We start from the raw sequence: 72089 nt of genomic DNA on the forward strand, positions 1-72089 counted from the left end.
TTGGTTCAGCAGCTCGGCGGTGGAACCTGGGAAGTTTCCTCCACAACACGCAGCCCTAGAGACACTGAGGCTGCCCCAGGCGTTCATTCTGTAGTTCCTGTGCTGTCCCCCCCAGGAAGAAAGCTCACAGACATGATGATGATAACAGCTCTCCTGGCTTCGCGTTGCTCTCATACCCGGTCTCTGTCTATCCCCACATTTACCCTATGAGGTGTTCAGAGAAGATGATTGCTCTTCTTGGAATAGAGTTTTGAGAAGTGAGAATGGCAGAGGTTAATCGAGCACTACTGGGTCCCACCATCAGCAAACTGAGGACTCAGACTTCGCGGGACTTGCCAGTGTATCTCCCATGGGAGCACAGAGCCCATTGGGGGCCCAGGGGTGACCTTGTGGTGACCCGCTCTGCAGCCGGCCTCAGAAATGTGCCTTTAATGGGGGACCACCCGTGCTCTCCAGAATACTTTGGACTCCATTGGAACAATTCCACAGACATTTACAATGTAGTCATTTTATTCTCCAGATTCCTCATTCTCAATTTCTGCAGCGTTCTGTTCGGCTATAAACTTTAAAATGCTCTAGAAGTAAAATCCATGATCCGATCTAGTCAGTATCATTAGATGACAAGGAATGTATTGTGAGTAGTCTACTTCCAGCTAGCTTGGCGGCACAATGCTCTTCATTTCCCCACACCGTGAGTTCCTCATTGGTGAAAAGAGAAAGTTGGCATCTTTGTAAGGTCTGTCCCAGTTCTTATGAAAGCTCTCGAGTCTCCAGCATGGAGCGAGGAAATGTCACCACTGATTTCATGTTCTTTGGCTTTTCCAAGACTAATAACATTGACATGCTGAGCTATGAACTCATGATTCTATTATTGTAGTCACTCATTGTGCGGTTGGGGGAAAACAGAAATGCATTTTATGCGTCGCATTAATTAGGCTTAAAATAGCTCATTTGTTTACTGTAAGGTGCAGTCACTTTTCTTGACTGCCCTGTCTCCATCTAGAAATGCGGTTTTCTTATATGTCCTGCCTCTTTTTAGAGCCTGCGCCATAAAGCAGGGTGAAATTACACTCTTTGGCACATGCCTCTCCGTTGTTTCTACAGACAGCTGATATTTCATTCGCTTATGGAATCGGGACTGTGATTCTTACTAAAATGAGAGGGGCAACCAAGTCACAAATGCTTTTCTAGCACACGATGCGATGTAGACCCACCGTCGCCCACGTGGCTTGACCTGAACTTCACATTCTGAGAGACCCAGATCCTACTTTAGGGTATATCCTTTTCTTTTTAAATCAAAGTAATCACTCCACACTGTTCAGAAATGAATTCCTGCTGTAGATTTTTATCGAACATATCTGACATTTTAAATAAATTTTAGACTGATGAATTCAGTGTTTCTGTGACAGAGATCATAAACATTTTCCTTTTTCCAAAAGCAATGTGAAGAGCGTATATTTGTACTGTAGTTAATGTTATGTTAAGTCAGTGGAATATAGTTGCTGCAAACATTTGTAGAGCAAAGGAAAAAAAGCCTTTATTTAAATCTTGCCAAGAGCAGAGATAAAATGAGCAAATGCACAGTGGAGTGAAGGAAAACATAAAGATCCATACGGTTTTATTGCTGTGGTGCCCTCGTGTGAGCATCTTATTTAAGCCTCGTGGAATATATGGTACGGTTGCTAATAATTTCATGTCTGAATGTGTACTTTACAAGAGATGTTTGTTGAGTGAATAAGTGTTGGATCAGTCTTTTTTTTTTTTCTCTTGTTACAGAGCTTTCGTTTCCTCAGCATGGAAATTAGATACAGACACCCTAAGCGTAGTACTGTTTGTATGTTTTCATAAGAGTAAGAAATAAAATAAACAAACATAAATTCTCTTTAATGGTGAAATGCTCTTGGCTAACACAGGTACCCTGAAGACAACTTTAGTAGTTATTTCCATTAAATTATAGAATCACAAAGGAGAAGACTGAGTTTCATTGTTCTTTTAATCTCCACCACATAGCACAGTGTCTGAACATACATTAAGGCTTAACACATGCATTGTATGTGTGCGTGTGTCTGTGTGTGTGTGTGTGTGTGTCCCCACCAAGGGCAGGTGAGCAGCCACCATGCCATGGCTTATTTACAAATTAGATAAAAGGGCTTTTTGCAGACCAGAGAAGAATTAGAGCCGGAAGGAAAAGAGGCTGGAGAGGATGGGGGGTTAGATAACAGGGCACTGTTTAGCATAGATATTGGGCTCTAGAATTCATCAGAATGATTTATGATTCATGGTGCCAACCCAGAGACACACAGTCTTCAGATAGCCTCCTTCACCGGCTTTGATGCACTGTGGTCCTGTGTCATCCTGGTCGCTTTAAGTTCATGTTCTGACGATTCCGCCATGACTCTGGATTCGCCCTTCCATCCCTCCTGACATTTCAGGAGTGGGACCTGGCCCCTCTCCAGGGCAGGTCTCAGTTTCCAGCACTGGCAGTAGTTCCTCATTCGTGGTCCTGATGAGGCCCTGCAAAAGTTTTGTGCGATCCATCCAGGCTGGGTGGATGTGGGCATATTATTATTTTCACGTTTCTCTCTTCTTCCTACCTAGTTCCATCCGTCACAAAATAAACTTCCAGAACCCATATCCAACTGCATGTGGTTGAGTCTCAGCTAAAACTGTCTGTGAAAGAAGGTTTTTACGGAGCTCTCATGGGGAGGCTGAAACCCACTGCTTTTTATTTATGTCATTATGTGTGATAAAGACATTAAAATTATAGTGTTTCTCACAAGTTCTGGATAGTATATTTTATAGAAGCCAGCATTTCCGTCTCGCGGTGTGTTTGCAGATTAAGTAACAAGTGGTTTGATCTTTATAAAGAGGATCTATTGTACATCTATGCACTCAGCCAAATTACAGTACAGACGTGCAAATTCCCACCTGCCCTATCGCTCCCAGCTCCTGTCCCTCCTCTTGAAAGGTGCCCAGCCCCCCAGTACGTAACTTCTCACCATCCGTTTGTTCTCAGTTTAAATGTCCCTGCCCCCACATGACCTGCCCAGTGTCCGCAGCCTAAATTATGCCCCAAAGTCTTGTGTCTTACAGTCCCTCAATTCCTTCCCCATCTCGTTCCTGGAACGGCCAAGCCCTGACTATGTGCCAGGCACTATATAGGGACTGAGGAAAGATGGGTCCTCCTCCTGGAGCTTAGGGGCTGTTGGAGAAGAAAAGCACTAAACATACGACATATCAAGCAGTGAGCTGTACCAGAAGTGGAGACAAAGGCAGCTGAGTGAAGTCAAGAGGAGTTTTGCAGGGAAAGCCCTTCTGAATAGCTCTGAGACTTTAATAAAGCCGGGAGGATGACAGTCAGATTCTAGAGGATGGCCCCAGGCAGCAGGAAGGGCCTGGACACAGGCCCTACAGCAGGTGGGAGCTGAGCGAACAGGATGTCCCAGGGACCACGGGGAGGGAGGAAGGTGAGGGACCAGTGATGGGAAATGAGGTAGCGAGATAAGTGGGGACACACCAGGTACATGAGGGAAAGGAAAGAGAAAATTGACAACAGGGACCCAGCGAGTCTGTGGGAATTAATTCCCCCTCAAAGAGTTTCACTCAGCCTCCTGGAGCATCCGCAGAGAACAGGCAGGATGGAAGCAAGGAGACAGGTCCCAGGGTCGTTCACTGGTGCTGGTGCTGGTGACAGGTGGCTTGGACCACTTTGGGGCAGTAGGAAAGGCAACTGCTTGTGCGAGTGTAGGTATGTTTTAGGGTTACGGCTGTCTATGCCAGATTAGGGCTGGTGGTTGGAACTGGGTGTGGGCTTAAGTAGAAAGAAGCAGCAAAAATAACACCAAATTCTTTGACCCAGGCACCTGGGTAAAGGCCTGACACTTACTGGATGGAGAAAGGCTAAGGGATGAAAAGAGAGTAATGAGTGTTTGGTTTGGATCCATGAAGTTTGAGATTACTAGGAAAACTTAAGGGGAGCTGTCACACAGGTCGTTGGTTGTATGGGTTTACAGTTCAGAGACATCAACATGATGGTTATAAATGTGGGCAGCATCGGGAGGGAGAAAATGTAGCACGCTTCTAGCTTACGTAGCAGGTGTCTATTCTCAGTCCACATCCAGAAGTGTTTCAGAAATGCAACTTACCTCAATTCAACTTAAGCTGTATTTTGAGACCTTATACCACTCAGCGTTGGAAAAACCTAACTGCCAATTTAGCTAACCTTTTCTAGTTAATTAAATTAACCAAAGTTGACATTAACATGGGTTCTTAATTTAGGGCCCCCCCACCCCCCACCAAGCTTCCTGACCTCAGGGAAACCGTCTAGTCCTTAGCATCCAGGTTCATGCATTTTGGACTGGGCTCTGATTTAGCTGCCTGGCCTTCTGCCTTATAGTACATTATAGGACGGTGCTCTCTACTGTCCCCCTTTGTCCCCCTGCCCATGCCGCATGTCCCCTCTGTGTCTGTGGATTCGCTCTACTTTGGGGGCCACAGTGGTTGTTTTTTCCTGCCATTCTGGGTACAGAAAATTCGGGTTCACACAGCCATCCCTGTACTACCTCCACAGGCTGAGGTTGGAGGTAAGAGTGCGGGAAGATCTCTTCTACAAACTAACCTTGAGTTCTGCTGTCTTCTTCCTCTTAGCATTGACATTAAAACCATCTTCAGGGGCCCTGGCCAGTGGCCAGTTGCTCTGTTTCAGTTCCCACTCTCCTTTTCCATCAGCCAGGAGATCTTTTCAATCTCCCTTTGGGCAAGAAAAAACTGGGTCAGCAAGTATTCTTCCCAGCTTTTGTCCTGCCCTCCCCACCCCTTGAAATACAGCTTTGGAACTTTATATTTTATTTATTTACTTATTTATTATTAATTATTTATTTTAAAGAGAGAGCACGGGGAGGGGCAGAGGGACAGAGAGAAGCTTAAGCAGGCTCCATGCCCAGTGCAGAGCCGGACGCAGGTGGGGCTCAACCTCACGACCCTGAGATCATGACCTGAGCCGAAATCAAGAGTCACAGGCTTAACTGACTAAGCCACCCAGGTGTCCCAGGTGTTTGAACTTTAAAGGCAAGAATTGACATCACCACTTCTGGTTCCTTTGCAACAGTTTTCCTTTAGACATGGGAGGTCTTCTGTGTATCTTGGTGAATGGAGGAAGGTCGTGGGGTAAAAGGGAATGTGGTTAAAAAAAAAAAAAGTCCAGTTAAGACTGCACAACATCGTGCAAGACTGGTATACCTGATTTTTGTCTTTCCCATACAGTAAGCTTGATGGGGGTCAGGCAATATTTGATTTGCTCAGCATGGTAGACACAGTAGAACCTAGTAGATGCTCAGTTATCTGTGGAATGTATGAATGAGTGCAGTGACGGAAGACCAGGGCTGTGCGCCTACGTGTGCAGGCTCACAGGTACAGAACGCGTGTGTGCTGCTGTCCGCAGGGGAACTGTGACTTAGTGGTCGTGACTGGGGTGTTCTGGCTCTTCGAGCATATTCTGAGGGTGAGCCAAACCTCAGAATTAGAAACCTCAGAAATTATTTCATCATCTGGAAATTTTCTACAGACTTAAAAAAATGCAACTAGAGAAGCATACTAGAGAGGAAACATTTGAACTTTTCCTAGGTTAGTCTTCAGGGTGCTGGGGCCCTTACATGCCCATCTCAACCCAGCTGCTCAGACCTTACCTTTAAGGGAAAAGGACAATCAAGCTTCAGAAGTTCAGAAGACAGTGTTGAAAGCTCCTCACCGAGAAATTTCTTTGAAGTCTCATGTTTTCTATTAAATCTTCAAGTTGATTTTGTATTTGACTCCGTAATGGGTGTGTGTATGTGTTTTAATATAAAAGTTAATGCATTTTGAAGACAGGCTGCCTCATCCTCTTACTCTGGTGGAAAATGCGTCCCATCATTAGGAACTTGGTGTTTGGGTATTAACAATTTGGCACCTTCTCTTAATAATGTTTTAAAAGTTCCATTGTTAAAACCAAATTTCAACAGTGTTAAGGCTGCATTAGTAAAGCCACTAAATAGCCTTATAAAGCAAACTATTGCCATTTTCACTTGCTCAGAAAAATAGTCACCATCTACAATTTTCCCTGGCAGGGTGATTTTTTTTTTCTTAATATATATAATGGGATCATCCTTTTGATTTACACAATTTTATGGGACAAAAAAATCAACTAAGATAACTTTGATATAATAATAGAATCTATAGGGACGCCTGGGTGGCTCAGTTGGTTAAGCGGCTGCCTTCAGCTCAGGTCATGATCCCAGCATCTTGGGATCGAGTCCCACATCGGGCTCCTTGCTCGACAGGCAACCTGCTCCTCTCTCTGCCTCTGCCTGCCACTCTGCCTGTGCTTACTCGCTCACTCTCTCTCCCTCTCTCTCTCTGACAAATAAATAAATAAAATCTTTTAAAAAATAATGGAATCTATATATTCATAATTATATCATGAAAACTGAGTGAATTTGTAGGACATCTAATTTTAAGGTTCCTACTAACACATTTTTCTTGGGTATTTCCTACAACCCTGGAGGGTAAGGAGAACAACCATTATCCTCATGTCCTCATTTTGACGGCCTACAATTTAACCAGGTACTGTCCTGGCTCCAACACATGCTAACAGTGGAACTTTTAAGTAACTTCAGTGTGATTCATATCTCTCATCCATATAATGGGATTCACCATCACTCCCAGGTCATAGGTTTTGAGACATACTGAAATTATAACTGTTCCGCACTTTAGAAGGTATCACAAATGTCAGACAGATTGGAGGTTAAATTATTATGGGCATTATTGATAGCCATGCTTAATTTGTGACCTTGGTGTGGAGAATACTTGGGATTATCAATCCCCCACCTTTCTTCCCACAACTACCAAATCTAGACTTAAGGCCAACTCAGTTTGGCCTACAGAGATTTATACCATGATCCTTATTTCTCAGTAGACTGAGAACTCCTTCTATGTGGGAAAATTAAGAGGGGAAGCAGAGATCAGAGATGTGGTTTTGGAGATGCCCCTCAACTTAACCGACACAGGACTCAGAGACAGTCAGTAAGATGGCACCCATCAGTGCTTAACACAGAGCTTGGGGCCACATGGAATAGCTATTTTTAGATACTACTTAATGGTAGCAACAATAGAGACTTTGTTAGCATTTTCTCATTAAAATATATTATTCTGTATCAACCTGTTAAAGTTGGGATTATTTTCATCTTCATATGATGAAGCTGAGAATCCAAAAGGTAAAGTAACTTGCCCCAAATCACGTACCTGGAAAGAGTGAGGGCTAGAATCTCAGTGCTTTTCTGTGCTTTTATAAATCACTCTAGCTGTAAGTTATTCTTTTCTGGATTGATGATGGTGTCACATGAGAGTCTTAACCAAGCTGGAATCCAGTGTAGAATCTAAATGTTAGATTTATATTTTGTGCGAAGAGAATAAGCAGGAATTATTAGCCCAAGAGATTAGGAAATAGAGATGTAAATATAAACACAGTTAATGATTTCTCTTTCTTATTTTTACAAGTCTTATAACAATGTCTATTTTTCAACATTCATTACATGTAAAATTGCTATGTTTAAATCCGTTCAGAGAGAGAGAGAGAATACAGGCGCACCTGGGTGGGTCAGCTGGTTAAGCATCCGACTCTTGGTTGCAGCTCAGGTCATGATCTCAGGGTCGTGAGATTGAGCTGTTTTGGGCTCTGCACTGGGTGTGGAGTCTGCTGGAGATGTTCTGCCTCTCCCTCTCCAACTGCCACTCCCCACCCCTGTGCACGCTCCCCTCTCTTGCTCTCTCTCTCTCAGATAAAATCTTTTAAAAACACAGAGAATACATAAGAAGTGAGTTTATATACTCTGATTTAGTATCCATTAATATTCTGCCTTACTAGTTTGGATCTTTTCTTTTTAAGAAAGGACATTTTGGAGCAATGATGCGAGTGTTCTCTGTCCCTCTCACTCATCCAAATCTCGGTCTTTCTTCCTCAGAGGTAGCTGCTAGCTGAGGTTTGTACGGGCATTTTAAAATCTCTTGTGAGCTTCTGCAGCATCTGTGTTTTTCCCCCAGCTTTCCACTTAAGATCTCCTGGTGCTGATCTATGGAGATGGATCTAAAGCACTTAGCCTTTTTTATTTTTGTGATTTGTTAAGATGCGGCTCTTGCCACAGAAAACACTTTCTTTCCCCTAATGGGCAAAACAAGTGCCCCGCGGGGCCTTTGAAGTTTTCTGAAAGGGGGTTTCTTCTAAGCGCTCTTTCTTCCTGGGCTCTTGTGAGAACCAGCCCCATTGTCTGGACTGAAGAGACATGTTGGACTTTGAATCTACCCCATGCTTTTCTGTCGGTCACTCTTGGCATTCAAGAATTTAAATCTTGCTTTCCCCAAGAACTTCATCCAGTTCCCCCAAGGCCCAAGTATCATAGGTTATATATTCAGCCTGACATTAGGTCTAATAAATATTCGTTGAATTATAGCAACGGAAATTAAAATAAGGTAATATGATGAACCATTAGAAGATAATTCTCGGGCATCCGGTCCCTGACTGGATGTGACTGAGACAGCAGACAGAGGTCTTTATGGAGACTGGGTTTATTCCATTCTTATTAGCTTGAATCAGGTGCTAGTGTCTATCAAAACAAGGGCACATCCATTTGGGACCATGTAAAGAGAGGGTTGCCTACCGGTGAGTTTCAAGTGTATACTCATTGGGCCAATACTCATACAAGTCCATGCTGGTTATACCACTTTTTTACTTTTACAGACTCTCAAAGCCAGGATTGAAAAATCATATTTATGTGGCTTTCATTTGGGGCCAGGCACCGGGCCAGTCACGTCGCACGCAGAGCCTTACTCATTCATTTCACAGAGCTGTGAGCATCTCGGCAGTGTGATGACTCACATTGGATGAGGAAACTGAGCCTCAAAGGGTTGAACTGGAATAACACAGCTGGCAAAGCATCTGAACAGGCTGTCTGACCACAGGGCTTCCCGGTCAACCATACATCGCCTGCCTTCCTCATGGGTAGAGTTGTCAGTATCACCCTGTAACACTGGGTAAGCCAGAGATGGTGGCTGACTTGTCCCCTGAGTAGTGCCGGCTCCCCCTTGCCATTACACACACTTCCCCTGCCAGCCCACACTGAAGCTCTGGCCCCTCTCGGGCTGGGTCGTACCGAAGTCCCCCTGTAAGAACCACCTGCGGATCACCTATACTTTTATCTGGAAGCCCACTTTACGTTTGTGGGAACAGAGTAGAACTTTCAAATCTCAGTGGCAGGTAGGCAATATTTCATCTTTGTGACTATTAAACATCACTGCTGAAGCCAATTTATAGCTTCAATCATGAGCCTTGGCATATTATTGGTGTAAAGTGTAAATATTTGAATGTTAATTACCGTAAAACAAACAGGCCACTGTGTCCAAAGCAGACGAATGCCGTTTCAGGAAGCCAGCAGACCCTAGCTAGTAGGCAGCTTGTGTTGTCTCTGTAGGACCAATAATAGACGTCTGGAATCATTTCCACCTCCCTCTGCCCCAACAACACCTGCCACCTCATTCCAGAAAGTTCTGAACGCTAAAAGCTGCCCAGAGTGGCTTACATATGTGCATCCTTGCCTTTTAAACTACTTCCCATCTGCCCTACTACTTGAGGAAAAATCTCTGTTGCTGAAATGATTCACCCAGAAAGAGAATGCGATAGTCTTCCTGAGCCATTCCTGGTCACCTGACTTGCACCCTGCAAATTCCCACCCCAGGCACGCTTAGCCCAGTTGTACCACTGTTGGAAATGACTAAGTCCCTTTCATACCCATGTGGGTTTCAGTGTCCAACCCGCATCCCCCTCCTCTTTAAAGTAACCCATGATTACTTTCATCTGTGTCGCTCCTCTATACAGCCACCTGTCCTGGGACAGAGAACCAAGCAGTCAGAATTGTGGTCTTCCTGCCAAGATGACAGATTCCTTGAGATCTTGGACCTTCACACCTGTGGCCTCACGGGAAATGTTAGTGAATGGGCACCCTATTCTGACTGGGCAAAATCCACTTGGTTGGCCTGCCAAGGCTAAGCTGTCTCTGGCGATTGCCGAGCAGGTGAATTCTGGGGAGGTGTGGATTCCAAGGCCTGACTGGGAAGATCAATTTCTCCAGCAGACAAAAACATGTTAGGGAAGATGGGATGTTAGGGGATCACGTGGCCGAGTCAGCGTAGGGAGCTAGCCTGAAATTTGGCATAGTACTTTATGGCCGAAAGAAAAAAAATCTCATTAAAATCTCAAGCACTGGGTGTGGTGCATAAACATTGAATTTTGGAGCACTGAAAGAAAATAAAAATTTCAAGCACGGTGCAGCGTCCCCTGGTTTCATGATCTAGTTAGTACAAAAAGACAGGGGTTCTGGAACAAGGTACATGAAGCAGGCCACTTAGAGCTTCAGTTTCTCCCTATACAGAAGGAGAATAATCATGTTTACTAGGGAGTTTGAGGTAAAGATTACACTGGGAATGCAGAATTAACAATGAGACCGCACAGAGGAGGCACTTGGTGTAGTGCCTGGCCTGGGGCAGGCATCTGAGACCGCTGCTGCTGGTTCATTCCATCTCCCCGACTGCTCCTGACTGCTGTTCCTTGTAGTAAGCTAACCATATGGCCACTGCTTACATTTGCTGTGCCCCCCCACCCCTCCCACACACACCCTCGCTGGCCTGGGAAGGCTCGCAAGCCGTGCATTCCCTCCCTTTGAGCCCAGCCAGAAGCCCTATCCAGGCAGTCTCACTTATTTTGTTTTATGAATTGTAGACATTCATTTCATTTATTTAAAATATCCGTCGGGAACCTTCCATGGAACCACCTCCACTGTTTGCTGGGAACACAAGACTGAAAGTGATATGGTCCCACCCTCAACTTGCCCCCGCTGTTCTCAAGTTATTCAAGCTTCCAAATTTGACATTCAACAAGAAGCCATGCCACCAGTGTTTTAAACTCAGGCCTTGGCCACGCAAGCTCATGTGAGTTGGCCAGCCCTCACAGAACAGTGTCCCTCTTCACACAGGAGATGGCTACCCCTGTTCTCATCACGAGGAGACGTGGCCTGAGCCGGGCCACCTTGCCCTCGGGGCTCCCAGTGCGCTCTTATAGGACAATGAGCCACCGATCCTCCAGGACCCATTAGAAGGCCGGGCAGCCCTCCACCACCCAGCCCTACTGACTGGGCTGACCTCCTTCTTTCTGTTCTTCTGGCCATTTGGGTGTGGTGAAAAAACAATGAATACTGTTACGCTGAAAATAAATAAAAAAATTAAAAAAAAAAAAAAAAAGAATGGGCTGAGAACAAGCCCGAGAGAATTAAGGAGGTGGGGGTGCTTGGAGTCCTCCATGTGGCAGTCTAGACGTAGCTCACTAGCTCACATTCACAGAAAATGAGAAAAGGAAAGAAAAGGGATTATTTGTGAAAGGAGCCGGTGGGGCTGTGAAGAGATAGAGAGGCATTCCAGCTGGGCACGTCCCCTCCCTCTTCTGAAGGATGAAGAGTGTTTTCTTGGGTGTGTGACAAGAGCTAATTTTAGAAAAATGAATCTGGGGAGAAAATGACTCCTGAAGTCTATTAAGACACATGAGTGTCTCACTATGGCTCACAGACTAAATCTTCTTTATTATATCAATGTTCAAGTAAATACTTAGATTTAAGATCCTTTAGACAACTTCTACACCAAAAAAGAGACACAAGCGTTTCTCAGACCAACAGAAAACCCCGGCCAGATGGCAGCTGTAACACACACATCCATCAAAGTGGGTTAAAAAAAAAAATACTCTCCATTCAGGAAAGCCAGGGAGCCAGCCTGTGAACCTCCAGGCATAAGAGGGACGTCGTTCAAGTGGCAAAGGCCAGAATTAACTTCTCTTTCCCCTTGAACAAAATGAGACACTGGCGTATTAACCCTTTGCTGCATTGTTGTCAGGTTCTCCTGTGGCTTACACTTTCCAGTTTCACCTGACGACTTGTCTTAAATGGTACCTTTTGGAAAATGTGATGTCTCTCTGAACGATTTCAAGGAGAATTAACACTCTTTTGTATTATTTTGGACATCCATGCATAAAATGACTCATTTCTTTGAGAATTAGTACCTAAGAGGCACCGAAATTCCTTAGCAAGTAGGACAATCAAAATAATTTCTGGCCATGGGTCATTTTTTCATTGCATCTGGGTTCATCACTTTAGTGTTCCCATACAAGTTTCCTAGAGGCTTGGCTCGAAAGGCTCCAGAAAATGGGACAGAAGTGGGAGTAGACAAACAGTAGTTCAAGGAGGCAGAAAACATCCATCTGCTTAGAATGCAAACCTTAGCACGGCCAGGTACAAGTGTTAGCATCGCCATGGAGAGAAGAGAAGGCCACATCACACACACAGACTGTGCTTATAATCTTGCCAATTGTCGTCCCAGGGGAAAACTGGGAAGAACTCCACTGCCTCAGTCACTTAAACTAGCCCTGACAAAGCACACATGAACATGAGATCAGGGAGCACATTGTCATTGGCACCTGGGGACAGGTGCCTCACCTGATGCATGTCTTATGCCTCCCTGATGCAATTTATATCACACAGCTAATGATGGGATAGAACAATGAGCATTCATGACTTTGCTTAAACTAGATCATTATAATATTTCGGATACACCACATTAGAGGGGGAAAATGTGTTTTTGTTTTTGGTTTTTTTTTTTCCTTTTCTGTTTCTTAGCTGAACATCTCTTCCTATTAGGCTGTCTGGTTCTTTTAAGGACAAGAGTGACCAATGGATCTGACATTGGCGATATCCTCCATCTCTTTCTCTAACCTGAATTTTTGTAAAGATGCTGAATTTTGTAAAGACGGGACCAATGATACGTAAAATGATTTCTGTAGCATTTTGCTGGCAGAGGATTTGCTCTTGCCTTGCATTGAATCATTTTGGAGAATGTTCCCTTAATTGGCAGCAGAAGGTTTGCAGCGACGGAGGTTGCGGGGAAGGCTTTTGGATTATTATAAGTTCAGCCTAATCATAAGTTGAGACAGGGATCCCACTCCTTTCTATTATTACTGTGCATCAAAGGCCACAAAATCTTACCTAATGAAAAATCCTCATTATTGCTTTGGGATCCCTATTGCTTTTACGGTGCTCACAGATCCCACCCTTCTACTCCCCAAAAAAGTGGGCAGTGAGAACCAAATCTGCCCTGGTCTCCTGGCCCCATGGCAGCTCCTCTCCTGCTTTTCCCTTTTAGGCTTTCCTTTTCTCCAGACTGCCTCACTCCCTCCCTTCCGTGTCTGTCATCTCCCCACAGAAAAAAAAGTCTTCGGCTGCTTCCGTTGGGAACTAGGCATTTCTGTATAATGGGGTCTGTATGTCTGATGTTCCCACTCTGTTGCTTTGAAACAGCCAAGGGTCATCTGTCATCTGGCATGGGGGGTGGGGGTTGCGGGGGAAGGTCAGAACCCTCAGTTCTGATCCCAAAGGCCAGAGGTTTCCAGGTCCTCCGCAAAGGATCCAGGCTTCCTCTTCATCATTGCACCCCCAGCAACCTGGTACACACCTCTTCTCTCCTGACTCTGCATTGTAAAAATAGTCCCTCCAGCAAATGCCCCACAAAGAACCTCCACTCCCCATTCTTTAATAATCCACCAAGTAAGTGCCCAGAGCTGTTGCTCAGTATGGAGCAACCAAGTAATAAGGATTTCCAGCCAGAAGCAAAAAGACTGCCTTTTAAATTAGCAACTACAGCCTTGCTGTGGTATAATCATTTCTCTGGTCTTTGTCCTCAGTTCCTTGAAGGAGCTTTGAAAACTCTGGCAATTTCCTGAGTGACATGAGTGTCTTTGTTATGTTCATGAGGTGACTCTTAGTGGGTCTCTGTTTGGCTTCAGGTTGAGGGCTGGTCACCAGAATGGTCACCACAAAGGCCCACACTGGGGAATGAACTCGTCACACCGTTAAATCAGTGACTCAATCAGTCATGCCTAGCAAATGAAACCCCAGGAAAAGCTCTAAATGCCAAGGTTGGGTGGAGCTTTGTGTTTCATGAACACAGGGATGTCCGGAGAGGGGGAAGTTCCCTGACACCGAAGACAGAGGGCAGAGATTCTCTGTTTGGGACCCACCCCCGCAAGACCTCAAACTACCTGTATACCTTCCCCAAAACCCAGTAGTCATTAGTGTAGGACCTTTCTGAGTTCATTCTGCCTGATTATGGAACCTGGGAGCATCCCAGATTGCTAGCCAAATGCTCATAAGAGCAGGAGGCCTGGGGTTCCCCCTTAAGGCTGCCATCTGAAGCAGAGGCAGTCTTTTGGGCCTGAGTCCTGAACTCGTGAGTACCATGCTAACTCCAGAGGTTGGTGTCAGAGTTGTATTCAGTGTGCTCAGTTGGGGCGATGACAGAAAAACGGTCATTGAGGGTGGTTTTCTAATTTCTAATAGAAATGTCAAATCCTGGAACTAGGCTCTAGATCTACAGAGTGGGCAACACAGTTTGAAGTATGTGCTCCGGGATGGGACTAGAAAGATCACTTAGTGGATTCTTCCTCAAAGTGTGGTCCCGAGTCTGTGCATATCTGCACACGGTTCATTACCAGGTACTGATGAGATGTGTATGGAACTAGCTGGTAAGCATTTAGCATCTCTTACAGCAATCAGGCCTTGCCCAGACGCTTGGGAATGGAGATATAAAAGTGTCAGGTTGTGACAGTCTGGAGGGAAAAAAATGACCCTTCCCCTACAGATAGTATAGCTTCAGGTGGTATGATCGAATGGAGTCGGAATTTAACGTTAAAACGTGTGAGTTTTAGAGTCAAGCAGATGGGTCGGTACGTCATCTCTGCTGCTTGCTGTCTCTGAGGCTTTGGGCAAGTTACTCAATCTCTCTGAGCTTTTGTTTCCACATTTATAAAATGGAGAGAGCAGTCTTTCCTAGGAGCAAGTGAGGTAGGTAGTTCAGGAAGAGTGCTAAGCACGGGGTGTGGCACAGAGGTTAACGGCTGACATCATTTCTTCTTTGTAAATTTCATGGCATCAGCGGGTCTGGCTTGGTGAACGCTTATGTTGTCTATGTGTGTTTGATTTTTGACTATAAATGAAACCAACAGCCTTGCCTTTACGTGATTATATGGTAAAGCAAACTTTTTTTTTTTTTTAAAAGCAAACATTTTTAAAAGTAACAACTTATACATGTAAATGAATATTGCTTTTCAAATCATCTCTGAGAGGCTAGACCCTCATTTCAAGGATGCCCCAGTGTTGGAAGATTCGGGGCTCTTCTCATTTCACATTTCTGTTAGCGCCGGTCCCAGTGAGCTGTTCTGATATAACAAATAGCTTCAAAACCTAGCGGCTTAGAACCACAATCTATCACTATCACTCTGGCTCGGTGGCTAGACCAGGCTCGGCCGGGTTCTCACTTGAGGTCTTCCCTGCAGTTACCGTCAGAGGTTGGCCAGGGCTGGACCATCTGAAAGCTCAATGCACCTGGGCATGCAACATGGTGTCTTCACTCTTCATGTCTGGTGTGGGGGCTGGACCGCTGGAACAGCTTGAGGGTGTCTGGGCATCGCTGAGTTCATGTGGCCTTTCCCCATGGCTAGCTTGGGTTTCCTGGCTGCATGGTAGACTCAGGTCCGAGAGGTATCTTTGTTCGTGGCTAGCCTCCTCCTGAAGGGGTGTCTTAAGAAGCAGGAAGCGGAAGCTGCTGGACCTGAGCTGGGTAACTGATCAGAGCAGCTACAAAGCCCCTCCCAGAATGCGGGAACAGGAGCCGTCGACTCCAGCTCTCCATGGGAAGAGCATCAACAAATCTATGTCCGTATTTAATCGGCTACAGAGCCACAAAGCAAATGTGGTTTTCTTACATTGGCAGATCTTTTTAACCACCAAAGACAGTGTGTAGCTTCCACGGTAACTACAGGTATGTAGGTATCACTCACCTTGATAGGACTTATCTGAGTACAAACCCCAGATGTTGCATTTTGGTCACACCTCACGTGCCTTGGATTTTTAGTAGCATCCATCATCCTATGCCAGGGAAGGAGTCGCCTGTCTGAGCTCCTCCCTTTCTACTTTGAGTGTCTGATTTCTATTAATGACCCCCTTGAACACCACATGGCCCCCCTCCACACCTCTCTGTCTCCCTTACCTGCTACACAGAAATCTGAAAGCCCATGCAACCAGCATGGCATACCCCCTTGCTCAGAAAACTTCGCTCCTCCCCATTTCTCACAGAGCCTGTGGCTCCGGCATCCAAACAGGTCTTCGAGGTCTCCCATGCCTGGATGGGCATCACTATTCAGTTAAGTTTTCCCTGCTTCCAACCCCATCACCCAAACACACAGCACCCCCCCCACACACACACACACACGCAGACTCATGTTATTCTTTTTTTTTTCTTTTGTTTATTTGGCAGACAGAAATCACAAGTAGGCAGAGAGGCAGGCGGTGGGGGGGTGGGGTGGGGGGGGAAACAAGCTCCCTGAGCCTGATGTGGGGCTCGATCCCAGGACCCTGGGATTATGATCTGAGCCGAAGGCAGGGGCTTTAACCTACTGAGCCACCCAGGCGCCCCACTCCTGTCATTCTTTTAGCCAGTATTTACTCAGTGTCTCCCTCTGTTGGGCACTGTGCTCATTGTTAGGCTCCGGTAGGCTCCAGTATTATTACACATGCCTTATGTTTTTTCCCTTTGGGGGGCTTTGCTCACATTCCTGAAAGTTTGGTGCATTTCTTAGTACCGTCTTATCCCACACAGCAATGTCACAATATACACGGACTGCAGTACTGTATGAAGGAGAGGCTCCTTTTGCCTTACATTTTATCTTATATTTTTCATCTCCGCCTCCTTTGTCACCCTTTCCCTGTTGGAGGCTCATCGACAAACAACAAGCTCTCTCCTCATCTCCTCCCTTATTTGAAATGTTAACACACCTCCCTCCTAGTCCATCAGAGATTCATGATGGGGATGAAGTAGGAGGACGTTTCTCGGGGGTGCATTTTTGAAGTCCACAGGCACTATGGTATAACATTGGCCCACGGCCACAGTCTCTGAAGCATTGCTTATTCAGGACCATAGGTGGACTTCTGGTATATTCCAGGAAGCCTCCAGGGCCTGGGAGAGACTATGAAGACTCTGATATGGCTGTCAGTCCTTAGAAACTGAGCCTTTGGTGTTCTGATAAAGCAGGGAAGAGAGGGCCGACTCTACTTCTTAATTCAGCTGTTTTGCTTTACTAAATGGAATTCTGTAAAGGCAGTTGCGGGGAGAGGTTGTTGGGATCCACCCCGATTAAGTAGCTGTCAGGGTAGGGAGGTGGTTATACCACCAGAGGTTTTCCAAATATACAGCCACTCCTCCCCTCTCTCCCAAGACTCTCAGTGGAACCCCTTGTCTTGCAGAGGTCCGGTCTGTGAAAGGGGGATGTGACACTGGAATTTAGTCAAAATTCTCAGATGATTCTGGTTTCTAATGCCTCCTTTTAACCCTCCCCTGCAGAAACGCTGCTTAGGCCAGATTGTCCCCAGCGCCCCTGCCGTCGGAGCAGGTGTCTTCGGGTGGCTAACCGTAGACCCGGCTGTTTTTCAGGTTCATTTGGCCTCCCACCGCTTTAAGACACAAGGTGCTGACCCCAGAGACCTGCCATGAAACCACACTTGAAGCAATGGAGACAACGAATGCTTTGCGGGATATTCGCCTGGGGCCTCCTCTTCGTGGTGATTTTCATTTACTTCACCGACAGCAACCCAGCTGAGCCTGCGCCCAGCTCCTTCTCCTTCCTGGAGACCAGGCGGCTCCTGCCCATGCAGGGGAAGCAGAGGGCCATCATGGGCGCGGTGCAGGAGCCCTCCTTGCCCGAGAGCCTGCGTGCACACAAGGGGCTGCTGGATGGACGCCCGCCTGGCCCCTTCCACGCGGGGCCGGGAGACCTGCCGCAATGGGCCCAGGTGCAGGACGGGTTCGAAAACGACGAAGAGTTCTTTTCATCCCAGATCGGGAGAAAATCGCAAAGCGCTTTCTACCCAGAGGACGACGACTACTTTTTTGCCGCGGGTCAACCAGGGTTGCGCCGCCACACTCAGGGCACGCCGGGACCCCCCTCCTCCCACGGGGACCAAAGCCGGCTGGAGGGGGCTGCACCGGCCCGCCAGGCGCCAAGGCGGCGGGCTAGGAAGAGGCAGCGGAAACCCGGCGGGGGCCTGGTGCTGGAGGACGGCGAGGACGGGGACAGGCTGTACTCATCCATGTCCAGGGCCTTCCTCCACCGGCTCTGGAAGGGAAACGTCTCGTCCAAGATGCTCAACCCGCGGCTGCAGAAGGCCATGCAGGACTACCTCAGCGCCAACAAGCACGGCGTGCGCTTCCGCGGGCGGCGGGCGGCCGGGCTGAGCCGCGCGGAGCTGCTGTGCGCCCTGCGGAGCCGGGTGCGGGTGCGCACGCTGGACGGCAAGGAGGCCCCCTTCTCGGCGCTGGGCTGGCAGAAGCTGGTCCCCGCGGTGCCGCTGAGCCAGCTGCACCCGCGCGGCCTCCGGAGCTGCGCCGTGGTCATGTCGGCCGGCGCCATCCTCAACTCCTCCCTGGGCGAGGAGATAGGTGGGTCCTGCCGCGGTGCGCGCTCGGGCTGGCCCTCTGCATCATCCCAACGGTTGGGTGGAGCTTGGGACCCGGCGCCCGGGGTGTCTCTCCGAAGCCAGCGGGAAAGTCTCTGGGCTTTCTCCCTCCCTGGGACAGAATGAGCCTGGTGGAGAGGCCAATAGAGGTCTTTTGGGGGGCGATTTTAGACCAGAGGTGTTCCTCCATTAGTTGGGTGTTAGGGGAGTAGGAGGCCGGTGCCCTCGCCCTTCCAGGTGCTCAGAATTTGTCTCCTACAGACCCTGTGCTCTGCGTGGACAGGCCTTGCCACAGTAGGCCTGATGAACCTATACATGGTAGAATCATGAGGGAGGAAAGAGAGGACCAGAGAGGAAAGCAGAACTCCCACAGGGGCAGCGACAGTTAGGGGTGTCACCTCCAAAGAGAAGTATAAATGATGGTAATTTTAGTTAACCCAAGGACTAAATGGGCGTTGTGGGCTCAAAGGAGAGCCCTTCTGATGAGAACAGGGAGTTCTGACCTCACAAAGCTTGGCGCACATCCAACCGTTGGGTGATGGCCAGTGCACCTAGCAGGGCCCTTCTCCAAGATGGTAACTCATAGGAGCACACCTGGGTCATCCATCTTTACTTCTGAACTCTGCCTTCAGAGCTATGTCAGGAGCCCAGGAGCATATCTGGGTCACAGTTCCTGTATTCGGCCTCTCCAGAGAAACAGACTGATGGGATGGAGAGAGAGAGAGAAAGAGAGATATATCTTATTTTAACAACTTGCCCTGAAATTGTGGAGACTGGCAAGTCCGAGATTTGTAGGTCAAGTGAATAGCCTGGAAACTCAGGTAAGAGCTGAGATTGCAGTCTGGAGCCTGAAGTCTGTAGGGCAGGCCAGCATGTGGGAAACTGAGGCAGCGTCTCTCTGTTGCATACCAAACAGAATTCCTTTTCCCTGGGAAACGTCAGTCTTTGCTATAAAGCCTTAGACATCCTTCTGTGCCCAGGCTCATTCCATTGCCATGCCAATGAGGGAGCATTTTGATCCTTCAGACTCATTCGCTCATTTAAGAAACATGTGTTTAGTCCCTACTGTATGCAGACTTCTCTACCAGGTGCCAAGGAAGAAAACTGTGAGTCAGACACAGCCTTGGCCTCAAGTCCCAGCTTAAAACATCTGTGTCTGCTACATTCTAACTGTAGATGGTGTTAGTTATAGCTCATAACTCACTTAGAAGTGACAGTTAAGGGGCATTGCCCACTTGTTACAAAGGAATAACCATTGTTTCTTGAGTCCATTAGTGTTCTGTGTTCCTGAGGAATGGCTTGAAATGCCATTGTAATCAGGCTTCACAACCCAGACCTCCCTCAGACGTTCTTGGGAATGAAGCTGAATGTGAAATTTTTAAAAAGTAAAAAAAAAAAAAAAAAAAAAAAAAAAGTCGGCAGGAGTACGGGCTTGAGGTCTACGGTCCCAGTGTCCCCATGCTGACATTACAGCCGGCTCATAATAACAGTGTCCACGTGCCACATGCTGCCCAAGTTGGAGCGGAGCAGTCTGCAATTGATTAGGGAAGAACAGTGGTTTAAAGCTCCCTGGGGTGAAGTTCTTCCCCATTTCTGAGGACCATTATTAATAATGTAAGAAGGAATTTAAGTGTTATGCTTTAAAGCAGGCAGCAACTTGCTTCTGGTTCGGTTTTGCTTTATTTTAAACACCTCTGCACAGTCGCTGCATATTTGGATCGCTCGTGGCATGTCACGGAGATTTCTCTTGCTCTTTCTTCTGGCATCAATATCCCTGACCAGAGTCTTGGAAACGCTATTGAGAATTTGGAAGAGAGCGTGAAAGACACCAGGAATTACACATTTCCGGGGAACGGGAAATGTCACGTATATCTTTGTCAGTTTCTAGCATCCAAATTTAATTTATATTGTCTGCACTTACATGAAGCTCCGTGATTAGAATTATAGACTCAAAGAACACACTCAGAAATGAAGAACATAACTCAGAAATTTTAAGAAATTCTCTCTATTGCTTTGCCTTGGTTCCTTTGAATCCAATTGCGTACGACCATTTTATGAATCCTAATCAGGGCACCTGGGTGGCTTAATCGGTTAAGCAGTCAATTCTCCATTTCAACTCAGGTCATGATCTCAGGGTGCTGGGATCGAGCCCCGCTCTGGCTCTGTGCTCAATGGGAAGTTGGCCTCAGGATTCTATTTCTCTCTCCCTCTGCCCCTTCCTCACTCGTGTGCTCTATCTCTCTCTTTAAAATAAAGATTTAAAAAATATCCATAATCAGAGCATAGTTCAATGTTTAAAAACAACAAAAATCTTTCCTTTTTATAAGCTAGTGTGTCTCTTAGTCTCAGCATTTGTGCATGCCAGGTACTGGCATTTCTCCTTCCTACTCCACTGATATATACGTGCTTGTTAACACAGAGTTGTTAATGGCACTCCTGGTAAAAACACATTCATGCCGTGGATCCCTTCAGGCGACTTGGGATATTGGGGCGTGCTCTGCTAGTCAGCTAAAATAATCGTGGCCCTTAGATTTCCACTTGTGAAACTGGCTAAGGGAAGATCAAAGAACTTACAGAAGGTCACGGTGTCATGAAAAACTGACGAAGAAGCTAAGAAAGTACCGAAGGCTAGCTCCACGTCAGCCCTGCCAGGAGGCCCCTCCAGGCTGACCCTCGGCCACCCCGGGGGGTCTCCGAAAGGGAGACCCAGTTGCTCTTCAGGTTTGCTTATCGGCTGCCCTCTAGCTCCCCCTGCTGGTTGCTCCGCGGGCGATGCAGTCCTGTTTCCCTGCTTGGTTAGATTCGAGTCTTACCGTATTCATTGTTTTTGAGAATGATGCAGCAGTTGTAAACACCTCCACTTTGAATATGTTATTGAAAAAGCAAACGGAACTGTTTTGGAAACATGGAACAATCTTTTCTGGAACCCAGAGATGATTTTTTTTTCAGCCATACATATAAACAATAATAATTTGGTAGTGAGTACTAGCAGTCCTGTGCAGACACACAACAGAGGAGAAATGTCCAGCATTAGTAGCCTTGGTATGGGAAATCGGGATCTGTGTGCTTGAAACTCAAATTCTGAGAAGTGTGGGGGGGAGGGGGATGGGAGGGTGCAGAGGTCTGTGTATAAGAAGAGGGGCATATAGTTCTTGGTGGTTAAGAGATTGGGGTTTGACATATCCTGATATCTTAAAAGGAGAGAAAGCAGATCATATAGTCATTGAACAGGCATCGATTATTTATTGATCCCCAACTCACCAAGGCCTGATACTATGTTGGGCAATAGTGATGCAAAGATGAGTAAAGCACAGAGCTAGACCTCAAATCCTTGGCAGTCTAGTGGGGGAGACTGAATGTAATGGGCAATTCCAGTCCCATGACTGGAAGGCTGGGAGGAAATGATAACAGAACCCTAAGCCACCATGAGGGCTGATGGCCAATAGGTAGAGGAGGTTAGCAAGGACAGCCCAGAAGAGGGAAATCCAGGACAAAGGCCAGGGTAACAAGGAAGCGAGACGATATGAGGAGTTCTGGGAATGGCCGTGGGGGTACACAAAGGGCACAGGGGTAGGGGAGATGAGGGGGTGGTGAGAGCTCCAGCAAGCACAAGGGGCCAGGAGTGGGGAGGGACCTAAGCTGATAAGCTGATAAGCAGGCAAGCAAGCAGCTCATGATGTTCTCACGCATCGCACTCCAGAAATTAGACTTCACGTAATAATTGTAATAAAAGGTGCCCCTTCTAGGTGTCTACTGCTGCAAAGTCCTGTTCTAAATGCTCTTGTGTTCCCTGTTGCAAGCCAAAGATACAATGATTCCTGCTTTATGGAGGCACCTAGAGGCACAGGGAGTGGAACCTGGACTCCATTAAGCCCCACTCTCCCTCTCCAGAAACTCCCAACTCTGATCCCTGTGCCCCTGGTGCAGAGAGAGGCCTTGCGATCTTTAAAACAGGGAAGTGATGGGTCAGCTTTTTATAGGAGAGAGAGTGTTCCAGAGCCTGGATCGGAGGGCACAAAGGAAGTCAGTCACTGCAGCAGTCCCGGGAGAGGTGAGACAGGCCAGGGCGGTGGAGTCTTGAGAGGGATGAGTCATCGCTGGCAGGCCCTTCCCTAAAGACTGAAGGCTTTTGCTCCCTTGCTGGTTCAGATTTTGTGTTCTGGAGGAGCGCAGGAAAGGAGGAGGGGATGAGGGGGCCCAGTACCCAAGGCAGGGCAGTGACAGTGCTCCTGCACCTCAGGGCTGGCTGCTCCTTAAAGGGTTTTGATTTTTTTTTTTTTTTTTTAAATCTTCGTCCGGTGAATGCCTGCAGCCTGGCTTGGTTCTCAAGGTCAACACGAAATGGCTCTACCCTGGAAATGCCTTCTCCAGCAATGAGGCTTTACTTTATTCCCCGTGTGCTTGCTGTCTGATCCATTCCTCCTTTTGTAAATATGAATGGACAGCTTAGTTTTTCAGGCGCACTATCAAGGAGATGCATAGCCGGGCAGAGGTTTACAAAACGTGTCTGCCTGATAGACACACTCTGGGCTTGCCCCGCTCACCCCCACCTGCTTCCCCCTCCCATCCTACTCCTGCTGGCAGCTCTGCGGAGGTTGTCTCTCCATCCATAGCGGCCTCCCTCTGTCTCTACCTCCCTGCCTCCTCCCCGAAAAGTGACCTTTTACCTCGTTCCACTCCCACCACTTCCAAAGGAACAAAGCCAGGTTCCGTTTCCATGCCCCGTGCTATTGCTGGAGGCTTAACACACCCCAGGGTAGAATCCTGGCATTTCTTTTCTTTTTTTTCTTTTTTTTTTTTTTTTGAAGATTTTATTATTTATTTGACAGAGACACAGCGAGAGAGAGAGAGAGAGAGAGAGAGCGAGAGAGCGCGCACGCGCATAAGCAGGGGAAGTGAGAGAAGGAGAAGCAGGCTTCCCACAGAGCAGGGAGTCTGATGTGGGGCCGGATCCCAGGACCCAGGGATCACAACCTGAGCTGAAGGCAGACGCTAAGGACTGAGCCACCCAGGCGTCCCAGAAACCTGGCATTTCAAAGCTGCCACACTTTCAGGGGCCCTACAGCTGATTTGGAATATCTGCCTAATTAATCTGCAATACCTGCCCCTGGCTGGGGAGCCTTGGCTTGTTCACTTTTGCTTTAGACAGAGCCCGTGTCCAGGGGCGGCATGGTTTAGTGGGAAGGCTGTGATTCAGACGTGCTGGCCTCACGCTTCTCGTCCTCGTGTTGACCTGGTTATCTTCATTCCTGAAGGTCACCTCACGTCTGGAGTCTCTTGTCCCTCTGCCTCAGAGAAGGTCGCCCCAGATCAGCAGTTCACGTAGTGTGTGTGGTTCTCATTTGGGGTCCCCAAGACACTTTCAGGAGCTCATGGGGTTAAAAACTATTTCTTATAATAACACGCCGGGGTCTTCTGAACTGTTGGACCTTCACTGGTGATGTAGAGGCAGAGGTAGGTAAAACTCCTGGTTAGGGTAGTTTTAGGCAGTCGTATCCAACATTACCAGTCGTGCTGGTTTTCACAGCCACGCTCTGTGGGGAAAGAAGAGAGTGCCCATGTCACTTACGAATGTCCTTGATGAAGTAGGAAAAAATGAAAAAAAATGTCTGTTTTATTAAATATCAGTCTTTGACTCATGTGTTTTTAAGACAAAGTGGGCAATAAAGTGAAAACACACTTCTGCATACCAGTGCACAATAGGGAAGCCCTTGTGTGGTTCAAGTCGTGAGCGACACTAGCTACTTTCGTCATGAAACACAATTTTTACTTGAAACCAATGACTGATAGACATACTTTATTCAGACCTGCCTATTTGGTAGATAATTTCTCAAAAAGGAATTGAGTAAGCCTGTCACTTTTAGGAAAAGAGCTGACAGTATTTTTTGCCAGTGATAAAACTCAAGCTTTCAACGATGAACTTGGAACTGAACCCAAGTTCCTCTACCCGATGCACAGCAAAGCCGATCCCTGAGACATCAGGCATGCAGCAAGGGAATGGTTTATTTAATGCAGCCAAACCAGGACACAAGAGGACAAGCCTCAAATCTGCCTCCCCCAAGGAGGAGAGAATGAGTTATATATAATCACAGGGATTGAAATTGCATACATATGGATGAAAAGGGCAGCGAAACTTATGACAGCTCATGAAGAAAGATAGAAGATGTACATTGAGCAAACGTACATGTAACATACATCCTGTGTTCACTCTGGGGCATAGACTTCACATCAGAACGAGGTAGCGTTCGGCCCCTGACGTCAGGATGTTATCTTCAGACAAGGAGGAGGGGCTGTGGGTTTGCTCCAAGAACCATTTTAAACTGGATGGGGTCTTTGCCTTGTTATCTTGGGTAAGGAATGCGGGACCTCGTTTGTTCCCAGGCTGGAGCTGTATCAATTGACCTTGAGTCCAGGCTTCTGCAGAGACAGCCAGTGGGCTTGTTAGAGGGGTCTGAAAAGACACAATAGCTGATTAGGTGGAAACAGTCTTCTGAAAAACAAGCTTTAAACTTTCTGCTGGTTTCAGCCTCATCAACCCTAAGACACATGGTTTCAAACTTGGAAGCTTCCCATTCTTTAAACTGATGAGATGTGTGGTAATTTAACTTACGTGATTTGGGGGGATACTTTATAATGAAATGGATCAATATTTGGAAGATTTGCATTACTGATCGAACTCATAGCTCCAAATGATCATTGTGCAATGCTACAAAATCATGCCTGGGTGAATAATCCATTTTAAGAGCAAGATGAGGTATTTGGATGGATTTCAGTGGAATAGAGCATGGAACATTCATTTACATTGTTTCACATTCCGTATTACAGAAGTTTTTCTGGTTTGTTTGTGTTTTTGTTTTTTTTTAAGAAACCAGCACTTGTCAAGTTTTGATGAAGTATCAAAGAAGGATATTCCCCATAATCTGGAAAGACTTAAAGTACTCCTTACATTTTCAACAATATATCTGAGTCTTGACATAATTCAACTAAATCAATACGTTGCAGCAGATAGAATGCAGAAGCAGATAAGAAAAACCAGCTGTCTTTTGAAAAGCCAGGCATTAGAGAGATTTGCAAACATTTAAACCAGTGCCAGTCTTCTCACTATTTTTTGAAAATATGGTTATTTTTCATAAAATATTTTATTTTAAAATAAATAATAATACATAAATAATAAAATAAATAAATAAATGTCTTCTAATTTTGCTTCCTAAGGTGGCATACATTGAAAAATATAATCCAAATAAACAAAAGAACTTTGGGTTTTCGATAATTTTCAAGAGTGTGAAAGTGTTCCAAGACCCCCAAAGTAAGAACCACTGATTTGGGAAATCTAATTTTTCCTTAAATGTCATTTGAATTTTTGTGACAAAGTACTACTCAATAAAAATAAATAATAAAACAATTCATTACAAAAGATGTGCAAATAAGTATTATAAAGAAAATAGAAGTGTTCATATTTTTTGACATCGTTTATGCACAGCAATGGATCACCTAGAACATCAAGATTGGCAAACCTCTTTCATTTTCTTTTTATTTTTTAATAAGAGCCAAGTAGTAAATATTTTTGGCTTTGGGAGTCATGGGGTCACTGTCACCACTCACCTCTGCCATTAATAGACAGTAGATAAACAAATGAGTGTGCCTGTGTCATGGTACAGCTTTATTTACTAAAACAGGTGGCTGGTCATAGCTTGCTGACCCCTATGATATTTCCCCTAAAAGGACACTGGAGAACTTTTTAAAAAAATATTTTATTTATTTAACAGAGAGAGAGAGAGAGCACGCGCTCACAGGGAGAGCAGCAGAGAAGGGAGAAGCAGACTCCTTGCTGAGCAGGGAGCCTGATGTGGGACTCGATCCAAGGACCCAGGATCATGACCTGATCTGAAGGCAGACACCTAACCGACTGAGCCATCCATGCGCCCCAACACAGTAACATTTTTTTAATGGCAGAGCCAGGAATCCTTTATGCATTCTTTGTGTTCTATTTAATTCTGGTGCTTGAAACTGGAAGACAAATTCTTTCGAGCTCAGAGCTCAGAAGCTCAAGAAAGGTACCTAACGTAACACTGTTTTACGTGTTTTACGAGTGCCCGAGGAGTCTCTACTAAGGGAACAGTAAGGTCTCTCCCAAGGAGACTGCTCGGGAGGGGTAGCAGGACTCAAGTGAAGAAGATGGGCTGCTTTAGCGACTTGCCTGGGGTATGGTCACAGTAAACGTAGTAAACACAGGGTACCTCCAAAGGTTTTTTCGGCAAATCAGAAATATGTAATCTTACCTGTCTCCCTCTTTCTTTCACACACGCGGCATTGTTGCTGCTCCAACCAAGTTAAATTTGAAATGTGCATGGAATTTTTGAAGCTAAAGATAGCCCATAGAAATTCCCTCATTGCTGATTAACTCCGGTTTCTGGGCAACACAGTAGCTGGCTCAGGAAATTTCCAGATATATGTATGCATATAGACTCCTTTGTGGGAAGGGACCATATCCCCATTCCCATCCCTTAATCAGATGAGCTCACTCTCCTCTGCCTCTAGCTGTTTGTGTCCCTGTCGGCCTGCAGAAGATGGGAGCTTTGTTTTCACCCAGGACCTCTAAGAACTCAAAAAAAAATCTGTCCTGTTGAATGGAGAGAGACATAGATTTATGTTGTACTTGAGGCTCGGTGAACCAAGGTGTGCCCTTATGGAATGCAAAGTACCCTGGCAGCCAGTACCATAGGTGGGGCTTCCCGTCCTCCAGGGCTGCGGCAGGAAGTCACACCATTGCTGGGAATGCAGAATGCGCTCGATTGCTCTCACCTGGGTCTTCTGGGCATCAGCAGCAGTATGTGAAACACAGAAGTCATGGCTGGTTTTGTTTTGTTTTGTTTTGTTTTTAACTTTTCAGTTTTAATTCCAGCATAGTTAACATATGGTGTTATATAGGGCTGTGGTTTGGGATTTTTTTTTTTTAAAGATTTTTATCTGTTTATTCATGAGAGACAGAAAGAGAGAGGCAGAGAGAGGAGAAGCAGGCTTTCCACGGAGCAGGGAGCCCGACATGGGACTCGATCCCAGGACCCCAGGTCCATGACCCACCTCAGAGGCAGACACTTAACCTACTGAGCCATTCAGGCACCTGAGGGCTGGTTTTCTTTTTAAGCACAAACCAGTACCCTAAGGAATGGAAGTTGCATTAAAGGCTGTGGCTCTTGCTCTGTGAGAGACACCCTTGGTCTCAGTGCAGACAGCGGCATTAGCGGAACCATGAGAAGCCTCCATGCTCCCAGCAGTAAGAACCACACAGGCAGCCCCTGTCTGCAGCATCCTTCCCGGCTACCACAGACTCCATCTTTGACATACTCTACAATCGTTCGGAGAATGGCTGCATAGAGCAGGTTACCTTTAAAGAATGTGCACACATAACGAGTATCTAAATATAGCTTCATATATAGATGATATAGGACCACCTGTCATGGATTCATATGTTTCCATATGTCCCCAAACTTGGGACCCCATCCTATAAACACACTATACTGAAAAATATGTGTATAGGTATCTTAAATTAATTGGCTGTTTCTTATTAGCTTCAGGTATTGAAAAATTTGCTTTAATGCTTTTTCTAAATTACGTTGATTTGACAGCAAAAAATACAGTAAGTTTGTCACTTATGTACCCTTAGATTCTCATGATGCAGTTTTGAGATTTAACTCTGCTCCTACACGCGGCTACGAGAAAGATGTTGGAAATAAAACCACCGTGCGCATCATTAATTCCCAGGTAAGATGGATGGGGTGTCTTCATGGATGTACATCTTACTGGGTGAGTGAAGAGAAACTACCCAGTTTTCATGACCGTGGTCTTGCTTATTTCTATGGGTCTTGTAATTAAAAGAATTGAGAAAAAATACAGATAAATAGGAACTAATGTGTGACATGAAAAGGAAGAAATGAGTAAATAAGGTTAAAAGGAAAGATCAAGACTAGAAGAGATTATGCTGAGTGAAATAAGTCAAGCAGAGAGACTCAATTATCATATAGGTTTGCTTATTTGTGGAGCATAAGGAATAACACAGAGGACATGGGGAGATGGAGAAAAGAAGTGAGTTGGGGGAAAACAGAGGGGGAGACAAACCAGGAGAGACTGTGGACTCCGAGAAACGAACTGAGTGTTTTGGAGGGGAGGGGGATGGGGAGTTGGGTGAGTCTGGTGGTGGCTATTATGGAGGGCACGTATTGCATGGAGCACTGGGTGTGGTGCATAAACAATGAATTCTGGAATACTGAAAAGAATTTTTTTTTTAAAAAAAGGAAAGATCAACATACATGTGAAAATATATGTGTATATCCATACACACGTGTATGTATGTAATCATAGACTTAGCATATTGCATTTTAGTAATGGAGGAAAAGACAGTTAAATTTAAAAGAAATCACGGCTATGAGAAAGGCCAGCGATAAAGGCGAGAAAACCAAGGGTTACAAAATCCAAGTGTCAATAGGGTGGCTTGCAAACTTTAGTCTGTCATTTGAAAAATTTAAAAAAGAAAACGGATTGTTTTGTTAAAAACGGGAGTATTTCTTTTCCTGGTGTTCTCCATAAGAATGTTTTCCAAGTTCAAAGCAAAATTATTCTGAAAACCACAGCAGTTCCCAGAGTTTCAAACTATAGAGAAAGAACATGAGATGATGGATGATTTATGACAGGTTGCTTGCAGGAGGAAAGATTAGCTTTCTACGTGGTACCCTGAGCCGGGCAGCCTGCAGCAAAGGAAGAAACAATCGCTATATTTCCTCACTTCGTAGATGCCATTGATCCCATCGATCGTAGGAGCCACCATTCACTGAATCACAGCTTCCCAGCTTTTCAGCATTAGCTACCCCACCGAACGAAAATATATGTGTCCCCTGTAAGATACACCCTGGCTTGAGAAAACTTCAAATGTGAAGAAAGAAAGTACATCTCGAGAACTGAAAACTGATGAAAACCAATCCTTTTTCCCCCTCCAAAATTGTGGTTAAAAAAAGATGATTGGCAGGTGAGATCAAAGGACTCCTCCAGGACCAGTTAAGGCCACAGAGGGAGGAAGTCACATGGCGGCTGCCATCGTCCACCGCTGGCCCATCATAAGGCAGGTCATCCAAAATGGCACCTGCCTCTCCAATCACTTGTGAAAGTAACTGGAGAAGACGTCGCAGGTGCTGAATTAGCTAGGGCATTGCATCTTTCGGGAGCTGATTCGATGCCACCAGTTACGAGTACAGTGCTGGTGAAAATGGAGGTTCTGGGGGATTTTATTTTTAACCCTCATTTCCCCCAGACATTTTTTTTTAAGATTTAATTTATTTATTTGACAGACAGAGAGGGATCACAAGTAGGCAGAGAGGCAGGCAGAGAGAGAGGAGGAAGCAGGCTCCCTGCTGGGCAGAGAGCCTGATGTAGGGCTCTATCCCAGGACCCTGGGATCATGACCTGAGCCAAAGGCAAAGGCTTTTACCCACTGAGCCACCCAGGCATCCCTCCCCAAAGATATTTCTTAACTCACATTAGCATGCGACGCTCACCTCTCTCCATCCTGCAGAGGACAAGACAAAGTCTGAACAACATCCTTTTTTCTTGCTCTGATTCATTTTTTAAATTTTCATTTTTTTTAAGATATAATTCTGAAGAACAAAACACTTGTTTTGAAATGCCTTTCATTTGTATTTGCAGATTCTGACCAACCCCAACCATCACTTCATTGACAGCTCATTGTATAAAGATGTCATTTTGGTAGCCTGGGACCCTGCCCCTTATTCTGCAAACCTTAATCTGGTAAGTGTTTTCATTAGGGTAAGTGCCCCTACCCTAACAGTCAGACAGTGCCACTGACTGATTAATAATGGGAGCTGGTCAAGGATTAAACTTTCACAGAAGGAAACCAATTGTGGGAGCTACTTAAATACATGTGTATTCATATCGTTTTGATACCCAGTTCCCAGAGCACATTTGGTGAACATGGTCTATCTAATGAAAAAAGGGCTTTTGCTCTCGGGTATTTAAAAACAAAAACAAATTACAGTGTCAAAATATTCAGATATTCCTAGTTACCCCAGAGGCTTGGCCAGGGAAACTCAGAATGTTTCCATTGTGATGGGGTTACTTCACCTTCCTAGTTACAAGATCTTCTGAAGTAAATTCAAAGTGCTTGGCAAGAGAATTTAAACTTTGTGACTCAGCAGCTTATTATTCTTTAAGTGGAACCTATTACAGGCTTTTCTGGAGTGTGCCACTCTTTGGCTTCTGCCTCTAAACCTTTTTTAACCTTACATGGTATAGTGTAAACAAGATTATCACTAGCCATCAAAATATAAGCGAGTTACATTCATGGCATTCTGGCAAATCATTGCCCATCTAAAGGAGCAGCTAGTTACTTCTGGCCAAAACTTGGATGAAAAGCCAGTGCACTTGTTTTTTAAGGAGGGCTGGGAAAGATGTAGGACAGTTTAGTTTCATGAAAGATGCTGTGAGCTGTGCCAAAACGCGTCTTTCAACTCATTCTGCCATGACCTAAGAGAATGCATCCTTCCTTAAGATGAAAGTGGGGGGACAGATCTTGGCTCCCCCAAGAGGTAACTTTCCAACAGACCCGTTGTCCAAGGTCAGATGGGTCCCTCCGGGGATATTCTGTCACTGTGCATCTTGAGACTGAGGCTGGACATTTACCTAGCATGATTGCTAACTGGTTCTTAACTAGGAGTACGAACCACAATCCTCTGGAGAGTATTTTCCAGATGTATCGGTCAGAGCCCCATTTCCAGATATGTAGCCTGCAGACTGAGTGGGTATTTTTTGAGAAAGCTCTCCAGCTGGTTCTCACAGGTACTATCTACCAAGAATCAAACGTGAAATGTATGTTGGAACTCTTCAGCTTCCTTTCCAGACTGAAGTTCCCTGGCTTTAAGTTCTGACCAGTTTCTTACTGTTTGTGATGGACTGAGAGCCCTAACCATGGGACTTTATTCCTTCCTCCTTTGGAAGAAGCCAAGCCCAGGGCACAGTGCTGTCCAACCCAATGGCATGAGCTTGGTAGTGCCAAAATCCAGGTGACAGGGCTGCTTTCTGTGTGGTCTGTGCTCTGGAGGGGGAGGGGGTACCGAAACTGAGACCAATACTCCTCTTGCTTCCCCCCTGCTGTGTCTTGGCCTGGGGGCAAAGTTTACCAAAGATGATTGGGCCTAGCCCTTCTCAAAAATTGTTGAAGCCACAGAACCCATCCAACCAGGGAATATTACTTTGGATCTTAATATATACCTACTATCTCCCCAAGGTGTCTATTCGAAGGGATAATGGGGTCCTCAGAGCCTTATGAGCTAAGTCCCTCCCCTACAAACCTCCAAATCCCATTTCATGATGGCACCTGAGACATTCTAAAGACATTTAAAAAACAATCAACATTATTGTGCATTTTTTCATACAATAACATATGTATAATCAGTAGAAGTATACATTTTTATGAGTATTAGCAAATTTATATAGTCATGTATCTATCACCACAGTTAGGAAATGGAGTATTTTCATCACTCTAAAGGCTTCTGGGCACCTGGGTGGCTCAGTCGGTTGAGCGCCTGCCTTCGGCTCAGGTCATGATCCCAGGGTCCTGGGATCGAGTCCCACATTGGGCTCCCTGCTCCATAGGGAGCCTGCTTCTCCCTCCCCCACTGCCTGCTGCTCCACCTGCTTCTATTCTCTCTCTCTCTGTCAAATAAATAAATACAATCTAAAAAAATTTTTTTAAAAAATCAAGAGTTCCTGAGGAAGTGACAGTCACCACCTCCCCCTCCTGTTCCCTCAGCCTGGAAGTAGCTTCCACTCCCCCCCCTCCCGCCCCCGCCCCAGGTGCTTCCCACTTTCCTTTTCACAGTGTGAGGCTCTGTACTTGATTGTGTTGATTTTTTTTTAGTGGTACAAGAAGCCAGATTACAACCTGTTCACTCCGTATGTTCAGCACCGTCAGAGAAACCCAAATCAGCCATTTTACATTCTTCATCCAAAATTTATATGGCAGCTTTGGGACATTATCCAGGAGAACACCAAGGAGAAGATTCAGCCCAACCCACCATCTTCTGGCTTCATTGGTAAGTGTATATAAAAACAGATAATCAGCCTGGCAGGGTTAGACTTAGTATTTAGTAAAAGTACAGTCGCATTATTTAATCAGAGCAATTAAAGGAAGCATAGATTAGCTGAAGATAGTAGAAATACTCTGTACTCTGTACTGATTATCTCTCGGTGCATAACAAAGTACCCCACCAAATTTCAAGGTGTAAAGCAAGAACTGTTTTATTTTCTGTCATGATTTTGTGGGTCAGGAAGGGCTTGGCTGGGTGATTCTTCTGTTCCACAGGCACCAAAGGGAGTCACTTGGTGGTATCCAACTGCTTCCTGTGATGTCTTCCCTCCCATGGTTGGCCCCCTTGCTGTGGATGGCTGGGAGGGTGGGCTCAACTGGAACTGTTGACTCTGTGCCTACATGTGGTCTCTTGCATGGTGGTCTAAGGGTACTTGGACCTCTTAAATGGATGCCTGGGTCTCCTAGCAAGTTTCTTAGGGCTGAGGCCTAGAGACATGCACAGGGTCACATGCACTGTATTCTATGGGTCAGAGTAGTCAGGGCCCCATGGGACTCAAGGGGAGGACACACAGACCCCACCTGGGTCATCTATGACCCACCACCCACTCACCCATTCACTTTGTCCATGTGATGCCAGAGTAAGGAGCTGAATTTGTGAAGGTACGACAGTGTCATGTGCTGTAAGATAGTAGGTGCAGGCTCTGATGAGAATAATTCTAGGACCTTCTACAGCTCTTGCTACCAGAGTGCACTAGCTCTAATCTAAAAAATGGATTGTTTTATCTAACAGGATCATCACACTTGGCTTATTTTATATATATATATATATATACACACACATATATACACATATATACATATATACATATATATAAAATAAGCCATACATATATATGTATATATGTATATATGTGTATATATGTGTATATGTATATGTGTGTGTGTGTGTGTATGTGTATATATATATATATATATTTTGCAGCCAGGCTTTGATCCTCAAAATGTGTGGTCTTAAACCCCATTTCTTTACCTATGTCTCAGCTAATCATCCCATTATCTTTTTGATTTTACCCAAGTAGGGTGATATCAAGGAATATCTCTGATCCCTTTGGCAATATGATAGCTGCAACAGAACCAAAAGATACTAGTTTTGTCCACAAAAAACTGTGATGTTCTCCACCCTAATTTCAATGAGTTTCCAACCCTGTATCTTAACTTGGGCCACACAGTGGGTCCCTGTGAATAAAGGAGAGATTTATGGAGATGGCAATGGCTTAGTTATGGATACAAGAACTTCAGGTGGATTTTGGAGTAAGTTTCTGGTATTACAATAATGTGAAATATTTTACATAGAAGTCAAGACAGAATTTACGGTATGACTCTGCAGATTATTTTCCTTAGGCGTAGCTAACCCCCTTTCTAACGTCATGGCTTTGACACTCTATTTCCAAATCAGTCCTGAAATGCTAAGTACTTCATCTTTTGTGCAATTTCATGGGATCCTGTTGATTTAGGAAAGAAAGTATAATCTCATTTGTCAGCAAAGGTTAAGTCGGATAGAATCATGCTTAGACAGCATAATAGGATATGGCAGAAGTTTAATAAAATCTTTTTCGTATTGTTGCCTTCTCATGAATTCATGGGGCTATCTCTTGCTTGGAGCAAAAGTTTTCAAGCACAGTGAGGGCTGTCAGATACGCTTACCGCGATGTGTAGTTCGAAAGATTCAAGTTAGAGCCTCATGGCTGTAGAGAAACCTTTTCCCATGTGTTTTTGTTGGAAGGAATCCTGCCACATATGGCTAGCTTCCTTTCATAGCTCTTTACTGAGAATTTGGAGTTTTCAGAGGCTGACGCTTGCCTTTGAGACTTCTTTGACTTGAAGAAGGGGAAACACGCTTCGATGGCATTGCAGGAGTGCTGACTGGATCTGGAGAGGTGAAGTGTGAATTGTTCTCTGCCATTTAGTACGTTTTTGATCATGGGCAGGTCTCTTCCTCCTGCAAGCCTCCTTGTGCTCTTAGAGGAAATGAGAATGATAAAAATCTTCCTCGAGGTGAGTTGGTGCACGGATTTACCATGATTCCTGTTTTCTACCACTGTCCTGTCCCGAGTGGCAGCCTACCACCACATGTGGCTATTTACATGTAAATTAATTAGGATTAAATAAGAGGGAAGATTTGGTTCCTCAAGCCCCGACTTCCTTTCAAGTTCTTAACAGCCATGTGTTCTCGCAACTGCTGGCCTCGGTAGGCAGTGCAGAGGGAGAACATCTCCATCATCACACAGAGTTGTACAGGATAGCACTGCGAGTTCTGCAAATCCCAAAAAAATGAGAAAGAGCAAGCGGGTAATTACGGAAGTCTTAAATTCGCACTGGGCGAGCTGTGCTCGGTGACTGGGGATACCAGTGTGGCAGAAGACCTGGCCTGCCATCATCACATTCGTTTGCTGCTCTCGTCCCCAGCCAGATTTCAGTGTGAGCCCTCATGAAGGATGGGCAGGAGAGGCAGCCCAGGCGAGCTGTGCCCAGCAGGGCACTGTTCACCCTCCGAAGACCCTGCGGATGTTGCCACTGGCCTGCCTCCTCTTTGATCTTGCTCAGAAATACGCTGAGAGCCAGAGTCTGTTTGATAAATTCTCTGAAGTTCCTAAGTATTGCTAAAATGATGTCACTTACATCTCCAACTTTCTGCCACAAGAATTTTTAAAAATCCATGAGTTGTTTTCTGTTATAAAAAGTGTTCTCCATAGGCGTCCTGAGGGGCTCACTCAGTTAAGCATTTGATTCTTGATCTCAGCTCAGGTCGCCATCTTAGGGTCATGAGTTCAAACCGAGCCCTGGGCTCCACACAAGGTGTGGAGCCTACATTTAAAACAAACAAACAAACAAACAAAAAAACTGTTATCCAAATACTCCTTCATGTTCCAAAGTGACATTGAAAAAAATTATTGACTTCTTATCTCACCACCTTAGCATTTCCAGACACTAACCTCTCCTGCCCCTTGCTGAACAGAAGAAACCATCATAGAGTGGGTCAGTGAGATCAGGACGTTTCTGGGTGCACAGTGGAGGGTTCTACACAAGTTTGGGGGTCAGGAGGACGTCCTGTCTAAGAGAAGAGCAATTTCCGGATATTCTGCTTTCCTCATTAGCACAGGGCTCCACCTGGAGGTAAAGCAAGATGAGTCCCTGTACTTTATTGGTGTGATCATCCGTACAGGAAAATAGTCTCACATTTAATTACTTATATTTCTAAACCCACTCCATATATTTCCCTTGTATGTATTTATGAATCTGCTTGTGTAATATAGACGGACTCTGAAACTTGACTGTTTTGAACGTACAAGACATTTCTTTCCATGGAAATTTATAGCCAATGGCCATGCACTTCCCAGAGGATCACACCTTGAATGCCTTAAATGTCTTGTTATTGGTTGCTGTTCCTGGGGCCTCAGTTCATCGTATTGGAGGAAGATGGGGAAGATGGAAGAGAGAAGGCCATCTGCTAAATGGATATTAATTAGGCACCTCTCATGTAGCAGGCACAGGGCTAGGTGCAGGCAGGGAAGGAAACCAGGCAAAGGTCCTGATCACCACAAACTCAGGGTGCAATGGGTGACCCAAATAAGTGTGAGTTCCCTAAGTAAAATAAAATCACAAACTATGTAATAAAGGAAAAGAACAGGGTGCATTGAGGGCTAGAAAGTGTCTGTTTTGTCCATCATGTTCATGCTCTAGCCTAGCACATAGGAAGTATGAGAAATAATTATTTGGAGAATGAACAGATGTTTTAGCTCAGTGGAATCCTGGTGATTCCAACAGGAGGGTTTGTATATTAGTTACCTAAGGCAATGAAGCAAATTACCCCAAAACTCACCTCTTGGAAGGAATCGGCTTTTATTACTCTGTACAGTTTCTGTAGTCAGTATTGCGGGAGCACATTGGCTGAATGGCTCACCGTGCTGTCGTTCATGAGGTTGCATTCCAGTGTCTGGACATAGGTTGGCTGATCTGTTTTCTAGTTGGCTCAATCACAAGTGAGTGATGACCGGGCACCTCAATTCCTCATCACAGGGACCTCTATAGGTGTACTTGGAAGTCCTCACAACATGGCAGCCGGCTTCCCTACAGGAAGCGATCCAAGAGAGAGGGCAAACACGAGGCCACAGTACTTTTTATGGTGTCATACACTATCACTGTGCTACATTCTGTTTGTTCCATCCGTCAGTCCCATTGTTGTGGGATTGAACTACCCAAAGTTGTGAACACCAGGTAGGGCTCCATGCTGAAGGCTCGCTACCACACCTTTCTAAAACACAGACACCTGGGCCCACCCTAGAGTTTCTGAGGAGAAAGAAGTGGCAAGATTTTGCTTTTCTCATGGGTTTGCAAGTGATGCTAATGCTTCTGGTCCTTGTTCTGTGCTTTGAGAACCTTTGAGAACCTATCGTCTTGCGACCCAGATTCTTTAGATATACTGATTGTTTGGGTATAAGTTTTGGCACCAATAAGCAAGGTCCCAACTCTCACTGATTGCAGGAAACCGTCCCCAGTAACATTCAAGCAGATGGTTCAGCCAACATCTCCCATTCTAAAAGCATGAAATCATTTTTGGACCTTCCTTAGGAACCCCTAACTCTGAGCCAGGCGTCTCCTGGATGGCACGTAAATCATGAAGGTTTGCCTGGTAGATAGGAGCTGTGGTGGGTATGTGTGTTTCCTGCGGGGAAAAAAGAAGCAATAAATACATATCCTCCCCCCTATCTGCAGAGGATACATTCCAAGACCCCAGTGGATGCCTAAAACCTCAGATAGTACCAAATCCTGTTTAGACTGTGTTTTCACCTACACATACATACCGATGAGGAAGTTGAGTTCATAGATTGGGCACAGTAAGAGATGAATAACAATAACTGATAATAAAATAGAACAGTTATAACAATCTATCACAAGAAAAGTTATGTGAATACTGTCTACCAAACTCTGTTATTGTACTGTACTCACCTTTCTTCTTGTGATGGTATGAGATTTGATAAAATGCCCATGTGATGAAGTGAAGGGATGATGTGGCCATTGGGACTTGGTGTTAGGCCACTTACTGACCCTCTGATGATATGTCAGAGGATCTGCTTCCAGACTCCAGGTGACTGTGAGTTGCTGAACCTGCAGGGTCAGGGGAGAAGAAGAGTTAATGGGAAGAAGAGTCTAGAAGCTTCTGTCCGCTGCACCCTTCTGAATGTTCCTTAGAGCAGGCTTGGAAATATTTCTGCATCAGCATTGTCTTTGATCACAGTACCCAAGTACACATTGTACTTTTTCCTGAGTTCTGTGGGATCTGTGTATTATCAGCTCCTATGGAGAAGTTTTCTTATGGGCAAGATGTCCTAGTACGGTGAGATTAGGGCACAGATATTGAACTTGGACCTAAATAAATTCTTCTTGTTTTATCTACAAAGAGCAGGAACTGCCTTTTCTGATTTTAAAGACAAAGCAGTAACTTGTAAGACTTGATGAACACATTAACCTAGCATTGAAGAAAAGAAACTCTGAGAGCTTCTGAACTGAAACCAGTTTTATTGCTGGAAAAACATCCCAGAAATTTCTTTTGTTTGTTTGTTTTTTAAAGATTTATTTATTTTAGAGAGAGAGTGCAAATGGAAGGAGGGACAGAGGAAGAGGGAGAGAGAGAATCTCAGACAGATTCCCCACTGAGCACGGAGGAGCCTGATGTGGGGCTCGATCTCAGGACCCTGAGAGCATGACCTGAACTGAAACCAAGAGGCAGACACTCAACTGACTGAGCCACCCAGGCACCCCCAGAAATTTCTAATTCACATACCTAAAGGACTTATCAAAGTTAATAATTTTAATATGCTTTCTTTATAATTAAACTAAATTAGAGAACATATGTGAATAAATTTTATAATAGTGACACAGTGTCAATACATTTTAAGATCAAGTAAATTAAACTATACTTTCATTATAAGCTTTATTTAATAAGATACTTATTAAAGATTTAATATCTGTGATGCACACTGAAGCTAGTCCTCTCAGATTTCTAAATGAATGTTTTTAAACTATGATTTCTCCTTTTTTTTAATAACATTAAGCTGATATTACTACCAAACTACTCTCTCAAACAAAATGTTTTGAAGAGTCACTGCTGAAGAGATAAATATTCACTGTAATTAAACATGAAAACTAACTCAAAGTTGGACATTGATTAACGATAATTATCTTTCAAAATATTTTAGTATAACTGCAAAAATATATTCTAACTTTTGTTAACAAGATAATTATGTGAAAATCAGTGAAAACTTAACTGAATTCTTTTTTTTTTTTTTTTTTTTTTTTTTAATTTTAATAAACATATAATGTATTTTTATCCCCAGGGGTACAGGTCTGTGAATCGTCTGGTTTACACATTTCACAGCACTCATCATAGCACATACCCTCCCCAATGTCCATTTCCCCACCACCCTCTCCCATCCCCCTTCCCCCCCGCAACCCTCAGTCTGTTTCTTGAGATTGAGTCTTTTATGGTTTGTCTCCCTCCCAATCCCATCTTTTCATTTTTTCTTTTCCTACCTCCCCCCAAACCCCCCCACCTTGCATCTCCACTTCCTCATATCAAAGAGATCATATGATAGTTATATTTCTCCGATTGACTTATTTCGCTAAGCATGATACCCTCTAGTTCCATCCACGTCGTCGCAAATGGCAAGATTTCATGTCTTTTGATGGCTGCATAGTATTCCATTGTGTATATATACCACATCTTCTTTATCCATTCATCTGTTGATGGACATCTAGGCGCTTTCCACAGTTTGGCTATTGTGGACATTGCTGCTATAAACATTCGGGTGCACGTGCCCCTTCGGAGCACCACGTTTGTATCTTTAGGATATATACCCAGGAGTGCAATTGCTGGGTCGTAGGGTAGCTCTATTTTCAGTTTTTTGAGGAACCTCCACACTGTTTTCCAGAGTGGTTGCACCAGCTTGCATTCCCACCAACAGTGTAGGAGGGTTCCCCTCTCTCCGCATCCTCGCCAGCATCTGTCATTTCTTGACTTGTTAATTTTAGCCATTCTGACTGGTGTGAGGTGGTATCTCATTGTGGTTTTGATTTGTATTTCCCTGATGCCGAGTGATGTGGAGCATTTTTTCATGTGTCTGTTGGCCATCTGGATGTCTTCCTTGCAGAAATGTCTGTTCATGTCCTCTGCCCATTTCTTGACTGGATTATTTGTTCTTTGGGTATTGAGTTTGATAAGCTCTTTATAGATTCTGGATACGAGCCCTTTATCTGATATGTCGTTTGCAAATATCTTCTCCCATTCTGTCAGTTGTCTTTTGGTTTTGTTAACTGTTTCCTTTGCTGTGCAAAAGCTTTTGATCTTGATGAAATCCCAATAGTTCATTTTTGCCCTTGCTTCTGTCGCCTTTGGCGATGTTCCTAGGAAGAAGTTGCTGCGGTGGAGGTCAAAGAGGTTGCTGCCTGCATTCTCCTCAAGGATTTTGATAGATTCCTTTCGCACATTGAGGTCCTTCATCCACTTTGAGTCTATTTTCGTGTGTGGTGTAAGGAAATAGTCCAATTTCATTTTTCTGCATGTGGCTGTCCAATTTTCCCAGCACCATTTGTTGAAGAGGCTGTCTTTTTTCCATTGGATATTCTTTCCTGCTTTGTCGAAGATTAGTTGACCATAGAGTTGAGGGTCTATTTCTGGGCTCTCTATTCTGTTCCATTGGTCTATATGTCTGTTTTTGTGCCAGTACCATACTGTCTTGATGATGACAGCTTTGTAATAGAGCTTGAAGTCTGGAATTGTGATACCACTGACTTTGGCTTTCTTTTTCAATATTCCTTTGGCTATTCGAGGTCTTTTCTGGTTCCATATAAATTTTAGGATTATTTGTTCTATTTCTTTAAAAAAAATAGATGGGATTTTGATAGGGATTGCATTAAATGTGTAGATTGCTTTAGGTAAAATAGACATTTTCACAATATTTGTTCTTCCAATCCATGAGCATGGAATATTTTTCCATTTCTTTGTGTCTTCCTCAATTTCTTTCATGAGTACTTTATAGTTTTCTGAGTATAGATTCTTTGCCTCTTTGGTTAGATTTATTCCTAGGTATCTTATGGTTTTGGGTACGATGGTAAATGGGACTGACTCCTCAATTTCTCTTTCTTCTGTCTTGTTGTTAGTGTAAAGAAATGCGACTGATTTCTGTGCATTGACTTTATATCCTGACACTTTACTGAATTCCTGTATAAGTTCTAGCAGTTTTGGAGTGGAGCCTTTTGGGTTTTCCACATATAGTATCATATCATCTGCAAAGAGTGATAGTTTGACTTCTTCTTTGCCGATTTGGATGCCTTTAATTTCTTTTTGTTGTCTGATTGCTGAGGCTAGGACTTCTAGGACTATATTGAACAGCAGTGGTGATAACGGACATCCCTGCCGTGTTCCTGACCTTAGCGGAAAAGCTTTCAGTTTTTCTCCATTGAGAATGATATTTGCGGTGGGTTTTTCATAGATGGCTTTGATAATGTTGAGGTATGTGCCTTCTATCCCTACACTTTGAAGAGTTTTAATCAGGAAGGGATGCTGCACTTTGTCAAACGCTTTTTCAGCATCTATTGAGAGTATCATATGGTTCTTACTCTTTCTTTTATTAATGTATTGTATCACATTGATGGATTTGCGGATGTTGAACCAACCTTGCAGCCCTGGAATAAATCCCACTTGGTCGTGGTGAATAATCCTTTTAATGTACTGTTGGATCCTATTGGCCAGTATTTTGGTGAGAATTTTCGCATCTGTGTTCATCAAGGATATTGGTCTGTAATTCTCTTTTTTGGTGGGATCCTTGTCTGGTTTTGGGATCAAGGTGATGCTGGCCTCATAGAATGAGTTTGGAAGTTTTCCTTCCATTTCTATTTTTTGGAACAGTTTCAGGAGAATAGGAATTAATTCTTCTTTAAATGTTTGGTAGAATTCCCCTGGGAAGCCGTCTGGTCCTGGACTTTTGTTTGTTTGGAGATTTTTGATGACTGTTTCAATCTCCTTACTGGTTATGGGTCTGTTCAGGTTATCTATTTCTTCCTGGTTCAGTTGTGGTAGTTTATACATCTCTAGAAATGTATCCATTTCTTCCAGGTTGTCAAATTTGTTGCCATAGAGTTGCTCGTAGTATGTTCTTATAATTGTTTGTATTTCTTTGGTGTTGGTTGTGATCTCTCCTCTTTCATTCATGATTTTATTTATTTGCGTCCTTTCTCTTTTCTTTTTGATAAGTCTGGCCAGGGGCTTATCAATCTTATTAATTCTTTCAAAGAACCAGCTCCTAGTTTTGTTGATTTGTTCTATTGTTTTTTTAGTTTCTATTTCATTGATTTCTGCTCTGATCTTTATGATTTCTCTTCTCCTGCTGGGTTTGGGCTTTCTTTGTTGTTCCCTCTCCAGCTCCTTTAGGTGTAGGGTTAGGTTGTGTATTTGAGACCTTTCTTGTTTCTTGAGAAAGGCTTGCACTGCTATATATTTTCCTCTCAGGACTGCCTTTGTTGTGTCCCACAGATTTTGAACTGTTGTGTTTTCATTATCATTTGTTTCCATGAATTTTTTCAATTCTTCTTTAATTTCCTGGTTGACCCATTCATTTTTTAGAAGGATGCTGTTTAGTCTCCATGTATTTGCGTTCTTTCCAAATTTCCTCTTGTGATTGAGTTCGAGCTTCAGAGCATTGTGGTCTGAAAATATGCAGGGAATGATCTCGATCTTTTGGTACTGATTGAGACCTGATTTATGACCCAGGATGTGGTCTATTCTGGAGAATGTTCCATGTGCACTAGAGAAGAATGTATATTCTGTTGCTTTGGGATGGAATGTTCTGAATATATCTGTGATGTCCATTTGGTCCAGTGTGTCATTTAAGGCCTTTATTTCCTTGTTGATCTTTTGCTTAGATGATCTGTCCATTTCAGTGAGGGGAGTGTTAAAGTCCCCTGCTATTATTGTATTACTGTCGATGTATTTCTTTGATTTTGTTATTAATTGGTTTATATAGTTGGCTGCTCCCATGTTAGGGGCATAGATATTTAAGATTGTTAGATCTTCTTGTTGGACAGACCCTTTGAGTATGATATAGTGTCCTTCCTCATCTCTTATTATAGTCTTTGGCTTAAAATCTAATTGATCTGATATAAGGATTGCCACCCCAGCTTTCTTCTGATGTCCATTAGCATGGTACATTGTTTTCCACCCCCTCACTTTAAATCTGGAGGTGTCTTCGGGTCTAAAATGAGTTTCTTGTAGGCAGCATATGGATGGGTTTTGTTTTTTTATCCATTCTGATACCCTGTGTCTTTTGATTGGGGCATTTAGCCCATTAACATTCAGGGTAACTATTGAGAGATATGAATTGAGTGCCATTGTATTGCCTGTAAGATGATTGTTACTGTATATTGTTTCTGTTTCTTTCTGATCTACTACTTTTAGGGTCTCTCTTTGCTTAGAGGACCCCTTTCAATATTTCCTGTAGAGCTGGTTTGGTGTTTGCAAATTCTTTCAGCTTTTGTTTGTCCTGGAAGCTCTTTATCTCTCCTTCTATTTTCAATGATAGCCTAGCCGGATATAGTATTCTTGGCTGCATGTTTTTCTCGTTTAGTGCTCTGAATATATCATGCCAGTTCTTTCTGGCCTGCCAGGTCTCTGTGGATAGGTCCGCTGCCAATCTAATGTTTTTACCCTTGTATGTTACAGACTTCTTTTCCCGGGCTGCTTTCAGGATTTTCTCTTTGTCGCTAAGACTTGTAAATTTTACTATCAGGTGACGAGGTGTGGACCTATTTTTATTGATTTTGAGGGGCGTTCTTAGCATCTCCTGGATTTTGATGTTTGTTCCCTTTGCCATATTAGGGAAATTCTCTCCAATAATTGTCTCCAATATACCTTCTGCTCCCCTCTCTCTTTCTTCTTCTTCTGGAATCCCAATTATTCTAATGTTGTGTCGTCTTATGGTGTCACTTATCTCTCGAATCCTCTCCTCGTGTTCCAGTAGTTGTTTGTCTCTCTTTTGCTCAGCTTCTTTATTCTCTGTCATTTGGTCTTCTATGTCACTAATTCTTTCTTCTGCCTCATTTATCCTGGCAGTGAGAGCTTCCATTTTTGATTGCACCTCATGAATAGCTTTTTTGATTTCAACTTGGTTAGATTTTAGTTCTTTTATTTCTCCAGAAAGGGCTTTTATCTCTCCGGAGAGGGTTTCTCTAATATCTTCTATGCCTTTTTCGAGCCCGGCTAGAACCTTGAGAATTGTCATTCTGAACTCTAGATCTGTCATGCTACCTATGTCTGTATTGATTAGGTCTCCAGCCTTCGGTACGGCCTCTTGTTCTTTTTTTTGAGGTGAGTTTTTCCGCCTTGTCATTTTGTCCAGGTAGGATTTGCTTTCTCCTGCTGTGGAATTCCGCTGTTCTTGGTGACTGAAGTTGGTTTTGGATGGTTTCTTGTTGATCTTCTGGGGGAGGGGCCTGTTGTAGTGATTCTCAAGTGTCTTTGCCGCAGGCGGAATTGCACCGCCCTTGCCAGGGGCCGGGCTAAGTAATCCGCTCGGGTTCGCTTTCGGGAGCTTTTGTTCCCTGAGCGCTTTCCGTAGAGTTCCGGAGGACGGGAATGAAGATGGCGGCCTCCCAATCTCTCGGCCCGGAGGAGCCGAGAGCTTGGGGTTCCGCTCCTCAGTGCGCTCTCAGAGCAAAGCGCCCAATAGCCCCGCCTCCCTGGCTTGCGGTCGCGCCTCGAGGAAAGCAGTCAATTGTTGGAGCTGGAGAAAAGCGCCGGGTCGCTTTTGTCTCCGCGGCCTGCGGCCGCGCTCCGAGCCCACCCAGCCTGCGACCGGCACAAGGTAACCCCGGGCTTAGAGCTCACTCCTCGGCTTTGTCGCTATAGCCGGCTTCCCCGCTCTAATACCTGCGAGCTCTGCGGCACTCAGACACCCCCAGTCCTTCTGTGACCCCGCGGGTCCTGGGGTTATGCTGACCCCGCCTGGGTTTCCCCCCAGTTTAGCCTCTGGAGCGATGTCTCCCAGTGGAGCCGACTTTTAAAAGTCCCGGTTTTTTGCTCCGTCGCTCCGCCGCTTGCCTGGTGCCGGCCCCTCCCCCCGGGGTCTATCTTCCCGTCGCTTTGGATTCACTTCTCCGCAGGTCCTACCTTTCAGAAAGTGATCGATTTTCTGTTTCTGGGATTGTTGCTCTTCTTCTCTTCGATTTCCCGTTGGATTTATAGGTGTTCACAATGGTTAGATAAGCTATCTAGCTGATCTCCTGCTACCCGATGTCGTCTCAGCCTGCTACTTCTCCGCCATCTTGACTCCTCCCCCACTTAACTGAATTCTTAAGAAATCTCATTGTTAACATATGTAAATCCAAGGAGATTTAGAGATTATTTGTCCCAACATAGATATTGGTCCAAAGCTTTCAACAAACTTTAAGGAAGAGACTAACTGTCTTGCGTTATAAGATTTTTCTTTTAGTCTCCTTTGTAGACCTTATACAGAGGGGGAAATAACATTATAACTAAATATTTAAACATTTTTTTTAAAACAGCAAATAATCCCACCACCAGTACTCCAGGACGGCCATCTAAATGTATTTTAGTCTATAGTCTTCCAAATCTGGACCACAGAGTTCTGTTTTCTTAACACTGTTGCACTGTTGCAGTGAGGGGCACCTGGGAGGCTCAGTCAGTTAACATCTGACTCTTGATTGTGGCTTGGGTCATGATCTCAGGGTCATGGAATCAAGCCCCCCATTCTCCACACTCAACAAGGAGTCTGCTTAAGTTTCTCTCTCTCCCTCTCCTTCTGCACCTCCCTCTGCTGGTGTGCACTCTCTCTCTCAAATAAATAATAAATCTTAAAAAAAAAAAAAAGTTGTAATAAATGAGCTTCCGTCAGTGTGGGACACTTCGCAACAGGTTCACAATAAATGTTTGCTGAATGAATGAAGGGATGAACAAATGAAGGGGAAGTTGTGATTTATGGTCTCACATGTAGAAAGATGCCCACCTCCTCCCATACCACTCTATGTGTTTGCTTCGTGCTGTGGTTAAGACCCTGGGCTCTACAGAGACCAAACCAAACCTTGGTTCTATCAGTCAACTAAATATGTGATCTTGAGCAAGTTACTCCAAACCTCCAAGCCTCAGTTCTTTCAATGAGAAAATGAAGATCCCAATAGCGCCTTTATGTTTGAATTATCATGTGTGAATTATCATGTGCTTAGCACAATAGCTAATGTTTACTATTCACTGTTACTGGGATGCTTCTCATCTAAAACTTCACGCTCGGTCAAATAAGACCATATTCGCAACTATAAAAAACACTGTTCTTTCATTACGATACATAAATCAAACAAATAGGCTTGTTCTCTTTGATATTACAGAGGCCATATCCACACATCAAATAGGAATATCCTAATTTATGCCTCTCTTTAGTTATTAAGTATTTGGGTTGTTTCAGAGTATTTGATATTCTCAAATAATTATATTGATGAGTCATCCTTCTATCTATGTACCAAAAATACTGGGGTTTATTCTGTATGTGAATATGTGACTTTTCTTCCCTTAAATCATTTCCTAAGATAGAGTCCCAGGCGTATTAGTGCCGAGCAAAGGGTATGTATGACATTTTGATGTTGTTGGTTAAATGTTGACATACCGCTTTGTCTTCGACTTTCTGATTGGAGCCATCTTTGTCCTTACGGTTCCCAGAAAGAGGCACACTAGTAAATACACTGGAAATGTGCTGCATGTGCCACCCTCTTCTCTAGAGAAGCACTAAAGGGATTCTTGCACCTGGTGGACTGCACATGCATTTTTTAAATTAAAAGGAAGTAGCATGGATCAAGGTAATTTTGATGATCCATGAAAACTTCTTTGGAACAACTTCTTCTTCATCTAATTACCCTCAGCCCACTGTGGGTGGGGGCTATTTGTGCACATATGAATAACATTTCTCTCTTTCATCCCTACTTGGATACTAGACATTTATCTTGTTATTTGGCATTTTGAAGTCATTTTGACTGTATTTTAGCCTGATTGAAGATAAGGAATAACTTACTTGGAATCCCACAGCTTCCATTTTGTTCTCATAAAGACAGGTATTTTTGTAGAGAAGATCAGTGAACTCCCCTGGGGGTCATCAAGCATGGCAGGATACTTACATGCGATACGGCATCCAGTCAAGCCAGGAGGTACCGGCTTCACCATCCCTGGCTCATAGCCATAGCTCATAGCCAGGACCAGCAGGCAGACAAACCTGGTAGCACAGGTCCCAACCAGCAGCACACAGAGGAGATGCTCTAGTTAAATCTACAATTGACCAACTGACAGTATTTTTATTGCAGAAACCACCAACACATCCTGCCACTTTTTAAAAGGCAACCACTACTAGTTACATTATAACTAATATTTCTGGAATTCATAAATGCAGACACTATAATTTCAGGCTATTTAAATATGCACAAGAATAATAGGCTGAAAAGCAAGTCATAACTTTTTTTTTCCATTTTGTATTGTTTTGGGGGGTTCTAATTTCCCAATATATCACCCACACTTAGATGTTTAGCACAAAATAATCAATCACTTAACATTCATATTTATGATTTTGTAAAATATGTCACAATTATATGGATTAGGTGCATTTCCTCATGAATAGTGAATCCTGAATGTGTATTACTGTCAAATAATACAATATAAATCAGTGAAAATTTGGCCTTTAAGTATTACCCTAGTATTATTTGATTTTATCTAATAAGGTAGATGCTTCTTTAACTATTGTTATATTACAACAAGTTTAAGTCTCCAAACCACCTTTTAATTACAAATATTTGGAATTTTCCCTTGAAGAGTTGCTTTTGCTCTTAAATAATCCTAAGTATGGTTCTCATGATTTCCTATTTCATGATGAATTTATGTGGAAACCTGACAGAGCTGCTAGATTTCTATTAGGCTGGCATATTCCATACACTCAGGTTTTCTTTCACTCTAACCACTCCTTCAGAAATACATTTTGCAGTGTTGTGTTGGTCATTCTCAGAAATTCCTACTTTACCTTACATATGACTGATGTCCAAATGTTAACTAGAACTGATGTCTGCCAGTATTTTGCCTGTCGCTTGTATTGTGCTGTTTCTACCCATAGCTCTGTGTCATGTGTTGAAGGGATAAATTCATTAAGGAGAAAATTCTATCATTCTGGATGATTTTGGATGTTACTTTAAATATTTTGCCAGGGGAAAGCAAGATAAATTTAATCACAATTAGGGGCTCCTGGGTGGCTCAGTGGGTTAAAGCCTCTGCCTTCGGCTCAGGTCATGATCCCAGGGTCCTGGGATCGAGGCCCCCATCAGGCTCTCTGCTCAGCAGGGAGCCTGCTTCCCTTCCTCTATCTCCGTCTGCCTCTCTGCCTACTTGTGATCTCTGTCAAATAAATAAATAAAATCTTTAAAAAAAGTTTAATCACAATTAAAGTCAAGGCTATAAATGATTACACTATACTAGATCTGAAAACACATCAAATCCAAAGCTAGATATGCAAAGTAGAGTTTTATAGGGAAAACCTCATTCATTCAGAATTTGTGATACTCTGTACATGGGTTGCGGTTTGCTTTTTATTTTGGTTTTGGAGCAAATAAATAAGTGTATATATTGCTAGTATGCTGAGTCATATAATGTGACATTTTATTAAGAACAGTTGAAATGCTTTTTAATTGGTTTGATAATTACATTGCATTATACAATACTTAAGGACATGTAATTTGGCAAATGAATGCTTCTTGAGTCATAATTGCCTGGAAAAATGTGAGCCTTTTTTTTTCTTTAAATGAATCCCTAGTATGGACTCATTTATAAAAACTGGCCAAAGAAACTGAATGTTAATTGAATTATATTTAAAGATTTTAAAAAGCTGGCTACATGCCCATCTAATTGGCTTAGAAAAATACATTAAAAAGTGTCTGAATACTAATCTGCCTATCTAAAAGTCTGGCTTCATGGTGAAAGCAGGAATTTTTTTAATTGAGGTTTAATTGATGTACAACATTATATTAGTTTCAGGTGTAGACCCTGATGATTTGATATTTGTTTCTACTGCAAAATGATCACCACAGTAAATTTAGTTAATGCCTGTCACCATGCTTGGTTTGCAGAAATTTCTTTTATGATGAGAATTTTTAAGATCTATGTTCTTAGTAGCTTTCCAATATGTAATAGAGTGTTATTAACTATAGCCTCAAGGCTGTATGTTACATCCCATGACATATTTATTGTATGACTGGAAGTTTGTATCTTTTGGCCCCCTTCACCTGTTTTGTACACCACCACTCCTGCCATCCCCCCTTGCCCACCACCTCTGGCATCCACCAGTCTGTTCTCTGTATCTTTGAGGGTATTTTTTGTTTCTTGTTGTTGTTTCTCTCTTTTTATTCCACATATAAATGAGATCACATGATATTTGTCTTTCTCTAACTTATTTCATGTAGCATTATACCTTCTAGGTCTACCTTTCTTCACTTAGCAATGCCTTCAAGGACACTTAGGCTGTTGCCACATCTTGGCTATTGTAAATAATTCTGCAGTGAATGCAGGGGTGCTGATATTTTTCCAGGTGGTTTCTTTTTCTTTGGGTAAATACTGAGAAGTTAAATTTCTGGATCATAAGGTAATTCTATTTTTAATTTTTTGAGGAATCACTACAGTGTTTTCTGTAGTGGGGCTGCACCAATTTACATTCCTACCAACAGTGTACAAGGGTTTCTTTTTCTCCAAATCGTTACCAAAACTTGTTATTTTTTGCCTTTTTGATGTTAGACATTCTAACAGGTGGGACATAATATCTCATTGTGGTTTTGAGTTGCATTTCCCTGATGATGAGGGATGTTGAGCATCCTTTCATGTACCTTTTGGCCATCTGTATGTTTTCTTTAGAAAAATGTCTATTCAGTTTTCTACCCACTTTTTAATTGGATTGTTGGGTTTTTTCCTATTAAGTTATATGAGTTCTTTATGTATTTTGCATATTAATTCCTTATCAGACATGTGATTTACAAATGTTTTCTCCTATTCCGTAGGTTGTCTTTTCATTTTGTTGAAGGTTTCCTTTGCTTTGAAGAAGTTTTTTTAGTTTGATGTGTCCTACTTGTTTCTTTTTTGTTCTGGTGTCAAATCCAAAAATTCATTGCCAAGATCTGTGTTAAGGAGCTCACACCTGTGTTTTATTCTAGAAATTTTATGGGTTCAGGTTTTACATTCAAATCTTTAATCTATTTTGAGTTAATTTTTCTGTATGGAATAAGATGGAACTTCCAATACTGCATTGAATCTATAGATTGCTTTTGGTAGTATGGGTAATTTAACAATATTAGTTCTTCCAATCCATGAGCATGGACTATCTTCCCATTTATTCGTGTCTTCTTCGGTGTCTTTCATCAATATAGTTTTTCATCAGTACAGTTTTCAGTGTGCAGGTCTTTCACCTTCTTAGTTAAATTTATTCCTAGGTATTTTATTGTTTATAATGTAATTGTAAATAGGATTGTTATCTTAATTTTTCTTTCTGATAGCTTGTTATTAGTGTAGAGAAACAAAACACATTTTTTGTATATTGATTTTATATCCTGCAACTTTACTGAATTCTTTTATTAATTCTAACAGGTTTTGGTCTAGCCTTCAGAGTTTTGTATATCTAGTATCATGTCATCTGCAAATAGTGACAGTTTTACTTCTTCCTTTCCAATCCAAATGCCTTTTATTTCTTTCTCTTGCCTAATTGCTCTAAGACTTCATACTATGCTGGATAAAAGTGGCAAACATGGACATACTTCTCTTGTTCCTGATCTCAAAGGGAAAACTTTCAGCTTTTCATCATTGGGTATGATGTAGCTGTGGGCTAGTCATATATGGCCTTCATTATGTTGAGGTTCATTTCCTCTATACCCATTTTGTTGAGAACTTTTACCATAAATGGATGTTGAATTTTGTCAAATGCTCTCCTACATCTACTATGATGATCATATGACTTTTTTTTTCCATTCATTTTGTTAAAGTGGTCTCTCACATTGATTGATTTATTGATGCTAATTCATCCTTACATCCCTGTAACAAACCCACTTGATTGTAGTGTATGATCCTTTCAATGCACTGTTGAATTTGGTTTGCTGATATTTTGTTGAGCATGTTTGTACCCATGGTCATCAGGGATATGGGCCTGTGGTTTTCTTTCATTGCAGCATCCTTGTCTGGTTTGGGTATCAGGGTAATGTTGGCCTCGTAAAATGAATTTGGAAGTGCTCCCATCTCCTCCAAGTTTTGGAAGAATTTGAGAAGGATTGGTATTAGTTCTCTTTTGAATGCTGGGTGAAACCAGTAAAATTTTATTAGTGATGAAAGCAGTTACTTTTCGGTAGTCCATCAAATTACTTAACATTAAAGTTTAAGTGATTTTTTAGAAATTCTTAACTGAATAGCATAATATTAAATTATTTGTATTCTTTTTGATTTTTAGGTAACCCTGAGCAGTCCTAAGAGAGGAAATGAAAAAAAGAATAAAAACATTTTTAGCATAACCAGATGTGAATTCCCCGTATTGGTCTGACATGGAGAATTGATTATGAAGTAACATGATACTTTGAATTTATCCATATATGGTCTCTTTGCAGAAAAGATTTAACCTGGCAGGCTTGACTGCTGATCTTTAGGAAGGCATGCTTACAAAGTTGGCCCTTGGCTGTTATCTGGGATTTTTGATTTAGGAAGGTTTCCAATCCCATAACTGATAAGAGTAGTTCACTGTGCCCAGACTGTTTATGTAAGCAGTATGGTTTATGCGGAATACCTGCTTTCATTCTGGAAGACTGGAATTTGGGTATGTGCCCGGCAGAGATGGCCTCCACGACCAGTTCCCAGTAAAAACCTTGAGTACTGAGTCTCGCAAAAATTTCCCTGATTGGGGAGCCTGGGAGGCTCAGTGTGTTAAGCCTCTGCCTTTGGCTCAGGTCATGATCTCAGGGTCCCAGGATTGAGTCCCTCATTGGGCTCTCTGCTCAGCAGGGAGCCTGCTTCCCCCTTCCTCTGCCTGCCTCTCTGCCTACTTGTGATCGCTCTCTCTGTGTCAGATAAATAAATAAAATCTTCAAAAAACAAAACAAAACAAAACAAAAAACTTCCCTGATTGACATTTTACATGTGTTGCTAGGGGTATTAAGCAAATCTGGTGTGACCACATTGGTAGCAGAAACTTGGCCTTAATTTCCCCTAGACTTTGGCTGATTTCACCTTGTATCCTTTTGCTTTAATGAGTTATAGTTGAGTATCACTGAATATTAGGTCCTGTGGGTCCTTCTAGTGAGTCATCACACCTGGGGGTGGGTTGGGAACTCTCAACATGGTACTCTACTGATAGTAATTCAGAGGACATCTGAGAACCATGTGTTGTTGGTATTTACATCGTTTGTGGATAATAGGACTCAACCTCACAACACTTTCAGAAGCAATGCTAGTAGTAAGACTCAAATATTCTTTCCCAGTGTATTCTGTAAAACACTCTCTTCAAGTCATCCAAAGAATTGTAGGTCATGGGCTCACCACCTCTTTTCAAATTTAAAGGTTAGTTCTTTAATTTACTTTCTTTCCTTAAAGAAACTTTCTCTTAATCCCCATTGATTAACACTGTGCCCAGTTTAATAAATGTTGGATTTAACTGAAGAGGTCTCCAGTGAAACATGAAGGCTTTGATCTTTCCCAGCCCTGTCCTAGCCCTGCCTCCCTGTGGTGTCTACACCCACACACCCTGTTACCTGACACACACTCTGTGAACTGGGCCAGGGCTGTTACAGAACTCCAAATACCAGTGTCTACGTAGTTCATTTTTACAAAACAAGAAGAAATTTCGTCTTCAGGATTTTGTGTGTTGCTAAGTGCTGTTTACTCATAGGATAACTGATGTTTAGATCTGACCACACTTAGTAATAGTGATTTTCAGTATTTATTATATGACAGAGTCTGAATCTAAACTCAAAACGATGTGTAATAATGGACTTAATAAATTGAAATGCAGAGTATGCATATGCAGAATGTACTGACCATGCTGTATGAAAAAAGTTCAGAATAAGAAAAGTATTCTCCAGTTTGTGTTCCCTCAATCTTGTCCACCTTTCACATGTATCCAACAAATTGTAAATTACTTTTTCCCTTCCCTTTGAAGGGGTTGCCATACCAATTGTGATATCAGCATTACAACTGGCTGTGGTTTAAACAGGTAGAACAGATTCTGCCATTAAGTTTTAGGGTGCTCTAGGCTCATGGTTACTGGAAGCCACAAGTTCATATGAGTGCACGATGGGATGGACAGCTGCTGTTGTAAGTCTGTCTCAGATAAGGAAAGATCAGGAGGAAGTGTGCAGATAACTCAAGGCAAGAACCCACACTTTCTTAACCTGTATTGGCCTCCATTTTAAACTATCATGAACCAAGTGCCAAGTTCCTGCATTTTTGAAGTTCTAGAAGTTATTTTTAAAATACAAGGGAAAAAGTTTATATAAGAGAACGCTAAAATGTACCTATTTATTTGCAATGAAACTAACTTCTTGCCTAGTCTTCTGACAAAATCTATATTGTATATCTAGCAAATGCATGATTAAGATGTAAAAATTAACCAGCAGCAGAAGTGAAAATTTTCTCTAGGAAACTTTCTAGAAAAAAGAAATTAAATGCAAACTTTTTTTTTTTTTTTTTTTTTTTTTTTAGAGCATGAGCAGGGAGGAGCAGAGGGAGAGGGAGAGAGAGATAATCTCTTAAGTGGGTTTCATGCTTAGCACAGAGCCTGATGCGGGGCGCTTGCTCTCACAATCCTGAGATCATGTTCTAAGTCAAAATCAAGAGTTGAGATGCTAACCAGCTGAGCCACCCAGGTGCCCCTTAGTAGATGACTTTTGAGACTAAGACAGTATCAAGGACTAGAGAAACTACCCAAGGATCTTCTCCCTTGGGTGTGGGTACCAGCTAAGCTCTAGATTTAATCTAACATGTAGAATGTCTAACTACTTAGGACACAATATGGGAATCCCTTACAGCAGACTTCTTCAGAGAATATGTGTGTCAGACCAGCATGTCCTCAGAGTATGGGAAGTGGAATGATCTGGTCCAGAAACATTAATCATTGGTCTATAAATAGATGATTATAGAAATTGAACATATTTACAACTTCTGTAGCACCTTGACATACCATGGCATCCAAATGTGTAATAATTTTTCTAATAAGTCATTGTACTGTATTTTACAGAAGTAACAGTCTGTCATAGATTAGACTCCGCCGCCCCCCCCCACCATGGACCTTCACCACAAATAGCTTAAGTACATTGGTTAAAAATCCAGTTTCCTGGACCCCAACATAAACCAGTGGAATCCAAATCTCTGAAAATGGGGACTGGTCCCAAGAATGGACATTTAGCAAGCTGCCCCAGTCATTCTTTCTCATGCCAAAGTTTGAGAGCTGCTTTAGGAGGTGGGCCAATAGTGTGGCTAATACATTTCTTACGTATAAGGTTAACTTTTGAAAGCCATCCACTGTAAGGACCAGAGTTGCAAAGGTGACAGCTCATACACATTTGACTTTGGGGAAGAGGTTGTGTCGTTGGCCCACAACATACCACAGCTAACAGGGCCCTGTGGTTTCTAGATACAGTTCCATTGCTAGTTTTTGAGATGCCTTTGTGCAAGACATCCTCGAAGCATCTTCATTGCAGGAAAGTGGTTTTATTAATTGTATTAATGGAAAGCATCTAGGTATGTGAGGCATGTTTAGGATCCTTTGATATGGTTCCTTCTGCACAACTGGTGGGGCCCCATACCATGCCCAGGGGAGGGCAATGCAGTACAAGACCTTGTTCCATAGCTCCTGATTAGAAAACACTGATGCCTGCCTCAGCTCCGTAGACACAGGCCCTGTGACACTCCTCGGCAGAGAACATACACATCAGAGGAGTTCTTGTTTGTTTCAGGTGTAAAGTAACCAGGATCAAAGGGGGAATTTAATGCTCCCTGGGCACATGGCTTTCTCATTCACCATGTCAATCAATAGACCAGTTTATAAGGAGGAAGGAAAAAAATATTTCTAGAGCAGTAATTGCTCATCAGAAGGGAGAGACTTCTTTGTCGCCTGTGCTGCATGTTCAGCTGCTGATACTCATTCTTCTCGGTGACTTCAGGAGGGAGGTGTTGCTCCTTGGCTCCCCCTGTATCACTGTCACTCACTCAGCCATCCCAAGGAAGGGGCCACAACCCAGCAGTAGGTCAACCCATGAAGAGGAGGAGGAAATGGGTTGTGGGAGGAAAAGGAAAGAAACAGACCAGTAACTTGAAGGTTTGTTTTGTTTTGTTTTCATTTTATTTTATTTTATTTCTTTTCAGTGTTCCAGAATTAATCATTTATGCACAACACCCAGTGCTTCTTGCCATATGTAACCTCCATAATACCCTCCACCAGGCTCACCCAACCCCCCACCCCCGCCCCTCCAAAACCCTCAGTTTTTTCTCAGAGTCCACAGTCTCTCATGGTTTGTCTCCCCCTCCAATTTCCCCAAACGCTCTTCTCCTCTTCTTTTCCCAATGTCCTCCATGTTATTCCTTATGCTGCACAAGTAAGTGAAACCATATGATAATTGACTTTCTTTCTTTGACTTATCTGACTCAGCATAATCTCCTCCAGTCCCATCCATGTTGATGCAAAAGTTGGGTATTCATCCTTTCTGATGGAGGCATAATACTCCATAGTGTATATGGACCACATCTTCCTTATCCATTCGTCCGTTGAAGGGCATCTTGGTTCTTTCCACAGTTTGGCGACCGAGGCCATTGCTGCTATAAACATTGGGGTACAGATGGCCCTTCTTTTCACTACATCAGTATGTTTGGGGTAAATACCCAGTAGTGCAATTGCAGGGTCATAGAGAAGCTCTGTTTTTAATTGTTTTGACAGAGCTCTTGAGGACATTTTTGCTTCTTAGAATTTGAACTGATTCTCTGTTAGGAATCGGTTTTATTCTCAGCCACAATCCTGTGTCCTGGCTCTCAAGTCACACCTTTAAAAGCTTCTAAACAGGATGCCATTGTCACCTGTGGACCAGCACTCTTTCTCCCACTTCTCTTCCTCCTCTCGTCTGCCAGGCAGCCTGGGAGGTTCAGACTCACCTCCTTGAGCAGTTCCTCCGGACCCCAACAAAATTCACCCCTTCTCTCTCCTCTCCCTGTGGCCCTTATACATGACATTCTCCGATTGTGAGGATTTTCATGATTGATTAATAAAAAATACGATTGTCCCCTGCAGATAGATGTTGTCATTTAACAGGAACTAACTGTGGTGATTACATTTTTTTCATAAGAAAGGATCGCTCTTTCATAAAACGGATAAGCACATATTGTTTTTTTTTTAAGTTTAAAGGATATTAACAAAGATGGTGGTGGTACTGGGGAAAAAGAAAGCCTTTTAGCCCTTCTAGATCAAGAACTAGATTTGCCCAGGGAGCATAAAGTTTGATAGCTCTCTATTTGAAACATTAAAAAAGAAAGAAAGAAATTAAAGTGACTTTAGTACTGACAGTTGCAGGGAGATAAATAATTTTGGTAATAGGAATCTTCAACTCTGCGTCCCCAATTCCATCTCTTTCTTTTCAAACAACTATCTTAGAATCAGTTACAATCAAGCAACTATTTTATAGTCAGTCTTTTTCCAACCGTTTCTTCGGTAACTACTCTTGCAAATGAGGACAGGTCGTGCGTGTGGACCGTGACACAGGATACTCTAACTTGGGGAATGCAAATTTGTTACTAGACTGTCCTCTTGTTAAGTTCAGTGCCTTTGTCTCCTCCTCTCTCTCCGCCCCGCCCACAATAATCAGCCAGACGCGAGAATGTGCGCCTGTCACAGCTTCGGAGGTCCCGCGCCCCATGAGCCGCAGACAGGCCACTTGCTGGCGGTCCTAACCCTGCAAATGTGTAAGTGACAAGAAATGAGTGCAGACCAAGTGGGCATCCCACAGTCACTCCCACCACCGCGCTCCGAAACATCCTCCCTCCTGCCCCGAGTTGTTCAAGGGCTTCTGATTTTCTTTCCGCGGCAGGGATCCTCATCATGATGTCCCTGTGCGGAGAAGTGCACGTGTACGAGTACATCCCGTCCATCCGGCAGACGGAGCTGTGCCACTACCATGAGCTGTACTATGACGCGGCGTGCACGCTTGGCGCCTACCACCCGCTGCTCTACGAGAAGCTGCTGGTGCAGAGGCTGAACACCGGCGCCCAGGGCGACCTGCACCGCAAGGGAAAGGTGGTTCTGCCTGGGCTCCGGGCCGTGCGCTGCCCGGCACCCAACCCCGCTGGTCCCCCGTCTTGAAGAGGGGCTCTGGAGAATCGATGTGCAATAAGGTACTACTGTTGTCCTCTGAGTCACAGGAGAATACTTGAAGAGGTATTTTAGGCGATGTAGTCTTCTGTCCTTTAGACTGTCACTTAGCGGTGGCCACGAGAATTCTTCTTTTTCTAAGCCATTGAGTCTTTATGACTGCTTTGAATACAGGAATGGAATTTAAAAGGAAAAGAAGCTCAAGAAAGATGCAAAAAAAAAAAAAAAAAAGAAGAAGAAGAAGAAGAAGAAAACGTATGACAAATGGATATTATACCTCCAGAAATGTTAACCTTTTCTTAAGCCGTGGGCACCCCTGTGAGGCTTGGTTTCCGCTACAGTTTTCAGTGATGTACTTGATACTATGAAATGGTTTAGATACCCATGTTGGGGTACAGTATCTGTAGCACCTAGCGTGTCACTCGCACATTTGTTCATTATTAAAGATCCTAGCGTTTATGACAAGCATCTGAATCAGCACTCAGATGTGTTTATCTTAACAATAAAATGCCCCCGTATATGTTGAGAGATGGCAAACTGTTGCTTGCTGGCAAACTGTGGCATTCCCCTGCTCTATTTCCCATTGCCCGCCCAAGCTTTGTTCTTTGTATATCAGGACAGATTTCTAAAACCAGAAAACTCCCGTCTCAAGCAGTCCAAGAAAAAGCCAACCCTGGGATAGAACTACAGAGGAGACACTTTGTTTTCCTGCAGTATTTTCTTACTTTGACAAATAAATACAGAATCACCCGGCTGCAGGGTGGCCCTGGGGCCAGAATATTCCCAGCTTTCCTGCATGATACATCCTCAGCTGCCAGTCCTCCTCACAGCCCTTACACTGTTACACCCACGGACCCTTTCTGGTCTAGAAGGGGGAGGACCCTTTCTGGTCTAGAAGGAGGGGATATGGAACCTTCACTCTGTGCTTCTGGGGATGCACACCTGTCTCTTTCATGGAGATTTCTTTCAGGCCAATAGCAGCTGCTGGAACCCCAGCAATGATGTACTAGATTTTCACCAATTCTCCCTGCAAATAGATATTGAGGAACCCTGTCCCTGTTTTCACAGATATATTTTATGTCAGCAACATACAAGCCATATAATTAAATAAAATTATGTGAAAACATTGTTCTTTAACAAGGAAAATACGTATATGCTTGAGAAGCAAAGGCACCTGGGGGAAGAAGTTGTCACCCCAATATGTTAGCTATATTCAGATTTGTTTTATCTTGTTTTTAATCTCAACTTTTACCACTGATACATTGAAAAACAATTTTTTTTGCTATAATGTAGTGAAACAGAAACATTTTGGAATACATTAATTGAACATGCTGTCTCTCTATGTAACCAAAACATAGCACAAGAGGTAAGACTTTTTAAATTAAATAACATTCTCCCTTACAAGTCTATGAATGTCAGGAGAGTTTAGTGGGAAAGTTTTTTTTGTTCCAGGATTGGTTTTTTCCCTGAATGCTCTCAAAACTACTTTCTTGAGCAATAATGGTTTGTAGAAATTGACAGCTTCTGTTTGGTGCATCTAACTCCCCAGAAATCGGGTTGGGTGATGGGCATCTCTCTCCTATGGCTTATTGTAACAGTGAAGTAGAGGAGTAATAGAAAATTTCGGTTATGACAGCATCCACTAGAAGCCCATTTTGAGAGCTTTCTTTCCAGGTCTATGAGAAAACATTGATCATTTCGTCCTATACATTAGCTTATGTGTAAGCTGATGTGGTCAGGTCGCTTTTCTCTCTGGTTTCCTGAAAGACCTTAGTCTTGTCCCCACGTGGAGTGAGTACGGAGTTCAGATTGTGAGTTTGCTCTGAGTACAGTGAGCCGTTCTTCCACGGCCTTGGTTCTCCCTAGACCTTCCAGCTTTGCCTTCAAACGTCCATGACACTGAAGTTCCTTTTAATAGTCTTCTTGGTAGATTTCCTTCAGACCTAATTACCCAGGACAGCCCCCTTTGGTGATGTAAGAGGCCGGTTAGAGAAAGATTCATTGGGGGTCACTATAAATATTCAAGTTCAAAAGCCCCAGAAAGTATTTCAAACACTTCAAAGATTTTTAAATAGCATTTTGTTATAACGCATGTACTTTTAAAAGGTCCTTTCAGTCTCACTGACATTACAAGAAAGACTGAAGAGCATAAAGGAAATCCAATTAAAATTTTTGAATTTATTATGGCCTTAAAGACTCTTGGGAATCAGGGTCTGCTAAACATTCAGAAACTGTGGTACACATATTAATATAGTGTGGCTGGGCATTCTTCTATTTGAAAGTTTAGTTTAGCATCCCGAAAATATCAGGCAGTTAGAGTTAACATGACCGCGTCTAGTATTAGCTAAATTGGTCCTAAGTGGCAGTATTTTGCCAGACATTGATTAAGTCCTTCTAGGCTACATTTACTGAACTGCAGTAAACACACAGCTCTTCCGTGGAGTAGTTAACGATAAACGCTGTCCTAGTACATTTCTTCCAGGCTCTGTCCCTCCCAAGACGCTCCAGCCGCTTCTGGAAGAGATGCCCATATGATCTTTAAAGTGCAACCAGAACGCATTCGCTGTCCCAAAATAATTTCACAACCCCTTTTGTGATGGTTGTTGTTATCGCAAAGAAATGAATTTTGACCAAGAATGACAACTCAACTTTATCTAGGTTTTCACTGACTTGTTTCCCCAGTCCCTCTCCCAGGTATGCGGGTGGGGTTTAACAGGTGTCCGACGCTCACCGTCCACAGGGAATACCAGTTCTGGCCCTGTGTACCTGACCTTCCCCACTAAGTCCTTACAGGGCTGCTTTTATCAAGAACTTTGTGCACAGGCCAAGAGAAGCTCCATTGAAAGTTGCATATATGCATCGTGCAACATCAAGGGCATGCATTAAGTTAAGCCATGTGAGCGACTTTTGCGCATGTTTCAATTACTGAGGCTTTCCTTTTCTCCTGGACGCAGAGCTCGGGGAGCCCTGCTTCAGTCATAGCCCTTCAAGCGTCTCGTGCCCTCAGTCTCTGAGCCAGACATTTAATCAATCCCGAACTCACCAGTAATCATCTGTCATTGTAGCCATAGCGTCTGGACAAAGCGATGCTGAAATGATCATTAGCCTTTACAAAATTGGGAAATAAAAGTAACTGTTTAAAGCTACCACGGGGTTGCTCCATTACGTGTTTATGAGCCAGTTCATTCTGGTGGAACAGATTAATACCTTATGTTGCTGGCTGACCCTTCCGGGCGGGAGCACTTGCAGCCACTGAATTAATTAGGTCCTGTTTGGCTGCGTTAAGTGGGATCAGTCTCACGTGAGTAATGGCACACGATGGAGGTGTTCTCTGGGCACAAATGACATGATGAAAGTTCTTTCTCCAACCTCTCTCAGAGATCAACACACAGCACATGTTTGAGGCTGGCGGGCAAAGTGACCTGGTCCCATTTCTGTTTAGCTATGGGAAGAGACAGAGGGAGGGAAGGGGGATTTATCAAGAAATCCATGACTGGCCAAGTAGTCTCTGTATTCTGTCATATTGTCTGATTCGACTTCCTACTTTGTGATAGCTTAGAGCTCTCTACTCGGTTGTTAACAGCCCATGAAGGCAGCTGTGTTTAGAAATTAACTGCTTAGGTAAAACGTGCCTGAGTTCCAACTTGTTTTTTAATACTCTGGACATTTCCATTGTGAAAATACTCTGCATGTTCTTGTCACTTGGGCATTACTTACACAACTGGTAAAAGAAAGGTATCGCTCCGGGAATTCAAGGATAAAGTGTAAGTTCTGATTTTTGTTTTATTAAATGAATGAAGCCTTTTAGTAAGAAACAATAATCCAGTATATTCCTCTACAAGCTTGGAATGATAGAATTTAAAGAATTAAAGACATTGCTATAGTTCTTACTTTTGTTATGAGAGTGTGCATGTAGATATAGTTATATAATTGTATATATACATATCTACACACATGGTCGGTTTTATATTGTCTTTTTTCATCAAACTTTATTCCTGAAACCTTTACAATAAATTTTATTTTAATTATGCAAATGCCAATTTTTTAATAGAAGAAAGCAAGTGTTATACGTCCTTCTATTAAAAAAATAAACGCCATCTTCCCACACACTGATATTCTACACATCCTGGGCGTGTTTGAAAATATGGCAGAAAATTTTTTAAATGGCAGAAATATTTAAAAGGCACTATGTAGGTAGAACCATTACCAAACATCGTAACCTCATCGGAAACCTAATGGAACATTGAACATCGATGAGAAGGTTACTTATTATAGCTCATGGCTTTTACAAAGATGGGGGAAAAACTGAATATTGGTTCTGTGGAAAACAGTCTTCTTAGCAGGTAGGTTTCAAACAAATTAACTGCGCTGGTAATGCTAAAAACCTAACATTTATGATACCATACATCCTGTTGTATGCTAGCTAAAATACTTATGAAATTTTTCCAGTGGGAACCAGTGAACTTTTTTAACAGCTTTGGGAATTTTTTTGTATGATAATTTTTAAACTGAAATGTGTACTCTTCAAATTAATTAAGGCCTGAGCTTTTTCCAGGAGTCACATTTGAAAAAAGTGTTTGTATACATTTTAACACCTTTGATATTTTCTATTTTGGTTTTGTATATTTTTATGTATACACAGTGTACAGACTTTTTTCTTGTAAATAAAACATGTTTTCATTTGTCTAGACGTTTCTCTGTTTTCATTTGTAGAAGTTGCAGATACAAACGAGCAAGGGGCAGAAGAAAGAGCCATCCCTAGGAGAACATGGCAAAAAGCCAAAAGCTAATTAGAAAATTAAAAATGGGGTACCAGCAGCAGACCCTGGAACTGTGAGTGTAAGGATCTATTTACCCAGAGCAACTCCATCTTGGGTAAATCGCCATCTTGTTGTTTGTGCAGTAAACTTAAATTGACTCTCCCCTCCCACCCCCCTGCAAAGAAACTTACTTAGAAGCAAGTCTGGGAAACCAGTAAAATGTAGTCGGCTAGTTCCTGATAACAGAGCCCACAATACAAGGACGAGTCAGGTCAGATGGAGACATCTAATCAGTACAAAGTACTGTTTGTAACAGTGAGAAGGTCTTGCCCAAACCTAAATGACTCCATCTTGGGAAGGATGACGATCTTATTATTCACACTGAATATGTTAACTGACTAAGCCTTCCCAGAAAGTAGTGTTTGTAACTGTCCTAGTATGGGGTAATCTTGAATAACACGTCACCAGACCGGATGAAACTAGCCAATCAACAAGAGACACACAAACCCGGTGGGTTGAGGTACCAAAATATGGGTTACAGTTTTACCCAATAAAAGGTAGCCTGTGGGGCACCTGGGTGGCTCAGTGGGTTAAAGCCTCTGCCTTCAGCTCAGGTCATGATCCCAGGGTCCTGGGATCGAGCCCCGCATCGGGCTCTCTGCTCAGCGGGGAGCCTGCTTCCTCCTCCTCTCTCTGCCTGCCTCTCTGCCTACTTGTGATCTCTGTCTGTCAAATAAATAAGTAAATCTTAAAAAAAAAAAAAAAAAAAAGGTAGCCTGTAAGATTGGGAGGGGTCGCTCTCTTCAGAGACGGCCCTGACTGGTCAGTCAGTCAATTCTTGAGCCTGTAAGCTGGGGGTGGTCACTCTCTTCGGAGATGGCCCTGGCCGGTCAGTCTGACTTCTAATGCCTGGCATAGAATAGAGCTTTGCATAACTTTAACTTTGCTTCAGTCTCGTTCCCCTGGCCAATCAGTCTGATTTCTAATACTTGGCATAAAATAAAGCTTTAAATAACTTTCACTTTGTCTCAGTCTCGTTTCATTTAATAACGGACCTTACATGAGTAGGGACACTGCCTGGGCTGAGACCAGAGGCAGGCTCTGTCTTCTTCACTGCTGAATACGAAGATCCACAGTGGCAAAAACAAACAGTATTTTCCTAGGTGACCACCCGGATGTTGACTTAGTAGCCCAGCATTTTGGTTAATGGATTGCCTTGGGAGACCCATCCCCAGCTGGCCAGGGCTTTGGGTCTTAGAAAATATGCCTAAGTTATCAGAGGAAGGCCTCGGGCTGGAGACATCATGTTAAGCTGCCTCCATGTCCCATGCACCGTGGGATCTTCGTGCTGGCTGTGGAGGGAAAATCGGTTCATTAGGCTGCTCGAAAGAAGTGCCCGGTCATTTGTGCTATCTGGGCACAGTGCAAAGGAAGCCTTGAAGGGAGGCGCTCAGGTGTTTGATGTCAGGACTGATGTGAGCAGCTGGGGAATTCGGGAGCCATAAATCACGGCTCCACATTTGGGCTGCATCAGAGAAGGCTCCCACCACCTCCGTGTTACTGTCAGTTTTCTTTCCCCCACAAGATGACTGCCTGCTTCCAGATAATTAAAAGGCAGACCTGGCTCCGAAGGTCCTGATTAGAAGGCTGCTCCCCCCAGGCTCAGAGAGCAGCCGCGGAGGGGCCGGCCTTGCCGCAGAGATGCCTCCGTGGGGGACTGGCTGGTGGCCTCTCGGATGCGGTCGCTCCTGGGAGGACCAAGGGGGCAAGACGAGGAATTACTGTCAAGTAGCTGACACAGAGATGGAGGAGGAATGGGGAGAAGGGGATGAGGGTGAGGAACAGGGAGGAGTAAAGGGAAAGGGAGGGAAATCTAAGTGCCTGGGAGCTTCAACGATTTGCATAACAAAAGCATCCATTCAGAACCAAAGCTGTCTCTTGGCTGAAGGTGCCAAGGGTTAAGGGAGCTCTAGGCCTGAAATGTTAGAAACCTTGGAGCACAGAACGCTTTGGGAGGAAGGCTCTCGGCTGGCCCCTCCGGGAAGCAGGGATTGGCAAACTGCAGCCCGCTGTCTATTTTTGTAAATAAAGTTTTACTGGCACACAGCCATACTCCCGTGTTCAGGTATTATCTAGGCTGCCACATATGAAGAGACCTTATAGTCTACCTGCTAAGCCTAAAACATGAATTATCTGGCTGTTTACAGAAAAGGTTTGCCCACCTCCCCTTATAAATACAGTGGCCCCCAGCGTTATACCTGGTTTTGGTACCCATGGTTCAGTTACCCAAGGTCAGCCGCCAGATGATCCTCTGGAACCAGATGACCCTCCTTCTGACCTGTCCGCAGGACGTCAATAGTGGTATAAGGCTATGTCATAGCGCCTACACCATTCAGCTCAACTTCATCTCATCATATAGGCATCTTATCATCTCACATCGTCACAAGAGGAAGGGTGAGTAGAGCACAATCATATACTCAGACCACATTCATATAACATTTATTGCTGTATATTGTTACAATTGTTCTATGTTGTCATTATTATTAACCTCTACTGTGCCTAATTTATACATTAAGCTTTATCATAGATATGTGTAAAAAGTATAATATATATAGGATTGAATACTATCTTTGGTTCTAGGCATCCACTGAAATCTTGGACTATCTCTGCCAGCGATCTGGGGGACCACTGCACAATTTACCAAGAGCTATTTAGGCAAGCCTTAGGGTAGATGGTTGCATTTAGGCCTCACAAAATCACCTTCTAAGGTAGCTATTTTATTAGACCCAGAAAGCTGGGACTCAAGTTTACTCATCGACCTATAATCACACGGCCAAGAAATGCCAGGGGCTGGCTTGCAATCCTTGTCTGACTTCAAAGCTCATGCTTGGAACCATTACAGTAGGCTTTTTAAAGCAGCCTCTAGTATCTAGAGATACTGCTTGAATACTCGAGTATCCCATACCCAAGTACTTCAAGCTTTGGAGGACAATTATAATTTGAATATTTTGAGAAACTATGCTATGAAAGTTATGGAGATTAACAGAGGATCCAAGTTTTTCAAGTTCTCTAAATCCCCAGAATACTAAAATGCATCTGAACTACATGGGTCAGTCAAGTACAATTTTTATTTTGTTATTAGAAGCCAGTCTCTATGTGTGTCCCACTCAGGGTATAGAGTGCCTCTCATGTGGTGTAGAGAAAGCAAGCATAGAGCACTGGCATTTCATCCACTATTCCCAGCCACTGTCCTAAATTGCATCACACTGGAGAAACAAACAGTACTTAACCTGAAAAATGAGATGCCAGCTGAGAAGCTGATCACAAAAGTAAAATAAAAGAAAAACCAATGACTTTGAAAAATACTTTCCTGTCATTGCTGACTTCCTGATCCTCACAAGGGGGCAGAAAAAAGAGGATTAGAACAACAGCATGCCCCTTGGCGATTTAAAAAAAATGATGCTGGCCTGAAGCCACTGGGGAGGGTTCTTTTTGAACCACACCTCTTCACATTTGTGAAGCCTGTTTGAGTGAGCCCTGTGCGAAGCCTCTAAGGAGAGACAAGCAGAGACCGTGGCAGCCATGTTGGGCGGCAGGAATGAAGAACTACAGCCATGACACCGAAGTCGCCTTTCCAGAGGGGCTCTGAGAGGTGGCCTCAGCTGACCCAGGAATCCCGAGCCAACAGTGGTGTTGCAGACAGCTCTCATCTAACCTACATGGCAGGTGTATATAACGTAACTATTTTTTCCATCACTAAACTTAATTTCTGTCTTGAATCCCCTTCCCAGCTCAAGGTAAAAATTACCATATTTCATCTCATCGAAGACATCCTTAAGTATAAGAGGCACCACTACAGAGAAAAATGCTGTAATTAAAGTAGTGAGACCTCAAGTATGTGCTGACAAACCCAGAAGCCACAAGCCACATAAGGATATTGAACAGCTGAAAGGGGGCTCATCAGACTTGAGATGTGAAGTATAAAATACACCTCAGATTTCTAAAACTTACTGTAAGAAGATGAATGTAAACTATCTCAATCATTGTGTTATATTGATGACACTGGAATGATATTTCAGACACTTGGGGTTAAATACAAATATATGAAAATTAATTTTACTTGTTCCTTTTTGTCTTTTTACCATGCTTACTAGAAGATTTGCAGTATCTATGCTCATGTTCTATCTCTGGTAAACAATACTTTGAACTTGTAAGTTGGTTGGAAAGGCTTTTAAGCTTATTTAGACAAATTTGTATTACATTATTATGTTTGTACATACAGAAAAGCTAAATATAAGTGAAATAGATTATTTAAGATATTCTTTTTTTTTAAGATTTTATTTATTTTACAAAGAGAAAGAGAGCAAGAGAACACAAGCAGGAGAAGAGGCAGAGGGAGAAGCAGGCTCCCCACCAAGCAGAGAGCCCAGCATGAGGCTTGATTCCAGGACCCTGGGATCAGGACCTGATCTGAAAGCATGATGCTTAACCGACTGAGCCATCCAGGCGCCCTTATTTAAGGTATTCTTAAAGCATTCATATTCAGAGGCTCTCTTCTGAATCACTTTTTGAATAAGAGTCACTAATTTCTATAATTTTCTGACCCACAGCTGTTCTCTGCACCATCAGAAGCAATGGGACACCTGGGTGGCTCAGTTAGTTAAGCGTCTATCTTTTGCTCAGGTCATGATATTGGAGTCCTGGGATTGAGCCCACATCAGGCTCCCTGCTCAGCAGGGAGTTTGCTTCTCCCTCTCCCTCTGCCTGCTGCTCCCCCTGCTTGTACTCTCTTTGTCAAATAAATAAATAAAATCTTTAAAAAAAAATAAAAATAAAGGGTGCTCTACTATCATCTTCAGGATTTCCTTCTGAGCTACTGATACATTCTGCAATTTTAATCTCCACAAGGAGACAAGAACAAGTTCTTAGGCCTACTGACTAGCAAATAGTGATGGCAAACTGCATTTCAACTTCTGGGATGTTAAAATATGAGGGAAAAAAAATCTTGGTATTATGAAAAATGATATTTCTAGCCAACTGAGCTGCTCAGGTGCCCCGAAAAATGATATTTCTAACCTAGCTTGGATTTAATCTCATTCTTTCCCCAAGGTTGTGTTTAAATACTGGACTACAGAAGAGCACTTCTAATATGGCAGTGTGAGATCTACCAGAAATCCACTGCCTCCATGAAAGCAACAAGAACACTGGAAGAAATTGTTGGAATCAAGTTTTTCAGACATTAGAACAATAACTAAGGGCTGACAACAATCCAAAGAGTGTTTATTCATGAAGAATGTCTAAAACTCAATAAGAACAGTGAGCTTTGTGGCATTTTTAACTTGCCATATTCTCTTTCTTTTCTCTCCCGCTCCCAGAGAGTCTTGAACAACAGCCTCACAACTATGGTAGCTGTGAAAACCAGAATGCTAGCAGCCACTGGAGGGTCAGAACAGCTTTTGGGCTTCCAGAAAGCCCTAGAAAACTAGCACTATTTGACCTCTCTTACAACTCACTGCAAAACACCTTTCTCAGAGACTGTAGTTCTTTTCCTGATTCAGAGCCATCTGGGGCTAACAGCCCCATCACTAGGGTGTTTGCTGAAAACAACCAGCAGCATTTCTTTAACATTGCAGCTATCTGAAGTAGTGATACCAGTTAGAGGTAACAAGAGGCTGAACAAAGTCTTATAATAAAAAACTGGGAATGAGATGTCTGCAGCAGTCTTTGAAAAACCTTTGACATCTTCTTGTGAATCTGGAAGACTATGCACCTATGCAGAGATGTGTGTATGCCCAGAAAAAACCTGAGATTCAGGTCTTCAAGACATGCTTCAGTACACACATAGACCCCTTGGCAAAGGCTAGGTAACTTATTGGTTCAAGGCATTGAAGAAAATCACTCTCCAATCACTAGCTAAACACTGAAACTGAACAAAGATCTCAGTGACTGCATACAACAAGGAATACAGAATTTACATAATTAGTCCAGAGAGTCACTAAACAAATAGCAAAAATAAATAACCATGGAGAAGGGAGGAGAATCCAATTTCCAGAATTGCCATATTAAATAATACAAAATGTCCAGTTTTTTTTTTAATTTTTTAAAAATTTATTTATTTGTTAGAGAGAGAGAGCAAGTGAACACAGGCAGACAGAGTGGTAGGCAGAGGCAGAGGGAGAAGCAGGCTCCCTGCCAAGCAAGGAGCCCAATGTAGGACTCGATCCCAGGACGCTGGGATCATGACCTGAGTCGAAGGCAGCCGCTTAACCAACTGAGCCACCCAGGCGTCCCCAAAATGTCCAGTTTTTAACAAAAGATTATGAGACATATGACAAACAAGAAAATATAGCCCAAAGATGGAAAAAAAAATCTATGAGGAAGATAGATGTTGGATTTACTAGACAAAAACTTTAAATCAGCTATTATAATTATGTTCAAAGAACAAAAGATAACCATGTCTAAATAATTTTTTAAAAGTGTAAGAGCAATGGTTCACATAACAGAGACTATCAATAAAGTTATAGATATTATAAAAATAATGAAATAGAAATTTTAGTGTTGGAAAGTATGATCCCTGAAATTAAAATTTTGCTAAAGGGGTCTAAAAGCAGATTTTAACAAGCAGAAGAAATAATTAATGAATTTGAAGGTATATAAACTGGACTGCACCACAGTAAAAACCTTTGTGCTTCAAAGGGTACCATTAAGAAAGTGAAAGGACAAGTCACAAAATGGGAGAAAATATTTACAAATCACATATCTGATAAAGGTCCAGTATCTAGAATATATAAAGAACTTCTATAACTACACAATAAAAAAAGCATAGAAATCCAATTAAATGGAAAAAGGATTTGAAGAGATATCTCTATACAAAAGATGTACAAATGGACATGAACCCCATGAAAAATGCTCAACATCATGAGTTATTAGGAAAATATAAATCAAAACCATGTGATACCACTTGACACACAAGGATGTCGATAATCAAAAATGAGACATGGCAAGTATTGGTAAGAGTGAAGAGAAATTGGAACACTCTTAGTTTGCTAGTGAGGATGTAAAATGGTGTGTCTGCTAAGGAAAACATTTTGGCGGGTCTTCAAAAAAAAATAGAGATACAGTGACCAAACATCTCGGCAAGTCCATCCTAATGTCTGGAACCTGTGAATATGTTATGTTACATGGCAAAGGGTATTGTGGTGCTTGACTGGCTCAGTCAGGAGAACATGCAACTCTTGATTTCGTGGTTGTGAGTTCAAACCCCACTTGGGCATAGAGTTTACATTTTTTTTTTAAGATTTTATTTATTTATTTGACAGAGAGAGATCACAAGTAGGCAGAGAGGCAGGCAGAGAGAGGGAGAGAGGAGCAGGCTCCCTGCTGAGCAGAGAGTCCGATGCGGGACTCGATCCCAGGACCCTGAGATCACGACCTGAGCCGAAGGCAGCGGCTTAACCCACTGAGCCACCCAGGTGCCCATACATTTTTTTTTTTAAAGTAAACAACAACAAATTCCCACATGGCAAAAGATAGTAATATTTCAGATAGGAATTAATTAGCTGACCTTAAAATAGGGAGATTATTCTGGATGATGAAGGTGGACCCAATGTAATCTTAAAAGTAATGAAAGAATTGGAAGAAGATATGAATAAGGAGAACCAAAGAGATGGCAATGTGCTATCTCTACCCCAAGCATCTGTCTTTGGTGATGAAAAAAGAAAGTCATGAGCCAAAGACTGTGGGCAACCTCTTGAAGCTGAGAAGGGCAAGGAAGGGAGCCTCCAGGAGGGAATGAAGCTCTGCTGACACCTTCATTTTATTCAATGAGATGAATTTCAGACTTCTAAACTACAGAACTATAAGATAATAAATTTTTGTTGTAAGCCATTATTAGTAGTACTTTGTTATAATAACCATAGAAAATAAATGCAAAGCTCAAAAAGTTATAAACATATATATCCACACAAAAATTTACACATGAATATCCATAGCAGCCTAATTCATAATAGCCAAAAAGTAGAAAAAATTCAAATATCCGTATCGATGAATGGATAAAGAAAATGTGGTATGTCCATACAAGAGAATGTTTGAAACTAAAAACATTATGTCTAGTGAAAGAAGTTAGTCACAAAAGGACAAATATTTTATGTTTCCTTTCATATGAAATTGTCCAGAATTAGGCAAATCCATAGAAACAGAAAGTAGACTAGTGGTTCCTGGAGATTGGGGTGAGGGGAGAGTAGAGAGTGACTGCAGATGCATATGGGGTTTCTTTCTTGGGCGATGGAATGTTCTAGAATTAGACAATAGTGATGGTCCCATGAGCCTGTGTATATGCTCAAAACTACTGAATTATACCCTTTAAAGGGTGAAGTGTGTGGTATGTGAACTATATCTCAACAAAGGAAAAATAAATTTCCTTTTTATTTATACTCAAACGTATTCATACTCAAAAATAAAACTAAAGTTTCATTGAAGTGAAATTCATGACTGTGTGAGGGAGCAGCTGCTCATGGCATGAAGCCCTGGAGGACAAATCTGATTCTCAGCCACCATCCATCCATCCATCATCACTGCATGTAGCGGGGTTATGGTTGGTCTAGCATCCAACCACAGTCAAGCAGATCTACCACCTTTCCTCTTCCTGCAGTCTCAAGGCCTCTGAAGATAGATTGGTCCACTCACAAGCTACTCCTTTCCCGCTTTGGGCAGGCTCACAAGTCACAGCTGTGTCTTGTGGAGTGATGGGACACCCAGGAGTCTCTTTGGCTTATTGTTTATAGAGTCCATTTTTCTATCCTATGCCATCCTGGTTGTGGGGTTGCCTTACCTCTTGCTTCCTCCCATGGTTCCCCAGGACAAGCAAGTCATGTGTTCTCTCTCTTTGGCAATCTTCAAACCCACCTTGGGATTCTTTTACTGCCCTGATCTTGGACTCGGCCTGGGGTTGGAGGATCAGGGAAATGGATCCTGGTTTTGGGCCACCAGTGTCTACCTTTCTTGGTTCTACTCTAGCTTCTCTCTCACCCACACTTTAGAGAACCTTTAGCCAACTGGATATAGATAACAACTAGCTCTTCCTATGGTATGGTCTTCTGAATCTTCTGTCTTAAAACCAACTTGGCTAAAGAAAATCAAAAGCCAAATATCTGACTCTTCATTTCTCTATATTTTACAATTACATTCCATCTTTGAGGAATGATGGCAACATGCCTTAACCCCCTGAGCTGGAGAAAGAGCCACGGACTAGGAATTATAGGGGGGAGAACCTTAAATTACTGTTCCATGCTGTTATCACCACATACTAAATTTGCAAAATGGCCAAGTTCTGAATGAAACACAAATCAAAAATAGCCATGGTTCAGGGACTTGGTCCCTATTCAGGAAGTGCTTTAACTGAATGATTCTACCACATCTGAAGGTTTTTGTAAAACTTTCAAGTATCAGTATGTACATTCATCCGATATACTAGAAAAGCCTTCTTTCTGCAGAAAATTTATCTCTCATATGTATTCAATATGAAATTATAACCACAATCATACCTGAAGAACAATAAAACAATTGCTGAGTAATGAATGAAAATGGATACTTTAGGTTTACAATTTATCTTCCTTTCCTTCCTGTCTATTTGTTTGCTCATCTGATGGCCTCATTAGCAATGGGAAATACTTGATGCCAAAGACTGAAGAAAAGAACATGGAGATACACTTTACTTAGAGGGAGAGTAGCAGGAACCATTGCTTCCCTCTTCCTCCCCGCAACGCCCCCCACAAATTAGGGCTGACTGCTCTATTTATTGCTGAAGCAACTCCCAATATCAAATTTGAATTTTGCCTAGGTGAAAGTCCAGCAGGCTGACATCCTTCCTCATGGTGGAAGGGACCCAGGCTGCTCTGACTTGAAGCTCTTCCATTGTTGAGGGCTTCGAAGCACTCCACGGGTTCTCTCCATGTTCCCACAGGATGAGAGAACACAATGCTGGCAGGATGTCATGGGACATTTTAGGGGTCTCGGCATGGTGTGTCTTGCTTCTGCCCACAGTCCCCACACCCTGAATCAGTCACATGCCCCATGCCTGATTGCAGGCACTGGGGATGTAATCTAGCTGTGTGCTCCCAGGAAGACAGAGGCCCTGTAATATCTT

The 72089-nt window shown here is 43.1% G+C and overlaps 1 protein-coding gene across 1 annotated transcript; it reads left to right on the forward strand.

Moving 5' to 3' along the window:
* Window positions 1-17660: 17660 nt before the first annotated feature.
* Window positions 17661-57741, forward strand: ST6GAL2 (ST6 beta-galactoside alpha-2,6-sialyltransferase 2; the record flags this gene model as incomplete). Its single annotated transcript, XM_080814416.1, has 5 exons — window positions 17661-18609; window positions 28291-28388; window positions 30321-30422; window positions 32551-32725; window positions 56905-57741. 5 exons carry the CDS (start codon window positions 17661-17663, stop codon window positions 57174-57176), a joined length of 1596 nt encoding a protein of 531 aa, XP_080670542.1. The 3' UTR covers window positions 57177-57741.
* Between the last annotated feature and the right edge of the window lie 14348 nt (window positions 57742-72089).

This window comes from Martes martes, assembly GCF_963455335.1.
Source record: "Martes martes genome assembly, chromosome: 9".
Classification (NCBI taxonomy): domain Eukaryota; kingdom Metazoa; phylum Chordata; class Mammalia; order Carnivora; family Mustelidae; genus Martes; species Martes martes.